This window comes from Triticum urartu, chromosome 5A, assembly GCF_056163025.1.
Source record: "Triticum urartu cultivar PI428250 chromosome 5A, HENAU_Tu73, whole genome shotgun sequence".
NCBI classification, from domain to species: Eukaryota; Viridiplantae; Streptophyta; class Magnoliopsida; order Poales; family Poaceae; genus Triticum; species Triticum urartu.
Genome location: NC_141877.1, coordinates 473,659,472 through 473,730,511, shown reverse-complemented (window position 1 = coordinate 473,730,511; position 71,040 = coordinate 473,659,472). Strand labels below are relative to the sequence as shown.

Here is a 71,040-nt window from a genome sequence, read left to right as displayed (position 1 = left end):
CGAACTTCAGCTTCTCCTTTTGACTAATGCATTGCGTCCTTGCATCGATAATGACCCGGATGAGATCATCATCATCGGGCACATCGTCTGGTTCCTCTTGATCTTCAGCAGCTTCACCCGTGGCAGCATCATTGGGCACATCGTCTGGTTCCTCTTGATCTTCACCAGCTCCCCCCGTTGCAGCATCACCGTATTCAGGGGGCACATAGTAGTCATCGTACTCTTCTTCTTCATCGTCTTCCATCATAACCCCTATTTCTCCGTGCCTCGTCCAAACATTATAGTGTGGCATGAAACCCTTGTAAAGCAGGTGGGAGTGAAGGATTTTCCGGTTAGAGTAAGACCTCGTATTCCCACATTCAGTGCATGGACAACACATAAAACCATTCTTCTTGTTTGCCTCAGCCGCATCGAGAAACTCATGCACGCCCTTAATGTACTCGCGGGTGTGTCTGTCACCGTACATCCATTGCCGGTTCATCTGCGTGCATTATATATAATTAAGTGTCCAAATTAATAGAAGTTCATCATCACATTAAAACCAAAGTGCATACATAGTTCTCATCTAATAACATATAGCTCTCCAGAGCATCTAATTAATTAAACCATATATTGAAACTATGTAAAACATTTCAATGCGAAAACAAATGCGATCATAATCGCAACCAAGGTAACAATTGATCCAACGGCATAATGATACCAAGCCTCGGTATGAATGGCATATTTTCTAATCTTTTTAATCTTCAAGCGCATTGCATCCATCTTGATCTTGTGATCATCGACGACATCCGCAACATGCAACTCCAATATCATCTTCTCCTCCTCAATTTTTTTTATTTTTTCCTTCAACAAATTGTTTTCTTCTTCAACTAAATTTAACCTCTCGACAATAGGGTCGGTTGGCATTTCCGATTCACATACATCCTAGATAAATAAAATCTATGTCACGTTGGTCGGCATAATTTTCATAAACAATAAATGAACCAATAGTTATAAAGATAATATACATACCAAATCCGAATCATAGACAGGACGAGGGCCGACGGGGGCGGATACCAAAACCATCGCACTATATAAGATGCAATAAAAAATGTAAGAAAATGATACAAGTATCTATCTAAACATACAAGTAAGAATATTTTTCCTTTCAGAAAGAAGATAAGAACAAGAGGCTCACCACGGTGGTGTCGGTGATGAGATCGGCGCGGGTGATCGATGGCGGTGAAGACGGGGACGGGGCGTGACGGACCGCTAAATCTAGACAAATCTCGAGGAAAATGGAGCTTGGAGGTCGAGCTTCGAGAGGAGAAAGCTTAAATAGTGTGGCTTGGGCATTCCATCGAACACCTCATGTGCATAGGAGGTGAGCTAGAGCACCACAAAGCCCTCTCCCCCTCGGCCAGAAAAAACAGAGCACTGTGCTCTGCTCTTGCGCGAGGGGGTATATATAGGCACCTCATTGGTCCCGGTTGACGACAAGAACCGGGACTAAAGGGAAGCCTTTGGTCCTGGTTCAAGCCACCAACCGGGACCAATGGTGGTGGGCCAGGAGCGAGGCCCATTGGTCCCAGTTCGTCCCACCAATCGGGACCAAAAGGTCCAGGCGAACCGGGACCAATGGCCCACGTGGCCCGGCCGGCCCCCTGGGCTCACGAACCGGGACCAATGCCCACATTGGTCCCGGTTCTAGACTGAACCGGGACTAATGGGCTGAGCCGGCCTGGACCATAGCCCTGTTTTCTACTAGTGTCATGAGCAACTACATTTGACTCTCGATTACAATGCTCAATACTTACCTTCCCGAACTCACGTAGCAAGACTCTACAATCTTCTAAAACTGGGGCTGCCACCATAGCATGACCTTCGTTCATCCGTAGGGCATCAACCACCACAATATTATCCATTCTCAACATCACATTGTTGCATCCTAGGCTTTTTGGAGAAGCTTTAGGCCTTCAAGCAGAGCTGCAGCTTCTGCCGAGACGACATCCGGAATTTGCATGAGATTATTTGTAGACGCCCCCAATGAATTTTCCGCGGCTGTCTCTCACTACTGCTCCACACCTGCTTGTATGATCTTCAACATGGAAAGATGCATCAACATTTAGTACTTGTTGGCTAGACAAAACAACAGGCCACTTGTTCACTCGAGGTCTCTCCTTCAGCTTGGCATGGACTCGAGTTAATGGTGGATGGCGACGTGACACGCAAAGCAGGTTTTTGATAGCATGGTGAACATTACAGTGGGGAAAGGTGGCGAGATCCTCTTCTGGAGAGATAGATGGATCCACGAATTCTTAGTAAGTGACATTGCTCCTATGTTGGCGATCGGAGTGGACACCAAGACAAGGAACTCTAGAACGGTGGCTGAGGCATTGACGAAAGATAGGTGGATGCTCGATATTCAGCCACAAACCTCCCTTGGGGCGCTGCTACAAATGGTGCATTTGAGACATGCGATTGCCACGGTGCAGAGGGATGAGCAGTCCGAGGACAGTTTTGCCTGGCCACATGACCCATCAGGGGGGTAAACCACGAAATCCACATACACACAGCTCAACCATGGAGGGAGCAGGTTTCCTACTGCCACCAGTATTTGGCGAAGTTGGGCGCCGCTGAAATGCAAGATCTCCGCTTGGCTCGCAGTCCAACATAGACTTTGGACGTCAGATAGACGGGTGCGACACGGCCTGCAGGAGGGCTCATCGTCGTGCTACATCTATTTGCAGGAAGAGGATATGGTCGAGCACATCCTTGTGCAATGCGTTTATGCAAGATAGGTTTGGCACACGTGCTTCAACATGCTACAAATCAATGTCCTTGCTCCTAATAGCATGGACACATTCGTGGAGTGGTGGCTCAATGCCTGAAGAGGTTTCCAAGGAAAAGACAACCGCAGTTTCGACTCTTTGGTCATCGATGCGGCTTAGGCTTTGTGGAAGCAAAGGAACGCGAAAGTGTTCAACCGACCGGAGCAATTCAAAGGACCTTGAGAGCTTGCCCGGACTATTCTAGATGACATCTATGCCTGACATAGTGCAGGTGTGTGTAGGTGGCTTAGATCGTTTTGTGAGAGGTCAAGTGTAATTTGTACTCGTAGGAGTGGGTGCTCCAACGATTGATGTACGCGTCGATCGAAGGACTCTTGTAAACATATTTCTCCCTTCTCTAAAGATATGGTATGCCATTGACGTATTCTCGAGAGAAAAAAACATTTGTCACTGCTCAATCATCCGAGTGTGTCAACCTTGTGTTGCTTCAGCAGGTTGTTGGGTCAACTCCACTTCTCATCATAGAACAAAACTGTGTGTTCGTTTTGATGGTCACATCGACACTGAAGGGGGTTGAGCAAGGCGGGGCGGCCCGGCTACGCGGCTGCGACCCATGCTATGCGTAGCAGGCGAAGGTGGTCCTAGGTGGGTTGACAACATGGAAGGAGTAGGGTCCTAGGGGGTGGGGGTAGACCACTCCGAGGGAGGGAGGAATCGACTGAATGCCCCAATTCCTTCATCATGCGATTAATCAATTAATAGTTGCTCCCCTTACATGCGCGGTTTCCTCCACAAAATTACCTCATCATGAGAATTTCTCCTATTTCACGCACATATGCATGGTGTGTGCACTTTTCGAGAAAGAAAACTAGTTTTCTTAGGGAAGAAAACTATTTGAATATCCATATATTGCCACAAAAGTGAAAAAATATGCATACATTATTGCTCAAATAAAGCAAAAAAATATCTATACGGGGTGTCAAGAAGGTGACGACTGGGATGAAAAAATACATTATTGCTCAAGGCAGATCATCTGTACTTTGTACTTCAATCCAAAGCAATAAACACAAGCATGATGTAGGATTTTATCTCCTCGGAGAGCCTGGACCTGGGCAAACCTCATGCCCTTGTTACTTTTGTATCTAGACACCTAGTTCGAGACCCACTACCCAAAATCTGCAGGATTTAGCTTCGCAAAAGGTGAGCAGAAAACGATGTAAATCACCAACTCCCCCTGAGGATTATCTGTGTCTATTTTTTATTGATACTAGATGATACCCCGCACGTTGTTGCGGGAATATTTTGCGACATGTTTCAATGTGACTTGTTGTATGAAACATGAATATTTGAAGTAATAATATAAAAGGCTAACAATAAAAATACATGTATTTATTATGCTTGATTACTATATAGTTGTAAAATGTTTATTAAATGTATATAGCATAATAGAATGAAAACCCTCATGTATGTTACATGTTGAGATAAGTCTTTTTTTCATGCATGTCATGATGAAGTGGCATCCTTGCATGTTGAGAGACATATAATAGTGGGGGTGGGCCTTTTCTCATGCATGTCGTGCGATGATGTGGCATGCTTGCATGTTGAGAGAAATAGTTAGTGGGGGCTAGCTATTTAGAGATAGAAGATTTGGGATTGATTATGGCCACCTATGTACCTCGATCCAATCCTCATTCATGATCAAATGAAAGGTTGTTCTTAGTCCTAATTTTTTTCTTTGCTAATTCTTCTTTTGCATAAAAACCTCATCACAACTATATTTCCATGTTATTGCATAAACACAACGAAAAAAATGCGTTTATCCCTTTCGTTCAACACGTTGCATGCAGTGTTGGCCGAAGGAGTTGTGGACAATATACATCACGGTGGCCAGAGGGGATGCATGGAGAGGTGTCATTGGGCCTCACCGATGCTCGAAGTTGAGTTATGGGAACTCATCGTGGCTCGGCTTGAGAGGCTGAGGCAACGACTTTGAAGGTGTGGGCATGGTATGCGGCGTGGGACTAGGGTGTGGTAGGAGTGGGAGGCAGCGGCCATGGGCTCCATATACTTGTGGCAACCATGGAAGGAGGCTTGGGGAACATAGATAAGTGGCAAAACTTGGCCGAGAAAGGACAAGGATGTGAGCGGCCGGGAGGGGGAGGTCGTTGACAGCGACGAAGATGATGGTTTGGGAAGAAGACACTATTTCATGAAAAATAAAACTAAGAAGACGTAAAGTTGCCCGCTTTTTTCTTGAAACGGTACATAGAGGTGGTTATGAGGATGCTCTAACTTGTTTTAGGAGTTGCAGGAGTTGTGGGGATATGTTGGACTTTTCTATCCCAATATTTCTAGTTATTTGAAAGTTAACCGTTTTTACAACAAAGGCAAAAGTGACGCCATATTGCATTGATTAAAGGGGGTGGGGGGATCAAAGTTATGTACATGCAAGGTTGTAACCCAAACACACGCATACACTCGCAGAATTATAACCCCAAGGTGAGATGCCTCGGTGACCCAAGGGGTGGTCTCTCTTCTGTTGGAGAAGAGGATTGTCGGCATGGTAGATGTGCTCTGATGCACATGCGAATTGTGCTCATTCCAATTTTCTCAAGAGATGAAACAAAACAAGATAAGTCGTGGCCTGATTTAGGTTATGACACAATTGTTAACCTCATACCAACACACATTAATTAAGGTGAAATGTTGCCAACAAGCGGGTTTCAAGTCTTGTCGTCTGAGCCAGTCTCGAACTAGGCTTTTCATTCCGCTTTATAAATAAAGAAAGCAACCAATCCATACAACGCCTAGCAAGGTACCGGCATAAAATGTCTATTGGGCAACAATCATGTCCAAATAAAACATAAAAGAAAAGCGAAAAAACCACTAAGTGGCCACAACATCATGGGGTAGCCGGAGAAGCGAGGCGACGAGCCATGTCGTCAGTCCAACATCTGCCCTAACCGTCCATGGTCTCGCTGCCTAACTAAAGGGTGTGACTGTTGTAAGAACGCAAAAAATTTGAAGGAGTCATAGGCCCGTCAATGAATGATCCGCTCGATTACCATTTTATTACGCATTGTCCAAGCCAGTCCTTGATCAATTCTCAAATTCTAGCGGTGTAGCAGCATTGGAAGAAAAGGTGAGATGCCATCACGGGCGTCATAGCATAGTTGTCAAATATTACAATCTCACCAATCGCTCTTAGCCAAGGGATCGTAGTCCGAACCTGGTTTTGATTTACGAGCATGTAAAACTAGAAGGCGCGTGTTGCTTTCAAATGGTGGATTTGAGAAGACGTGTCCATCATCCCAATGAACTGTGCAAGATTTTCTTGTGAGCTTCCAAAAAAAAGACGTGAAGCTCGAGAAGGAGCAGCTCTCATAGACAGGCCCGGTCCAGGCACCCGGAGCGAAGGGGGGGCCCATCCATGTAGGCCGGCTGCTGGGTTTGCATGGACTGGAAAGAACGTGCTTAGTTGGCCCAAGTTACTAGTACGTGGCTGGCTACGTACTAATTACGCATTTTGTCTAAAAAAACTAATTACGCACAACCGCTGATCATGGATCGAGTCAGCCATCTTGGAGAGGCGCACTGGTTACGACTTCACGCACGCACGGTATCGGCGGCTGCCGCCGGATGGATTTTCACCTCTTCGCCTCGCGATCGCCGGAACCAGTTAAACAACGGCGGGCAAGCGATGGCCACCGAGCATGCGCCATGCCGTCGCTACTACTTGAGCCGGCGACTCCCCATCAACGAGACGAGAAGCTGATTCTAGACAAGGTATTGTGCCCTGACGATTTTACTTTTGTCATCATAATTAATAAAAAGTTATAGTAAATGATAATCGATAGATAGTTGATTGATTGGCCGTGGTTGCCGTAGGTATTATCTAGTTAATAGAAAGCATTGCGCTAATTTTCAAACATTAAGAGGATGTTTGGATATGTTTTAGTCTCATGACTAAAAATAGTGAGACTAAAACTTGCTAACCTCACCCATGCTTGGATTCAAATACTAAAGAGACTAAAATCAAGTTAATGAGCATTTATTATCCTCTCAACACTCCAATCCAGAACTCGTGTGTATTAAAAGAGAGGAATTAAAAAGAAGAGAGATGACGAATCCACATTTTAGTAGGGGTGCCCCTGATTAAAAAAATTTAGTCTCAAAACTAGTTTTAGCCCCTCTTTAGTCAGGGGTGCTTGGAACTTTAGCCTCTTAAAGAGACTATTTTTAGTCAGACTAAAATAAGTCTTTTGGATCCAAGCACCCTTTAAAAGCATGTCCGATATAGAGACCTTGATGTGATGCTTTAGGGAAAACATATATAGAAATAATAATAATTACATGTCATCTGTCTAGGGGTCACCACGTTCCGTGCTAGTTGCAATGCATATATAGATGTTTTTCCATTAAATTGATTGGATTGTGTATGTTCTTTGCAATATTCTATGGAACACACAGATGCAAAGCAGTAATCCAGGAAAAGAAATTAGTCCATGATTATGGTTAATCTATTTTTCTCTAAATGCATCGGATTCGATAGTACTTTCATTTTCGCCTCCTAGCGAGTAAGACAATTTCATCGGGTGTCTGGTGCAAAATTGAATCTTGGGATTGAACAAGAAAGCAGGAAAGACGGCTAAGAAATCGACCCTGAGGGCAATCTCTAAGGGGCCCCGAGCTCTAATCTTGCACCGGGCCCCTAAAATCATAGGACCAGCCCTGCTCATAGAATATAGAATTCAGTAATGTGCTTGTCTGACATAGAGTATAGACGTCCTGAACCCATGGACATATGAACCCGTTTTTTTAAAATGCATTCCAAACGCATTTTAAAATGTCAAAAAAAATTGAAATAAAATTTCACGCGTACATCTTCGCAACATGTGTGTGTGGCACAGAGTTTTGCGAAAAAACTCTTTTTGTTTTGCCTCCACGAAAAAGATAATTTCTGTACTCCTAAATAGCGTTCCACGACACGTTTGTTTGTCTTTTTTACACATGTCAAAGAAAAAGTTATATTTCCGCCAAACTTCTTACACACACATAGAATGTGAAGTTTTATGCGTGAAATATTTTTCAGAATTTTTGGATATTCAAAAATAAGTTTTCCAAAGTGGGTTCATCGATACACTTTCCGTCCGACATACCCCTACTTAAGTCAATGTTGTCAAACCAAGCATTGCGGCGAAGTGCTAGTTTAACATTCCATTTTATCTTTTTTTGAGGCCGCTTTGAGTCTTGGGCATTGACCATTGAGCCACAGGGAGTACACCGTTTGATTTTCGTAAGAACATGGAACAATTGTGTGTCCTCGTCAACTCATGGGTGAATTTGTAGATGAGATCAGCATGCTCATGTATCCCCCGGTCCTAGCCTTAGCCTTAGAGCATGTCTAGCAGATCCCTTAAAACACATGAAACTATAAAATAATTATCGGTTTACATTTTTAGGCAAGGAAAGGCGACCCAAATAGAACGTGTAAATGACTCCGACCTGTAAATTTTTTTGAGGGACACGAAAAATATCCTTACCGAATCTGTCAAAATAAGGATTTCAGAGTCAACCTGAGGGTACCTTGTATATAAGAAAGATCATTGAGGGGAGTCCAACTGCCATCGAAACCTTCATGGCTCGCTCCTGGCTGCCGCCCCGTCCGTCCCCGTCTGTCGCCCTGGTCATCCGAGAAGCCGCCCCACCCGTTCAGACGGTCGCCCATCCATCATCGGTCGCCGCCCTGCTTATATGGGAAGCCGCCCCACCCGTCCGGCCCGCCGCCGCCGCCCTGCCCATCCTGGCCGCCGCCTCGCGCGTCCCTGCCTCGGCTCACCATGGCCACGACAGCATTAGCGCGTGCGCACCAGCAACACGGCAGGAAGCAGCAGCAGTACCAGCTGCTATGGCGCGTGGAGGGGCTGAGCCTAGGGTCTGCGCTCCGCAGCGACCCACACGCCCCCGCGCTAGCCGCGACAGCGCTCCTCATCCCACTTGGCACCGTGCTGTTGGGCCTCTCCGGCCTCTTCCTGTTGGCCACGCTCGCCGGCATTGCGCTCGCGGCGCCTCTCGTTCTTCCCTTCAGTCCGGTGCTCATGCCCGCCGCGCTAGCCGTCGCGGGGCTCGGCGCCCCGGCCTTCTTCGCACATAGAGTTGGGGACGACGTCAGGGATGCTCTAGGCACCACCAAAGCGCGGAACGTCGCCATCACCTAGTGCTGCACGGGTGAACGTACGTACGCGTCGTGCGCATGCGTTCAATTTATCGCAATCAGATATACGTATGCATGTTCAAAGCATCTAGGCGAGAGGAAGAAGAAGGCGTGGGGAAAAATATAAGTGAATATTCGGTTTTACAGTTTAAGTTTAAGGGGTATGTTTCGCCGCAGCTCAAATCGACCCTTAAAATGTGTTTTTCGTGAACTGAAAAACACGTTTTCAGTTCCGCAGTTTAAGGGGTCTGCTAGAGATGCTATTAGGGCATCTTCAACGGTAACCCGCAAAAAACCTCCCGCATTCGTCCACGGACAAGGGGACCTGTCCGCGGACACGGATGCAGGAAGACGCCATCCAACCGTAGCCTCATACATTTTCACAACAACTCAAACCAACCGGACGAAATTCGTTCAGACAAGTCCGGAATTCATATTAAACATGGCCGAATTTCATATAAACATATTGGATTTCATGTAAACATGACGGATTTCATTACAAATACATCGAAGCGGTCCTAGGAGGGCTCTAGAGTATAATTAATACCTAATCTAAATGATCACCGGCGTCCGGTCCCCGTCTCCGGCCATCAGCCCCGAGAATTGAAGCTTCACCGTCTCCAGTTCCGCCTCGGCGCTCTCCAGCTCCGCCTCTGGAGCCCGGGGAAGTGAAGTTGTTCGCCTCGACATTGCCGCCAAGCGACTAATCAATCGAAGATGCTCAGCCCACCAAGCTTGGCGTCGACAGGAGGGGAGGAGCGGTGGCCTTCCTGGGACACGAGCGGCGGCGACCTTCCGTGCACTAATCTTCCTCGCTGTCGGCGGCACCCGCGGACATGCCGGCTTCTTCGTGGTCGTGGCGCCAAGGCGCGGTCTCGTCGATGTCCTCCTTGTCGGTGTCGCCGAACAACGCCTCGCTCGCGTCATTGTCGCACTCCTTGTCGGCGGCGGACACCTCCGCCACCCGCTATTGGTACCTCCAGCGGGCAAGGAGGATCCCGCGGGAGGAGTGGTAGGACTCGAGCAGTGCCTCCTGCTTCGCCAGGTCTGCATCTGGTGCGACCGCCCTGGCGGGCGGTGACCTGCTCCTTCGCCTATGAATGCTCTTGGAGGAGGTTGTGGTTGTAGTTGGCGTCAGCCTGTGCCTCCCGGAACTGCTCCCCCCACACCATGTCCATATAATGGACACAAGCCTCGCCGATGGTCATGGTGCAATGCACCGACGAGGGTGGAGTGGAGGAGGAGGGTGCCGTGGAGGAAGAGGAGGGTGGCGCTGGCTTGTTGTCGAAGGCGTCTTCAATTTGCACGTCCTTCGATTGCCTGCCGGCCTGCCAGTCGGCAGCAATGGCGGCCATGGCCTTCTTCTGCTTTGACGTAAGCCCGTCCTAGAGATCTTTGGCTGCGGAGGGATCCATGGAGGGGAATGGTGTGGAGAGGGGTGATTGTGACTATGGCCAGGGCATCGGGGAAGCGGTTTATATAGCACCGGTGGGCGGCAGAGTGACGGACGGGTGGCACCGGAGGAAACGCCTCGGCAACCGTGTGCCATCGATGCGGGTGGCAAACGGACGGACGAGCGGCCGTCATATCGCTTGAACGCGCTGCAGTCGCCTGCACTACGAAGCGGCACGGGCGGCGCTCTCTCAGCCAACGCGTCGCTTTAATGTCGGCGCCAGTGAGCGGTCGCGTCCGCTTTGGCCGGGCATGAATGCGGGCGCTGACGCTCTGAAGCGGCGCTGACAGAAAACACGTGAGAGGGGGAGGGGTTTTTGGTGGGCCAGAACGGTCAGAAATGGGCTTGGGATCGGTCCGGACTCCCGTAAAGCTCCCCCACTTTTGTCTCCGGTTTGCGAGAGAAATCGTGTACTGACCGTGTCGCGGACCCATACAGATCCATATTGAATGGCTTTCACACTCCAGACAGCATAGTTCGGACCATTGCGGGAGGTTTATGGGTCGGCGATACCTTAGCCATTGGGATTTGTTGTTACTACCTCACAACCTCAGTACCACCTCACGACCCTTCCCTTCAATTGTTTTTTAAATATAATCATGGACCACTGTTATATTCTTGCTCCATGCGTTCGTGCCATGCTGCTAAACATGTTGTATTCTTTTACACGGTCGTGTGAACATTTGAATGTTTAGATATAACTATCTTATTGTTAATTATATGAAGGGAACTATCTTATTGAGTACTTTTTTCTCTCTAATGTTTTTACAATTCCTATGCAGAATTTCACTCTAATGTTTGTGCATGCATGCCATATGGTAGCATATACATTCTACTCCCTCTATGAGATGTTGCACGTATTGTCTGTGTGTCTTATTCATTTCGACGGTTTTGGATACATTTTCCCTATATCAGCTTAATTAGGTAGGGCAACATTGTGTTTGAAAGGCCTAATGGATGGGGTCTCATTTAAATTAGCGATGGAACTCACAGGAGAATCAACCACATTTAAAAAATATATTCAAGTATCGATGTGAAGGCACTCAAGCTTGAAATATGTGAAATTTCCCTTTTTGGCACATCTTGTGATGATTTCAGTCGTTGGCTTCGTATTGCTCATGGATTGAAGAACTCGGCCTGCAACTTTATTCATCTCATGCGAAAATGTACAACTTTTCATGCTCATTTTTACTTGAAGGGAGTGGCGAGCCTATTAGATAACTTCATCTCGACGAAATATGCCTTCAGTCACACGACTGGACTTAGTTGCTTAAGAAGGCTGACTAGTCTCGAATGGTATAATGTGCATATTGTGGGGATCAATTAATGTGTTTTATTTAATATTTAGTTGCTCTGGAGAAATTGAGACTTATGGGTTGCAATGAGTTGTTTTTCGTGGATTCAGATTGGATCAAGCCCATACTATCTGTTTAGCATCAATTGCTAGTGACTAGCATCTCACAGATAAGTCACATGCTTGCTGACATGCATCAGCGATATTGTTCATTGACTTATTGATAGATTTATAAACATATAGGAAATATTATGATACATAATTGCCTCTAGGGCACATTTTCAACATGTGGTTGGGGGTGCTATAACCGGGAGAATTTATGTTGGACTGAATTGATGTGTGCTCGGTGTACCAGGATATTGTAGGTAACCTGAAGCTAGCCGATGGGAAGAAATCACGGTCACGACGGTTGGCACATAGAACACTCATCCTTTAGACCTCACAACCGTGCCAACAACCGCTGTTGCGGTGCAACCACATTTTTTCATGACTTTTTCTGAAACAAATGGCAAAATATGTGGCATATTTCATTGAATAAGGAGAAGAGGTTTAAGTATAAACGAACACTAACCATAAAGGAATCACTCTCTCGGGATTATGACTCTAAGGCATTTCTCCGTGACTTGCTCGATATTTTGTGTTTGTTTCTCGCAAGGTTAATTTTTCTTCTTCTTCTTCTTTTTGGGCTTGTACTTTGTGTTTTTCCAGGCACAAAATGATACATATTTAGATGAGTTCTTGAGTAAAAACAATTCACATGCTTCTGGTCCACCAATGGTGGCGCAGCCAGCAATTTAGCTAAGTTTTCTTTTGGTAAGTATGACTCCCTTTTGTGAGTGGCACCCCTTATCAGGATCCAATATCTTATTCCTGTTGGGGAACGTAGTAATTTCAAAAAAATTCCTACGCACACGCAAGATCATGGTGATGCATAGCAACGAGAGGGGAGAGTGTGATCTACGTACCCTTGTAGATCGACAACGGAAGTGTTTGGTTGATGTAGTCGTACGTCTCCACGGCCCGACCGATCAAGCACCGAAACTACGGCACCTCCGAGTTCTAGCACACGTTCAGCTCGATGACGATCCCCGGACTCCGATCCAGCAAAGTGTCGGGGAAGAGTTCCGTCAGCATGACGGCGTGGTGACGATCTTGATGTACTACTGTCGCAGGGCTTCGCCTAAGCATCGCTACAATATTATCGAGGACTATGGTGGCAGGGGGCGCCGCACACGGCTAAGAATATGATCACGTGGATCAACTTGTGTTCCTCTGGGGTGCCCCTGCCTCCGTATATAAAGGCTCAAGGGGGGGTGCAGCCGGCCTAGGAGAGGCGTGCCAGGAGGAGTCCTACTCCCTCCGGGAGTAGGATTCCCCCCCCCCCCCCAATCCTAGTTGGAATAGGATTCACGGAGGGGGGAAAGGAGAAAGGGGGGCCGGCCCCCTCTCCTTGTCCTATTCGGACCAAGGGAGGGGAGGGGCGCGCGGCCCATCTCAGGCCACCTCTTCTCTTTTCCACTAAGGCTCACTAAGGCCCATATAGCTCCCGGGGGGTTCCTGTAACCTCCCGGTACTCCGGTAAAATCCCGATTTCACCCGGAACACTTCCGATATCCAAACATAGGCTTCCAATATATCAATCTTTATGTCTCGACCATTTCGAGACTCCTAGTCATGTCCGTGATCACATCCGGGACTCCTAACTCCTTTGGTACATCAAAACTCATAAACTCATAATATAACTGTCATCGAAACCTTAAGCGTGCGGACCCTACGGGTTCGAGAACAATGTAGGCATGACCGAGACACGTCTCCGGTCAATAACCAATAGCGGGACCTGGATGCCCATATTGGCTCCTACATATTCTACGAAGATCTTTATCGGTCAGACCGCATAACAACATACGTTGTTCCCTTTGTCATCGGTATGTTACTTGCCCGAGATTCGATCGTCGGTATCCAATACCTAGTTCAATCTCGTTACCGGCAAGTCTCTTTACTCGTTCCGTAATACATCATCCCGCAACTAACTCATTAGTTGCAATGCTTGCAAGGCTTAAGTGATGTGCATTACCGAGAGGGCCCAGAGATACCTCTCCGACGATCAGAGTGACAAATCCTATTCTCGAAATACGTCAACCCAACATGTACCTTTGGAGACACCTGTAGAGCACCTTTATAATCACCCAGTTACGTTGTGACGTTTGGTAGCACACAAAGTGTTCCTCCGGCAAACGGGAGTTGCATAATCTCATAGTCATAGGAACATGTATAAGTCATGAAGAAAGCAATAGCAACATATTAAACGATCGGGTGCTAAGCTAATGGAATGGGTCATGTCAATCAGATCATTCAACTAATGATGTGATCCCGTTAATCAAATGACAACTCTTTGTCCATGGTTAGGAAACATAACCATCTTTGATTAACGAGCTAGTCAAGTAGAGGCATACTAGTGACACTCTGTTTGTCTATGTATTCACACATGTATTATGTTTCCGGTTAATACAATTCTAGCATGAATAATAAACTTTTATCATGATATAAGGAAATAAATAATAACTTTATTATTGCCTCTAGGGCATATTTCCTTCAGTCTCCCACTTGCACTAGAGTCAATAATCTAGTTCACATCGCTATGTGATTAACACCAATAGTTCACATCTTTATGTGATTGGTTCACATCTTCATGTGACTAACACCCAAAGGGTTTACTAGATTCAATAATCTAGTTCACATCGCTATGTGATTAACACCCAAAGAGTGATCATGTTTTGCTTGTGAGAGAAATTTAGTCAACAGGCCTGCCATATTCAGATCCGTATGTATTTTGCAAAATTCTATGTCTACAATGCTCTGCACGGAGCTACTCTAGCTAATTGCTCCCACTTTCAATATGTATCCAGATTGAGACTTAGAATCATCTGGATCAGTGTCAAAAACTTGCATCGACGTAACCCTTTACGACGAACCTTTTTGTCACGTCCATAATCGAGAAACATATCCTTATTTCACTAAGGATAATTCTGACCGCTGTCCAGTGATCTACTCCTAGATCACTATTGTACTCCTTTGCCACATCAGTGCAGGGTATACAACAGATCTGGTACACAGCATGACATACTTTATAGAACCTATGGCCAAGGCATAGGGAATGACTTTCATTCTCTTTCTATCTCCTGCCGTGGTGGGGCTTTGAGTCTTACTCAACTTCACACCTTGTAATACAGGCAAGAACTCTTTCTTTGACTGCTCCATTTTGAACTACTTCAAAATCTTGTCAAGGTATGTACTCATTGAAAAAACTTATCAAGCGTCTTGATCTATCTCTATAGATCTTGAAGCTCAATATGTAAGCAGCTTCACCGAAGTCTTTCTTTGAAAAACTCTTTTCAAACACTCCTTTATGCTTTACAGAATAATTCTACATTATTTCCGATCAACAATATGTCATTCACATATACTTATCAGAAATACTGTAGTGCTCCTACTCACTTTCTTGTAAATACAGGCTTCACCGCAAGTCTATATAAAACTATATGCTTTGATCAACTCATCAAAGCGTATATTCCAACTCCGAGATGCTTGCACCAGTCCACAGATGGATCGCTGGAGCTTGCACATTTTGTTAGCACCTTTCAGATTGACAAAACCTTCTGGTTGCATCATATACAACTCTTCTTTAATAAATCCATTAAGGAATGCAGTTTTGTTTATCCATTTGCCAGATTTCATAAAATGCGGCAATTACTAACATGATTCGGACAGACTCTAGCATAGATACAAGTGAGAAACTCTCATCGTAGTCAACACCTTGAACTTGTCGAAAACCTTTTGCGACAATTCTAGCTTTGTAGATAGTAACACTACTATCAGCGTCCGTCTTCCTCTTGAAGATCCATTTATTCTCAATTGCTTGCTGATCATCGGGCAAGTCAACCAAAGTCCAAACTTTGTTCTCATATATGGATCATATCTCAGATTTCATGGCCTCAAACCATTTCGCGGAATCTGGGCTCATCATCGCTTCCTCATAGTTCGCAAGTTCGTCATGGTCTAGTAACATAACTTCCAGAACAGGATTACCGTACCACTCTGGTGCGGATCTCACTCTGGTTTACCTACGAGATTCGGTAGTAACTTGATCTGAAGTTACATGATCATCATCATTAGCTTCCTCACTAATTGGTGTAGTAGTCACAAGAACATATTTTTGTGATGAACTACTTTCCAATAAGGGAGAAGGTACAATTACCTTATCAAGTTTTCTACTTTCCTCCCACTCACTTCTTTTGAGAGAAACTCCTTCTCTGGAAAGGATCCATTCTTAGCAACGAATGTCTTGCCTTCGGATCCGTGATAGAAGGTGTACCCAACAGTTTCCTTTGGGTATCCTATGAAGACGCACTTCTCCGATTTGGGTTTGAGCTTATCAGGTTGAAACTTTTTCACATAAGTATTGCAACCTCAAAATTTTAAGAAACGACGGCTTAGGTTTCTTGCCAAACCATAGTTCACACGGTGTCGTCTCAACGGATTTAGATGGTGCCCTATTTAACGTGAATGCAGCTGTCTCTAATGCATAACCCCAAAACGATAGTGGTAGATCGGTAAGAGACATCATAGATCGCACTATATCTAATAAAGTACGGTTATGACGTTCGGACACACCATTACACTATGGTGTTCCAGGTGGCGTGAGTAGTGAAACTATTTCACATTGTTTTAATTGAAGGCCAAACTCGTAACTCAAATATTTTACCTCTGCGATCATATCGTAGAAACTTTTATTTTCTTGTCACGATGATTTTCCACTTCACTCTGAAATTCTTTGAACTGTTCAAATGTTTCAGACTTATGTTTCATTAAGTAGATATACCCATATCTGCTTAAGTCATCTGTGAAGGTGAGAAATAACGATATCCGCCACGAGCCTCAATATTCATCGGACCACATACATCTGTATGTATGATTTCCAACAAATCTGTTGCTCTCTCCATAGTACCGGAGAACGGTGTTTTAGTCATCTTGCCCATGAGGCATGGTTCGCAAGTACCAAGTGATTCATAATCAAGTGGCTCCAAAAGCCCATCAGCATGGAGTTTCTTCATGCGCTTTACACCAATATGACTTAAACGGCAGTGCCACAAATAAGTTGCACTATCATTATTAACTTTGCATCTTTTGGTTTCAATATTATGAATATGTGTATCACTACGATCGAGATCCAACGAACTTGTTTCATTGGGTGTATGACCATCGAAGGTTTTATTCATGTAAACAGAACAACAATTATTCTCTGACTTTAATGAATAACTGTATTGCAATAAACATGATCAAATCATATTCATGCTCAACACAAAAACCAAATAACACTTATTTAGGTTCAACACTAATCCCGAAAGTATAGGGGAGTGTGCGATGATGATCATATCAATCTTGGAACTACTTCCAACACACATCGTCACTTCACCCTTAACTAGTCTCTGTTTATTCTGCAACTCCTGTTTCGAGTTACTACTCTTAGCAACTGATCCAGTATCAAATACTGAGGGGTTGTTATAAACACTAGTAAAGTACACATCAATAACATGTATATCAAATATACTTTTGTTCACTTTGCCATCCTTCTTATCCACCAATCACTTGGGGTAGTTCCGCTTCCAGTGACCAGTCCTTTTGCAGTAGAAACACTTTAGTCTCAGGCTTAGGACCAGACTTGGGCTTCTTCACATGAGCAGCAACTTGCTTGCTGTTTTTCTTGAAGTTCCCCTTTTTTCCTTTGCCCTTTTCTTGAAACTAGTGATCTTGTCAACCATCAACACTTGATACTCTTTCTTGATTTCTACCTTCATCGATTTCATCATCATGAAAAGCTCGGGATTCGTTTTCGTCATCCCTTGCATACTATAGTTCATCACGAAGTTCTACTAACTTGGTGATGGTGACTAGAGAATTCTGTCAATCACTATCTTATCTGGAAGATTAACTCCCACTTGATTCAAGCGATTGTAGTACCCAGACAATCTGAGCACATGCTCACTAGTTGAGCGATTCTCCTCCATCTTTTAGCTATAGAATTTGTTGGAGACTTCATATCTCTCAACTTGGGTATTTGCTTGAAATATTAACTTCAACTCCTGGAACATCTCATATGGTCCATGACGTTCAAAAACGTCTTTGAAGTCCCGATTCTAAGCCGTTAAGCATGGTGCACTAAACTATCAAGTAGTCATCATATTGAGCTAGCCAAACGTTCATAACGTCTGCATCTGCTCCTGCAATAGGTCCGTCACCTAGCGGTGCATCAAGGACATAATTCTTCTGTGCAGCAATGAGGATAAACCTCAGATCACGGATCCAATCCGCATCTTTGCTACTAACATTTTCAACACAATTTTCTCTAGGAACATATCAAAATAAACATATGAAAGCAACAACGCGAGCTATTGATCTACAACATAGATGTGCTAATACTACCAGGACTAAGTTCATGATAAATTAAGTTCAATTAATCAAATTACTTAAAGAACTCCCACTTAGATAGACATCCCTCTAATCCTCTAAGTGATCACGTGATCCAAATCAACTAAACCATGTCCAATCATCACCTACGCATCAAAACCACAACAATAGTTTGTCAAGTTGGTGCTGTTTTAACCTTCGCAAGGACCGGGCATAGCCACACTCGGTTCAACTAAAGTTGGAGAAACTGTCACCCGCAAGCCACCTATGTGCAAAGCACGTCGGGAGAACCGGTCTCGCATAAGCGTACGCGTAATGTCGGTCCGGGCCGCTTCGTCCAACAATACCGCCGAACCAAAGTATGACATGCTGGTAAGCAGTATGACTTATATCGCCCACAACTCACTTGTGTTCTACTCGTGCATATAATATCAACACATAAAACCTAGGCTCGGATGCCACTGTTGGGGAACGTAGTAATTTCAAAAAAATTCCTACGCACACGCAAGATCATGGTGATGCATAGCAACGAGAGGGGAGAGTGTGATCTACGTACCCTTTTAGATCGACAACGGAAGCATTTGGTTGATGTAGTCGTACGTCTCCATGGCCCGACCGATCAAGCACCGAAACTACGGCACCTCCGAGTTCTAGCACACGTTCAGCTCGATGACGATCCCTGGACTCCGATCCAGCAAAGTGTCGGGGAAGAGTTCCGTCAGCACGACGGCGTGGTGACGATCTTGATGTACTACTGTCGCAGGGCTTCGCCTAAGCACCGCTACAATATTATCGAGGACTATGGTGGCAGGGGGCGCCGCACACAGCTAAGAATATGATCACGTGGATCAACTTGTGTTCCTCTGGAGTGCCCCTGCCTCCGTATATAAAGGCTCAAGGGGAGGGGTGCAGCCGGCCTAGGAGAGGCGCGCCAGGAGGAGTCCTACTCCCTCTGGGAGTAGGATTCCCTCCCCCCCCCAATCCTAGTTGGAATAGGATTCGCGGAGGGGGGAAAGGAGAAAGGGGGGCCGGCCCCCTCTCCTTGTCCTATTCGGACCAAGGGAGGGGAGGGGCGCGCGGCCCATCTCAGGCCACCTCTTCTCTTTTCCACTAAGGCTCACTAAGGCCCGTATAGCTCCCGGGGGGTTCCGGTAACCTCCCGGTACTCCGGTAAAATCCCGATTTCACCCGGAACACTTCCGATATCCAAACATAGGCTTCCAATATATCAATCTTTATGTCTCGACCATTTCGATACTCCTCGTCATGTCCGTGATCACATCCGGGACTCCGAACTCCTTCGGTACATCAAAACTCATAAACTCATAATATAACTGTCATCAAAACCTTAAGCGTGCGGACCCTACGGGTTCGAGAACAATGTAGACATGACCGAGACACGTCTCCGGTCAATAACCAATAGCGGGACCTGGATGCCCATATTGGCTCCTACATATTCTACGAAGATCTTTATCGGTCAGACCGCATAACAACATACGTTGTTCCCTTTGTCATCGGTATGTTACTTGCCCGAGATTCGATCGTCGGTATCCAATACCTAGTTCAATCTCGTCACCGGCAAGTCTCTTTACTCGTTCCATAATACATCATCCCGCAACTAACTCATTAGTTGCAATGCTTGCAAGGCTTAAGTGATGTGCATTACCGAGAGGGCCCAGAGATACCTCTCCGACGATCGGAGTGACAAATCCTATTCTCAAAATACGTCAACCCAACATGTACCTTTGGAGACACCTGTAGAGCACCTTTATAATCACCCAGTTACGTTGTGACGTTTGGTAGCACACAAAGTGTTCCTCCGGCAAACGGGAGTTGCATAATCTCATAGTCATAGGAACATGTATAAGTCATGAAGAAAGCAATAGCAACATATTAAACGATCGGGTGCTAAGCTAATGGAATGGGTCATGTCAATCAGATCATTCAACTAATGATGTGATCCCGTTAATCAAATGACAACTCTTTGTCCATGGTTAGGAAACATAACCATCTTTGATTAACGAGCTAGTCAAGTAGAGGCATACTAGTGACACTCTGTTTGTCTATGTATTCACACATGTATTATGTTTCTGGTTAATACAATTCTAGCATGAATAATAAACTTTTATCATGATATAAGGAAATAAATAATAACTTTATTATTGCCTCTAGGGCATATTTTCTTCAATTCCATGAATGAAGTATCCAGAAAATCCTTGATTTAGTTTTGAGTAATAAACTAATAAATATGTAACCAACCCGCTATTGAAGACAGAAATAATAGAAAAAGAGCTCCAATATAAAGATCCTCATTGGTAATCTTTCATTAGTCCATATGTCTAGAAAAAAATATCTCGTGTTTTCCATTTCCATTCCCATACCAATATGGTCATCTATATGATTAGACCGCGCCGCTTCACTAGACTTTCCTGAACCATTCATTTGATCCCCATGGTCGTGACACCACATTCTAAAAAAAGTTTTCAAAACTCAATGCAGCTTCACCATGCTGTTTTCTTAAAAAAAAGTCATCATGGTTAGCTTTATTAACTCATGCAACACTTACATCATTCAAAAGGTAGCCTGATACGCAACTATGGGGATCATTGTCCCAAGAATAAGAAAAGATTATTATGAAAACTAAAGCTAGCTAGCTCATGAGCCACTTCATTAATTAACTTCTCGGGGGCAACGTTTGAATTCCACAATCCCAATTAGCAATGGCGTGTGCACACAATCTGCATAAAATAGCCATTACAGAGTTCCACCATTAGATTGCCCATTAAAGAAATTAATAACCTCTATAGAAGAAATCCCTCGGCTTGGTCTCCCTGGATCGCACTATCGCTCGACAGCGATACAAGATCAGATTCTTCCACATATATGCTAACAAAGCGCCGCAAAATCAACTACATTGCGCGATTGAAACACGGCAACAGGGGCGCATCTACCCAGCGCGATATGGAGACTATGGCCACCGATTACTTCTCGGACATGCTGGGCAAAGCCTCCATGTGGCCACATGCTATCAACCTCCATGCCCTTCCCCTACCCAGGTGGATCTAGCAGAGCTTGATCTGTCCTTCTCAGAGCGAGAAGTTTGGGAGGCCATCCGCGCCCTCCCCGCGGACAGCGCCTCGGGGCCCGACGGGTTTACGGCCCCATTCTACCAGTCTTGCTGGGCCACGATTAAAGGAGACATCCTGGACACGATCGATTAATGTTTTAGGCTGGACGACAGCTCCATGCACCTCCTCAACTAGACCTTCTTGGTGCTCCTCCCAAAGAAGGATTCGACGATCGACCTAGCAGATTTCCATCCGATTAGCTTGGTCCACAGCTTTCCAAATCTGCTTGCAAAGCTGCTCGCCAAGACTCACCCCCCCGGCCTACCGGAGTTGATCTCAGCCAACCAAAGCACATTCATCAAGGGGCGCGTGATCCAAGACAACTTCTTCCTGGTCCAACAGACAGTCAAATTGCTACATCAAAAGAAATTGCCCTCTTTGCTCCTCAAGCTCGACATGTCCAAGGCCTTCGACTCCGTGGCCAAGCCCTTTCTCTTGGAAATTCTTCGACATAGGGGTTTTGGCTACAAGTTGACCAATCTGATCGCTTTGCTGCTGCGCACATCCTCCTAAGAGTCCTCATTAATGGCAGCCCCACTGAGCCTCTCGAGCACGCATGCGGCCTACGACAAGGCGATCACATCTCCCCCATGATCTTCCTGCTAGTGATGGACGTTCTCAATGCTTTATTTAGTATATTTGATCAAGAAGAGACCCGCATTCCTATATCTAAGTGGGGCATCAAGCACCAGTCGTCCTTCTTCGCGGACGATGTGGCTCTTTTCATGTGCCCACACCCGGTGGATCTCAGAGGCACACGCGAACTACTCCACATCTTTGTTGGCGCATCTGGGCTTCAGGTTGACATGTCGAAGAGCGTGATAGTCCCTATACGCTGCCACGACGTGAACTTGCAAGCAATTACGATGAATTTCCCATGCGCCACCACGGAATTCCTGATCAAATGTCTGGGCCTACCTCTATCTCCTAAGAAACTTCTCAAGGCCGACCTCATGCCCCTTGTGGACTCTCTGGCAAACTAGCTCCCGGTGTGGAAAACCAACCTCATCCCAACCTACGGTCGGCTCGCGCTACTCAACTCTGTGCTCACAACCCTGGGAAAATCTACCATATGCTAGCACTCGATCTACCGCCATGGCTATTAAAAGTGGCAGACAAGATACATCGTGGATTCCTCTGGGCGGGCTATGATTGTGCGCGCAATGGGAAATGCCATGTGGCGTGGGCCAATGTTTGCACTCCAAAGGAGCTAGGCGGCCTTGGAATCCATATCCTCAAAGCACTGAACGACGCTCTATGATCGAAATAGCTTTGGACGACAAAGACAACCGACGCTCTGCCGTGGAACCCACCGCTGCTAGAAATCTCTAATGATGCCAAGGCCATATTCCAGGCTTCCTCCTTATTCCATATTGGTAGCGACGCCAACACTCTTTTTGGCGGGACCATTGAGTCGACGGTTACAACATCCCCCAAACCATGCCTGACCTGCCATCATTGGTCAAGCCAAGAGCCTTGGCCACACAAACGGTGCAGGAGGGCCTACCAACGCGTGTTAGGTACATGAACTATGAGGAAGACTATTCGTGAACGCCATTTGCCAGTTCCTGGACTTATGGGCCAAACTATTGGTGCAACACCTCGCCACTCACGCTGATTGATGGATTTGGAAGTGGACTCTGTCGGGCACCCATTCCACAAAAATAGCCTGTGACACTACTTTCGTGGCGCGCACTCGTTGCGGATGGGACGCTCTCATCTGGCAACCATGGGCACCAATGAAGTTCAAATACTTTGCCTGGTTGGTCCTTTGTAACCGGACTTGGACTTCCGATCGATTGGCCAGAAGAGCCTCCCCCCCACCAGGTCGCTTGTCCTCTCTGCTGCCAGGAACAAGATACAATCAAGCATCTTTTGTTGCATTGTGTCTATGCGTGCGAGGTTTGGTCAATCACCCACCACTGGATCGGTCTGCTCAACCATGCGCCAACCAGCAATAGCGAGCTATAGTCCGGGTGGCTTGGGATTCAGCCCTCCATTCTATCGAACCTATGGAAGGGCATCAACCCAGTCTTCCTATGTACATCGCGATGCATTTGGCGTGAACGCAATCACGAAGTCTTCAAAAACAAATCTCGACCGCCACACATTATGGGCGACACTATTAGAGACACTTGCTATGAGTGGTGGAAGGTGGGGAACGGTAGTCTTAAGAGAGTTATCACGACATAGCCTGTGCCCAGGTGGCATCGAGGGTATGGCGATCGACCTGTGGCGCTGACCCAAAACCCTTGTAAATTGTGTTTGATCTCTATCTTAATATATTGGTACACAGATCTCCTGCGTGTTCTAAAAAAAAACTTCTACAGAGTTAGACTCCGCTTCTAATGTGTTAATGCCGAGGGAATTTGCATGGTAAAGTCCATCCTTCATGGCGAGCGCCTTCATAATTGTTGCATCCACTGCATACGAATAGAAAACGCACTTGCCAACAACAAAAAGAGCCGTTTGCGTCTCTCAGAATATCCATCGCTCACACGCATGAATCCACATAAATTGATGCGACATTCAACTTCATACATCCAGGGTTTGGCTTGATGCTAGTGTGATTTAGCATATTTAATCAGTTTTGCTAAGTCTCAATCGACTGAGACTTTGTTATGTCTCAGTCAATGCTATATTCTTTTGATCTTGCATGGAGATTCGTATATTTTTTCTTTTTTCTTTTTATATACAGTACTAGTATGTTACTTGATTAAGACTTGATTAAATCTACGTAGACACACCTATATTTAATTTCAATACACATCGTATGATTCATCACTAAGGGCATCTTCAACAGGTTGTATGTTAGTCTTGTTGGTAAAATGTCCATGTCATCAACCAACAAGCTATCATACAACTACTCCAATGGGTTGTATGTAAGCTATCTAATAGATGGTGAGACAATAAATATAATTGCTCTCTATTTCACCTTGAAGCTTGTGCAAAGGTTGTTGGTTAATCTACATACAACTTTGCTCTCTCTCCATATTTAATACATGCCACATCATCACTATGTTCTAGGTGACAAATTTACCAATACCTATCTCATAACTGTTGAAGATGCCCTAATAAAAAAACTACTCCTAGAGGAGTTTCTTGGCCGAGTGTGTCAGGTGATGTGAGTGCCGGATCCGATCCTTCGAAGTTCAATCGCACGGTGGATACCGTGCAGTCAACGGCGCAGCCCAACTGACGCGGTCAGCGGGTTTTCTTTGTGAGGATCAGTAGGGTTTTAGCTCAACCGTCCGACCCTATGGAAATCCCCCCCAGCTCCGCCCCGGCCGGCGCCGGCGGCGCGGCCGCCCCCGCAACCCCCGGCTCCTCCTCGAACCCATCCCCGCCGGCCAAGCGCCCCAGCATCACGCTCCGCCTCCTCTGCCCGGCCACCCGCGCCGCCGCCCTCCGCCCCGCGAGCGACCTCCACGTGGAGCACCCCCCCGTGGGGGACGAGGCCGTGCTCGTCGTATCCGGGCCTGATGCGCCGGCCGCGGCCGTGAGGGTGTGGGAGCGGGTGGTGGGCCACAGGGTCGGAGGCGACGAGGCGGGGGAGGAGGGGGAGGAGAAGGAGGTGGCCGGCGTCGTGGGCTGCCGGATGCTGGCGGCCGGGGGGCAGGTGGGCTGCGTGCTGGGGAAGGGCGGGAAGACGGTGGAGCGGATGCGGCTGGAGAGCGGCGCCCAGATCAGGGTCTTCCGGAGCAGGGAGCAGGTGCCCCCCTGCGCCTTGCAGGGGGACGAGCTCATCCATGTACGCATCTCAACTCCCTAGCCTTTTTTGTATGCAAAGATGAATGAATCTGGGTGTTGCTTGGTGGGGTATAGTCCATGAAACCAGTGCCGTGCCTGTGCCGGCAATCTTTAAATTGTACACTTAAATTCAGTAAGAAATTAGTATGGTTTAGGATTGCCATTTAAATGCTTGCTTGAACTGTGCAATTAAATTTTGTAAGGAAAATGAGATTAGGATTGTCATTTGCCACTTTGGAGTGCATTTTGTAGGTAATTATCAATATTAGTTATGTGTTACAAAGAATGCGTTGAGCGATTTGAGTCACTCAATTAGGTATGTATAAAGATGTTAAGCAATTTACTAAGAAATTCACTACAGTGCGTCCACACACCGTGCGATGTTCGCGCAGCCGCTGCCACTTCCCTGTGACGTTGGCATTCAGGGCAATCACATGGCGCTGCCACAAGCACTCAGCTGATTATGTGGAGGGGAGCCAGTCGCTCTATGAGACTACTCTATGCACGTTCACGTGTGATGATTCCTGATTTTCTAAATACTGAAAGGAAATGTCCTTATCTGCAGCATTAACCATCAAATGTAAAAATAATGCCTGGAGACTCTGTGTCAAAACATCAGCCAGTTACCTGGCATATCGGACAGTTAATTCTTAATTGTATCTCGGCCACCTGCCGATACGAAAAGCACCTATTTGTGCAATTAACTGGGTGGGCCGATTTATTGGTCTGTGAAGCTGATTAATCGTCTGTCAGACCGAATTATCAGCTGGGCCGATCGACTGCCTGGGCATTTTGGCCCAAATTTAGCCCGTTCCCTCCCTTCTTCCGCAGCCGCCCGCACATTAGGTTAGCCCGTTCTTCCCTTCTCCCACAGCCGCCTACGCATTAGGTTAGCCCATTCCCTCCCTTCTCCCTTCTCCCACTCATTCTCCTTTTCCTCCCACTCATGGAGGAGCAGCCGCCGCCCCTAACCCTAGCAGCCGCCAGCGCCGTCCCCTCCCTGAGCACCCAGCGGCACTGTCCCTTCCCCGAGCAGCAAGATCCCCTCCCTAGCAGCTGCCAGCACGGCCCCCAGCAGACAGATCTCCACTCCTCCAGCTGCTTCATCGCCTGCTCCTCCTGTCCTGTGTCCATGGCGTCGCCAGGCAGCGAGGTAAACTCCTCTCCTCCTGCTGTTCTGCTGCTGTGCTGTTATCCTATAGTATCTGGTATGTACTGATGTGGTGGATTTGGCATCTGTAGCAATCTACAGCTGCTTCTACTGCAGCAAGTACCCCAACATTGATTTTTTTCTTCAGATGCAGCCTATGATATATAGATATGGCCCTAGTTAAGCTACCAATAATGGGTTACAAATAAATACAGTTAATAGACCGATAAGCTGATTAATCCCTACCCAGCACCTGACCGATATGCTAAGAATTACTGATATCCTGAACATTCAATGAACATTTCGATGGCCTCCTCTACATCAGGACACAACCACCTGCCTGAAATGGCTGCCTTCCCATACCCAAGCAGACCGTTGAGCATGAAGCCATGAACTGATGCCGTTCGTTTGAACACCATCTTATCGATGGAAGGCCCACTGCTGATTACCTGCATTTCTCAGGCTCAAGTTTACATGCTCTTTTGTGGATTTGTTGCTAACCCCGACAGCCTTTAGGAGATCCAGATCAAAAACGTCATCCCCTTCTCTATGAACTTTCATGCATATCATGGTCTTGCCCTGTCTGGCTGTGTGAACCCATTGAATCCATACCGTCGTTGTGATCTTGTTGTTCAAGGCCTTGGCGCCAGGTTTCACCATTAGCTTCAGCCTGCTCCACGGATGCCGCTTCCTCACTGCACTTTGCCCTTGTCAGCAATGACTCCCTCCTGACCCTCAACCTCTTTGTCCCGGGGCTCGAAAGCCTGTTGTCTCCTTCTCCTCCAACGTGCTCTTCAACTGTGCCCAGTCACAATCCCATGCCTCCCTCCACCATCACTCCAAGGATGATTAGTCCATCATGCCACTGTGTTGTTTGGCCCCAGGGCGTGGGTTGCGCACTTCATGAGGGACATGTAGGACGGTGCAACTTGCAGATGTGGTGTAGGTTAGTTCCCTGGGGTGCATCACAATATCACATGTCTTTTGACGAGGACACGGTTATGCATCTGGCATGAAAGGATGACTCTTTTGAGGAATTTCAGCAGGAGGGCGTGCTCAACTGTATGTGTTCCACTGTTCACACCCCATCATGCAAGGCGCTCATTTTCCAAATATGTTGACCGTTTGATTTATGTTGATGTAATGGTTGTAATTCTGGATATGATGTGGAACAATGATGATTCTGCACTAGGAGTCAATTTTAGAATGAGAGGTTTTCTCTGGGTGGTGAGCTGAAAGCATAGAATGAGACATAGTATTAGAATGTGGTTGTGTGCCTGAGTTGGCATGGTTTTGCTCAAAATACTAATATGCTTGCTTGTGAATGAACTTGACCATATGCTGCGAATTGGAATATCATAGAATGCTGGAAAGAAGACACCGTTCTAGCATGATGATTTTGGTAGGCATCTAAATAATCTATGGTTGGTTTATGTTAAAGGTCATGGTCTTCTTGTACCTCAAATACATGTGCCCGTATTAGAAAATGGGCTCTGAATGAACTAATCTTGCTTGCTTTGTACTTGGCTCTAATTTAATTCATAGTTGGGCACCTAAAGTGAGCTCATTCTTGTGATTTCTGAACAAAACTGTCTTATCGATGATACGTTTGCAGAGATGTCGAGTTCATTATGATCGAGTCCCACCCCTCTACTTGTGAACCTTTTACACAAGCAGTCTTTTTTTTTTCTCTCACCAAACCATCAGGCAAGAAGAGTTGCAATTTCTAAAATACTTGTGTGGATTGCTTGGAGATTAACCAGTTCTACCTGTTGTTATATTTAACTGGTAATGGCTTTTCTTAGTTTTGCGGTGCTCGTGAAATCAAGATTTGCTGTTATATTGGCATGTTAAGCTTTAACCTGGATATTTAATCTTTTGATTTCACCTTATTCTAACATGATGATGTTTTCCTGTTAGATAAGTGGGAGCTTTTCTGCAGCAAAGAAAGCACTTTTATTGGTTTCAACCTGCCTCCAAGATAATCCTAGGCCAGACACAAGCAATTTTCCATCTGGAAGACCATTCGGGCCTCCAGGCAGTGGAGTTGGTTGTCCACCTGGTGTGGATCCTCATTCTCAAAGAAGCTATTTACCACCACCACATGTTCCTGACTATCATGCAAGGAATTTTTCAAGCAACGGTGCTGCCCCTGGTCCTAGATTCTTTGTTGAACAAGAGATAATGTTCAGAATGATATGTTTAAATGACATGGTGGGCGGCGTAATTGGAAAAGGCGGTTCCACTATCCGTGCATTACAGAGTGAAACTGGTGCTTCAGTCAAGGTTATAGACCCTGTTGCTGATTCGGATGAACGTATAATTGTGATCTCTGCGCGTGAGGTGTGGCTCTTACTTTCTCCTCATAACTTAGAAAGAATCACTCATTTTCCTCTTATAAAGTTTCAAGTAATGAAATTCTTATATTTCCTGTGGGAAACATTTTTTGTATGGATCTGCGTCTTGGTGAATACTTGCATATCATGACAATGCACAGCAAGTTGGATGCTGGCTCTATCCTGCCAGTATTGACAAGGATATGGGGATTTACTTTGTCCATTCATTATCTGTTGTCCGAAATTTTATTGATGGATGCAATTTTTGTTTGTGCAGAATTCTGAGATGATGCATTCTCCATCTCAGGACGCATTGATTCGGGTATATTCTAAAATCTCGGAGGCGTCTATGGATAAAAGTTCTTCTGTACCTGCCAGGCTTCTTGTTCCAGCGCAGCATATTGGTTGCCTACTTGGCAAAGGTGGATCCATAATTGCAGAGATGAGGAAGGTAACAGGAGCCAGCATCCGAATTTTTGGGAACGAACAAATTCCAAGATGTGCACAACGAAATGAAGAGCTGGTTCAGGTATGTTCCAGCTCCACTAATCAACCACTCCAGCTTTTGACTTTTCGTGCCTTTGTATGTTTCGATCTCGTGGACATCACAGTTATCTCTAGGTTACATGCCCTTTTTATAGTTTGCTAATATGCCGGGAACCCGCGTGGGTGGGCTTGGGGTTGCATGCATATAGGGTCGTAGAGAAAAAAAGTGCTGGGTACTAAAGATGGTTGATCTGAAGTGTCAGACTCTTAACTGAATGAAACTGTGTTAGATGGATTGTCTATTGGTGTATTTTCCTTAAAAGCACTGAAGCTTCATCATTGAGTGTAAACTTAGTTTACTCCACAGCAAATAATGCAATGTATTAAGAATGTTCATTTAGTATGAAATGGAAATAACAGCATGCATCAGCTTCAAGTTGTATTAGCAAAAGGTCTCGCGTTGAATATTTAGAAGTTATTTCTACCTTTTTTAACGTACATCAGGATTCAAAGAGAACTACATAGTACATTTTCTCTCTCAAAAAAAAGGTAACTGCAGGATGCCTTTGTCCTGTGAAGTAGTATAAGAGAACTAATATTTTCTTCGTTCATGTACTGTAGTTATGCTGCAACTCTTTCATGGTAATTTCTTAACTACCATGAAAATAATAGTACGCGTCAACTTGAAGTTGTATTAGCAAAAGGTCTTGTGTTGAATATTTAATATTTTTTTCTACCTTTTTTAACGTACACCAGGATACAAAGTGAACTACAGTATACCTTTGTACTGTGAAGTAGTTTAAGAGAACTAATATTTCCCGTTCATGTACTGTAGCTATGCTGCAACTCTTTCATGGTAATTTCTTAACTACTACGTATTTTGTGCTCCAAGTCCTCCATTTGGAACATGATCTGAGTTAGTTGGTTCCTTCACATTGTTTCCCTTGAACCTTCCTTCTAAGAAAATACACTTATGATGCATATGTGCGTCAGTCATCTATTTTGATATCATGCTTAACAAATATAGGATCACCCAGAAGAGAGGAAAATAGAAGATCACTTAAGGAGGATTGTTGAGTAGATGCAGTTCAGACTATAACTTTCTCGAGCCCTTGTTGCAGGTCACCGGTAGCTTTCAGTCCATCCAAGATGCATTGCGTCATATCGCTGGGAGGATTAGAGATCTCATCATTCCCCCGAAGCCACATCCTAGTGGAGGCATGCCTCCGTATCCACCTGTTGGGAACCCTTCTCATCATCAATCAAGACAAGAAGCTCCACCACATCACAGTGGAGGCATGCCTCCCTATCCTATGCATCCTTTCAGACCTAATCCTCCTATGGGTCCTTTTGATGTGGCAGATCATCGACCACCTGGCCCACCTCCTTCACATCCAATGGAACACATGAGTGCTGATAGGATGCCCTACCCGTATGGTTGTGAACAAGGAGGTCCTCGTCCTTTTGTTGAGCAGCCATCACCAAGAACCTGGGCTCCTGAGGTTAGTACATGGAGAATGCTGTTTGACATAAGCATAACTAATTTAGCATGTTGTTGGTAGCATATTGTGCACAAAGGTCTCTATTAAGAACTTCCACTGTCAAGTAACTCCCAGTAAAGGTTGCAGTTTAGGATGATCTGCCATTGGATTTTGTTCAAAACATCATTTGTATGCACATCAGATTGCTGATTTAGGCACTGTGGTTGAATGTATAAGAATCAGGTCCCTTATCATGTGCAGGCACCAGCAACTGACGCTCCAAGAAGCATGCCTGATATAGTACCAGCTGTAGATTTCAGAAAGGGACCAGGGGCAAGGTAAGTTCAATACTAACTGTTTGATTCAGCTTTCTGCATTCTTTTTTAATCATTACACTCTGGCTGTGTAACTAGAATTTACCATCAGATGATATCTTTTTGTTCAAAATACAATGTATACAATCTATGTGGAAGTTCTAGTCCATTGATAAATGAATCTGTAGGAGTGATCCTTTTCTTGAAGAAATTAACACCATTTTTCTGACATCATCAGCAGTGAAAACCAAGTGGCTACACCAGCAACTACAACAACTGAAGTTGTCATTCCTTGCAAGTACATAGGTTTTGTTTGTGGAGCCAATGACAGTGACCTCGCTGAGATAAAGAAGGTACTTGCACTCTTCTTTATTGTTTACCTAAATCAGATTAAACGATACTTGTCCCATGTTACCTTGTGCTCATCGTATAAATGTTGGCTTGTCGTTTTGTCTTAACTCTTAATGCCACAACACAGTCCGTGCATATCACTTGCATATATTTCAGCCTTTTATCACTCTTGTAAACTCACTTGAAACAGTCTTAAGTCCTGGCTGCCTCTGGCTCTCTAGCCGTAAACTCTATGTAACCCGTTTAAGGAGCATCCGGCCACAGGGCTGACAGTGTTGCCTACCTTTCAGATATCCGGCGCTGAAATTACAGTACATGATCCAAAGCCCGGAGATACAAATTCAACAGTTATTATATGTGGAGACCCCGAACAAACGAAGAGGGCGCAGAGCCTGATTCATGCTTTCATTTTTTGTGGTCTCTACCAAAAATGACCCGCAACAGTGGTGATATTCGCCATCATAGACCCGTGGATCCTCCTCGGAGGTTTTCCACCTGGAGAGTTTTTTGTTTTCCTTTCCCTGAGAGGTTGTGTGTACATGTACAATAGTGATTGGGTTGTATGTAGATAGGATTGAATTGGTGGCTGGCTGGACACACAGACAGCGCCGTTGTAAGTTGTTGAGTCGATGATAGCTGGACGCATGGCGCCATTGTATTGCTCAAAGTTGAGTCGATGTAACTTGTTGTGTTTGGTTGAGGGAATTACCATGGAAGGCGTGCCCAGCTCTCTTGTCATGTCCTTTTCCTGCCTTGCCGTTCTCTTTGAGCTCGCCTCTGGGCTGGGAAGTTGGTCCTGCCTGTTCTCTGTATGATCGATCATTCATGGTAGGGAGTTTCCAGGAAACGCTATGGTCAGGCAAGGACAGCTGATGCTGGCATGACTTGACCTGCAGGATCAGAGACGACCCGAGTCAACCGCACCTCGAGATTTGCATTATTGCAATAGCTGTCACCCTCGAGTCCAAATAATTCAGGAACCATGTGCAAGGCCTTCGTTTGGAACTCAGGAATTTCATGACAACTGCTGTAAGCGCTAATTACTTCCTTAGTTAGTACAAAGTTGAGTCACTTATTTTAGGACGGAGGGAATAGTTGGGAAGAATTTCAGCGGGGCATGAATTCCTTTCTGGACAAATAAATACTATTAGCCGGAGGCAGTTTTCTTACGGAAACACCGGACAGCCACGGCATCTTGGAATATGCATGGTGGTACGGACCATTCCAAGTTACCAACTGGACACGAAGAAGGCCATTTTTGTCCAGCAAGAACCCAGAAGTAGAAATGCACAGCCAAGACGTAAGCCTAGACTTTGGTTGCTACTAGAAGAAACGCACATCCAAGTCCCGGTGGGTCTTCCCAGAGGAACTTCTAGGCAACCGCGAGCTTGACATTTCTAGGATCTTGTTGGTATGCTTTCGGATGTGCTCCACTAATTAATTATCTATCCCCGTGCCTTGGGCAAGACTACAAAACGATGCTCCAGCTTTGGGTGAGACCTATGCTTACCATCTTGTGCCGTCAAGCATGCATGCATACGACTCTTTTTTATACAGCCAAGCATGCGTAGGATAGGATTTGGGTACCTGTCATTATGGCTTTGTAGCCAGGCAAGGACGAGCGAGTGAAGAGTAGCCCCTTCGTCTCTGGAAACAAGTCTCGTAAATTTTGTCTTAAGGCATTGTTTGATCAAGTTTTTAGGAAAATTCATCAACAATTGTACATTACTAAATCGATACAATAAGAAAATATAGGTATTGTAACTCTTGATAGCTTTTCCTACAACTTGCTCAAACTGTACAACGCTTGATTTTAGATAAATTTATAAACATTCTTTTCAGTTGAACCAAGAAGTTTGTAGAAAAAATTTCAATATTATCAATACCAAAAAAATATCACATTGGATTCATGTGGAATATAGTTTCATACCGTATTTATTTGATATCTTTAATATAAATTTGGTCAAATTTTTATAAATTTTGACTTGAGACAAATTTAATATGCAGAGTAAAAAAACGGAGGGAATAAAACGTTGCTACATATTATTATTTAAAAAACTTTGTGTTGTGTTTTCTTTTCTCCCTTCGGAAGGAGCTACCACAAAATGATTTATGTTGGCACACGAGTGATTTTAGTTCATGAAAATGACAATTCTCCACTTGGCAGTCATGAATTATGCATGATTACATCTTGAATTGTATGTACTTTAGTCCTTGGGTGTAAGTGCAACATGAATTTACTTACGTAGTCATGCTGCTCTTGAGCATGTGGGACGTCGTGGGACGAATAAGTTAATGTGCAACTCACCATCTTGACATTTTGAACCTAGGTACCATACTGGCAATAATATACAAAAGGACTAAAATAACAAACAACTTACCGTCCCATGAAGAAAAAGAGGAAGTAAAACAAAAAGATGTTAGGCCAAGAAGTTATGCACACATATGACCATCTTAGCACATATGTACTTAGCATGTCTACACTCAGCATGCATGCATCAGAGGAGAACAACCATGGTAGGATGCAACCAAACACAGTTAAAGTGAACGGAGAGAGAACAAAACACAACCATGAGTTGTTTCGCAAATACAGGTCGCAATGCATCTCCACGTGGGCCCATCCCGTCCTGCCCCTGACCTGTCAGTCACCGCGACAGCCGCAAAATTTGCTATCCACCCCCACCCGAAGTACCCGAGGACAAGTGCCATCCACTCGCCAGTCAAGCGCGGTGCCTTCCGCGAAGCTTCGCTCCCCCGATAAATACGCAGGCGGAAACGCGCGCACTCTGGACAGGACAGGAGACTCTGCTGCTGTCACTGAACAACAACAACAACAACAACAACACACAGTTGGGGCGCACGCGAAAACCGAGGTGAGGCGATCGCGCCGCCCCCGCTGAGCTACACAATCTTCCGCTGGGCCGGCGGCTCGGTGTCGTCTCTCCTGCGACCGACCGCGGCACGGAATGGCGTCGCCGCCGCCGGAGGTCGCCGTGCCGGTTGACGAGGAGGACCGGGAGACGGAGGGAGAGGATATCTGCGCGTTCGACATACCCGGCAAGAACGCCCCGCGCGATCGCCTGCGCCGGTGGAGGGTACGTATGTCATCTTCGCCATTTCCTCGCTGCCGCTCCTCCTTTCGATTCAAATTTTAGTACGTAGTAGGGGGTTTTCTTTTCGGGCTGGAGGTTGGGGATGAAATTGCGGAAAATCCATGTGCACACCACGATATACTCCGTATCTGTTTTGCGGTTTGGCCTCCACAACGTCGCTTCTTACATTGGGGTTTTTGGGTTCCCTTGAACGGGCATCTGCTTGATCGATCTGTCACTAATGCCGTTCAATCATCACTGCATCAAGCAGCTCTGAGCTTCTGATGGATGAATCACGAATGCCTGATAATGGCGGAGGGCTGGATTAATCGATTTTTTTTTAAACAAGGAGTGGTTGAATTTACGAGCAATGACTTAATGTGCTGAGAAACTCTGTGGGTGAATGTTCGTTGATTCATGTGCACCAGGATGTTGCATCAGCTACTTCATATATCTGTTGTGTCTGTATGTTCTGCCCATATATTTCTAAATTGGAGTGCCTTGTGTAACTGTTGCAGTTTTTTGAGATGATAACTGTTGCAGTTCGGTTTCGGTATCTTATAATGACTGCCTCAGGGTTATAATGATGTTAAACCACACCATTGATCATTGTGAAGCTTACGGGTAGACTTGTATAAAGTAGGAGGATGCTACCCCCAGTCTAGATACATCAGAATCTGGAAAGTTTGTTAGGCTATATTTTTCTTTAGGTAGTACTGGAATAAATTTTAAACTGTAGGGGCTTTGATGTTCCATATCACCAATGAGAATTCTCAAGAAAAACATAAAGTGTGATGTATAGGAATGTGGTATTTTTTTACTTCATGTTTCATCTTATATTATTACTTACAGCATTGCCTTTTCTCCCTCGTTTCAGCAAATTGCTCTCGTGCTCAACGCTTCACGTCGTTTTAGATATACTCTAGATCTCGCGAGGGATGAAGAGAGAGAAAACTTGAGAAGAATTATACGAACTCATACACAAGTTATACGGGTAAGTAACGTGGCGTCTGCCAGTAGACAAATGATGCTTCTCATTGACGTATAACGTTTGCTCATTCTATATTTGGATTCTTCAGGCAGTATTCCTTTTCAAAAACGCTGGTCAAAAGGCGCTACAAGGTACAATCTCCAGTTTCCTGCTAGTCGCTATATGGTTGGATGATTGCACACATTTCCTAACAAAATGGTGATGCATCACCCTGAAGGACCATATTTACATGTAAACACTGTGGCAATATTGGACACATCCACACGATTCATTGATCCATTTAATATCCATTGTTATGTGATGATAACTTTTCACATTTGAACTGAAAATATGCCATGGACACCCATCTTAGCAACCTTTAGCTTACTTCTTCTTCCGCATATTTCTGGTTATTTGGCCACCTATGTAGTATTTGTTTTTGTGAAGTGTGTGTGTGCTTAGTCAAGACACATGATACCTTATATATCTCATTTCATTAAATCTTAATCCAGTTATTCCTGTTAGATGCATCTTTATCTTGTTTTTAGTTTGATAGTCTAAATTATAGTTGATATAATTCTGTTTGATCAAACAGAATCTTACGATGGTACAAAATTTGAGTCACTCTCTCAGAGATTTCCAATTGATCTGGAAAAGCTTGTAATGTTGAACAGAGACCATGAGGCAATTATGCTTCAGGAGGTTGGAGGGGTAGGTTCAAATGAATTTCACCTGGATTGACACCCTTTTTATTTTTTACTCATATATCTCTAATGGCATGTCCTCGCAGGTCAGTGGGCTTTCGGATTTACTAAAGAGTAATTTAGACAGAGGAGTTAGCTCAAATGAGGACGAGCTGTTGCAGAGAAGAGACATTTTCGGGGCAAACACCTATCCGCGCAAGAAAAGAAAAAGCATATGGGTACGCAGTTTTCCTTATGCTATGGCAGTAACTTTTTCCGGCGTGCCTTGTCTTATTGTTCATTGTTCTTGTTCTCTTGTGGGCTGTAGGGGTAAATGAAAAGTATTTCATGATGTGAAACTATTTTTCTATGACAAGTATAAATTTATTAAAGCTGAATGTATATGTAGTGATTGCGGGAACAAATATACTTTTGCAGCGTCAGAACTTAGAGCATACATGCGCACCATGTGAAGTTTACTCTTCCTTATGGAACTTCTGAGCCTTAAATCCATATATCATCAAGTTTAATATCTAGCAAATTATTATTTGCAGCGCTTTGTATTTGAAGCTTGTCAGGATTTAACTCTTGTGATTCTAATGGTAGCTGCTGCTATATCATTATCATTGGGCATGGCAACAGAGGTACTTCATGACATTATGATTTACCTTGGCTCCTTTCTTCATGTATTCATTTTGTCTTGTCTTTACACTGTAAGAATGGTTCAATTTCATAATACTTATTCCTATTTTGGTTTCACCATTGACGCTTTATTTAGGGTGTAAAAGATGGATGGTATGATGGTGGAAGCATATTCTTTGCTGTTTTTCTTGTGATATTTGTTACAGGTAATAACAGTATGTTCTATTTTTATTCTTTTCTCTCCTATTGTTATTGAGTTTTGTGCACTAATCAGCTCATACAAAACCTTAAGTTGTCAAGGGAAGTGGCAGTTATACTGATATTTCAACACCCTCCCTCACATCGGGGATTATAGGCCTACATTGTAGGCTGGATGTGTTGTAGTGCTATTGGGATTCACATGTAGGCAGGATGCACCTGTGCAAATTTTCTTGAACAATGCATCTGCTCAAATGGTGTCAGTGTTGTGAGTCACCCCCGGTATTTTCACAGTGGCACCTTTCTTTTAAGAATGAAGTAAAATGAGCTGCTGGCTGTCAGACTCAGAACCTTTTGCTCTGACATGGTAACGATTGTAATGCACTAACCAGTTCATAGAAAACCTTAAGATATTAGGCAAAAACATGTTGCTGTACTGGAAATAATCGTGCTCTGATATTATATATGGCGTCAGTGATTTGCATACATGTTGCTGTACTGGAAATAATCGTGCTCTGATATTTATTTCTTCACAACCATTTTAGCAACCAGTGATTATAGACAATCTCTTCAGTTTCAACATCTGAACGAGGAGAAACAAAACATACAAGTTGAGGTGAGTATGTTCATCCTGATAATTTTAGAGTGTACTTTTTTTGTTTGGGACTGCGACTCATTGGCAGTGCATGATTTATCGTGACTAATAATTAGGTTATCAGAGGTGGTAAGAGAGTAGGAGCTTCAATATTTGACCTTGTGGTTGGCGATGTTGTTCCCCTCAAAATTGGTGATCAAGTAATGCATTCATCACATATTCCACCTTTTGTCTACATTTGAGCTATTTTTGTCAGATTGACGTGATTACATGCATTATTTGACCTTCAGGTCCCTGCAGATGGTGTCCTGATATCTGGTCATTCTCTTGCAATAGACGAATCAAGTATGACGGGAGAGTCCAAAATTGTAAGTGTTGATAAAAAGGAAAAGGCCAATAATTATTGTTTTCTGAAATCTGCCTTCTTAAATGTTCAAGTATGTTATACTAATGTCAGGTTCATAAGGACCAGAAGGCACCTATGTTGATGTCCGGTTGCAAGGTCGCAGATGGCTATGGCTCTATGTTGGTGAGTATCACTTGGTTGAGCCTTCCAAGTACATGAAGTGTTCAGCTTGTGCTTTCGTATTACACAATTGTGTGGCTACTGGTGTATTTTCTATAATTTGTTAGCATCTCATTCATTCCATAAACATATAGGTAACAGGCGTGGGTACTAATACTGAATGGGGTACGTTGATGGCCAATCTTTCAGAAGATATTGGTGAAGAAACCCCGTTGCAGGTTAATTTCTTATGTTCGTTTTTTACGACAAGTTAATTAATTTTTCATGGTATGTACCACGCAGAGAATAGTGTCAACTTATATTGACCTTTTTGTTTATATTTTATGACGGTGTTCCCACTTGTTCAAACTGTGGAGCAGGTGCGCTTGAATGGTGTCGCTACTTTAATTGGTATCGTGGGTTTATCAGTTGCTGGTGTTGTCCTTGTCGTACTTTGGATAAGGTGGTTTTCTGGTACATTCGTTCATTGTTATGGTGCACTTTAAGTAAATATTCTACATTTCGTGGATATGCTTCTCATGGTCACCTTCCATCTAAAATGCAGATATTTTACCGGGCATAGCAATAATCCAGATGGAACTACTGCATTTGTGGCTGGGACTACTGGTGCAAAACAGGGATTTATGGGGGCAATCAGTATTTTTACAGTTGCTGTATGTAATCCTAACCAAGTTTTCTTGCTTAATTACTATGATGATGAGGAGCATCAATTCTTTCCAAGTGAGCTGATTCTACAGCATTTGTCACCGTAGGTAACTATTGTGGTTGTTGCTGTGCCTGAAGGACTCCCTTTAGCAGTAACATTGACGTACGCATCTTTTACCTTTTTTATACAAATTCCTTAGAGATGAATAGGTGCATTAAACTGGTGCTAGTTTTCTTTCAGCCTTGCATATTCAATGCGAAAGATGATGCGAGACAAGGCTCTGGTAATGCATACAAAGAGATTTACAAAGAAAAACCTTTACTCCAGTATAAATCTGTGTTTTTGGTTTCGCATACAGGTGAGACGACTTTCATCTTGTGAAACAATGGGGTCGGCGACCACGATTTGCAGTGACAAGACTGGAACTCTTACCTTGAATAAGGTTTGTAAAGTCAATAGGCACTCCTCACAGAAAAAGAAAAGAAAAATGCTCTATGTACTCCACTGCTGCACTGCATATAATCAGTAATGTCTTCAGTTTGTGAAGTGCTTCTGTATCTTATTATTTTTTCTAATTGATCGTCTAGATGACAGTTGTGGAAGCATATTTGAGTGGGACGAAGTTGAATCCTTGTGATAATACTGGGATGATGTTTAGCAGTGTGGCATCTCTACTTGTTGAAGGAATTGCACAAAACACAGCAGGTGCTGTGTTTTCACCAGAGGTACAGTATAATACATTTCTCTTTCGGTAGGTTTTTCCTTGTACTTTTTGCATAATATGGCAAGCACATCCATCGAAGTTCACATGTCATACCGAAGGATGCCATCCATTTTAATATGTTTCCTGTCTATAGGATGGAGGAGCTGCTGAAGTTGCTGGCTCACCAACTGAAAAAGCAATTCTTTCTTGGGGTCTTGAGGTATTTCATATATTCTGTTCTGTTCATCATTACTTCTTCCAAGTTTGTCCCATTAAATTGACAATATCTTTCATTCATCATTATTTCTTTCAAGTTTATTCCATAGAATTGACAATTCAACTGAATAGATTGGGATGAATTTCACCGATGTGAGGTCAAAATCTTCAGTTCTTCGCGTTCTCCCATTCAACTCAGTGAAGAAACGTGGTGGCGTTGCAGTGCAGGTGGTAAGCACATTTTCATGTACTTGATATTCTGAAGGAAATCATGTAATGTTAAATAAGAAATAGTCCTTTTTAATCTTCATTATTGACTTTCCTTCTATGTTTTAGTGCTAAGTATCTGACTTTTTCATTGGTTTTGCATCTTGTAGTTTCTTTGTGCGATTTACTATCTTTCAGAAAAATAGTTCTCACACACTTGCTGCATAAGTTGTATATGTTTTGTCTGATCCTGTCAACATAACATTTGTGTTTCTTTACATTTTCTCTTTGCCTTGTTTGGTTCATTTATGTTGTACATGAATACATGTTGCAAATGAGTGCTTTGTCTTGAATCTTGATCATACTATTTATGCTGTAATAAAATATTTCCTAGTTCATTTTAGTATGTGTTACCTCAGTGCTATTTGGTTTTGTAAGTGCAGTCAGATGCTTATGTACACATCCACTGGAAAGGTGCTGCTGAGCTAGTATTAGCATCTTGCAAAAGCTGGTTTTCTGTTGATGGTTCAGTTCATCCAATGAGTTCTGACAAGGTAAATACCAACCCAAATTAATTCGGGCCTCACTTCTGAAGTTTTACTAAGTTGTTAGTGCTTCTACAGTATAACGAATTGAAGAGATTCATTGACGATATGTCAATGAGTTCACTGCGCTGTATTGCTTTTGCATATTGCACCTGCGAGCTCTCAATGGTTCCTAGGGAGGATCTCGATAAGTGGCAGTTGCCTGAGGAAAATCTGACTCTTCTTGGAATGGTCGGGATAAAGGTGTGTGTTGTGAGATGGTGTTTACTTTATGCTTCTACCAGCATTTGAAAAGTTGTGCATGGCCTCTTCTGCTCTTTCTGTTCTCATTTATGGCTAATTTTAGCAGTCCATGCCATGATGCCATATCAGCGAAAAAGAATACAAGGACAGAATGGCCCATCTTCATCTTGCTAGTTGGATGCTTCAAAACCACAATGTCAAGTTTGATGTAAATGAGACACTACAGATTATTAAGAGATGGAGAAACTGAACCAAATGTGTCTTGTTTGGAGGTTTCTGTAAAATAGTTAGTCATGATGATACTGGGAGAGTGGCACCGGGATAATGGAGAATCACGGGACATTATGAAAGAATGGATTAGATGAGTTGAGCCCACTACGGTTGGCAAGCACGTCAAGCGGTCCTTCGCCAACTATAGTTTTCGGATGATACTTGGCCATGCTAGTTCATCAGTTTTATTTGCATCACTTGTTCCTCATGTTTCCCATCATTGTTAAAATGCCTGCTTCTTTCAGAACTCTTTATGTTCGAATCTGTTTAGGCGCAATTTTTTTCCAGTTTTGCCATATATAATTTCTACCTACTGATGACTGCATGCAGCTATTCAGCCCTATAAATTCTTTTTTGATGTAGGATCCCTGTCGCCCAGGAGTAAGGGACGCTGTACAATTATGCAGTGCTGCTGGTGTGAAGGTTATTATCATCTATGGTTTATTATTGTTTGCTCTTATTTTCTTTCCTTCTATTTCTCTTTCAAATTCTTCCCCTGGGATTTTTAACTTATTGAGTTTATAATAGGTGGTTAGGATCAAGGCGGTTCGCTTTTAAAATGTTTATGATACTTCAGTTCCTTTTTTTTTTGCCTGTACCTTTTCCATTTGATTTAAATATCCTTGGTACTGCTTCCATACCATGTTAGGACAGTAATTCGTCATGCCTGATGTCTGTTAGTTGGTCGAATAATGTGATGGAAGTGTGTATATTAGTGCTGAGCAAATCCAACTTAATGCCGATTTTGTTGTTCAATTCAACTAAAACAATAAGATGGTAAAAAAGCAGATATCCTCTGATCATTGTTGTTGACTTGTTTCAGCTATGTATTGCAGTGATCAGATGGGTAGAAGTTATAATATTAAGCTTGATTTTATTTGTGTTTTAAGATAACATATTGGTTTCTCGCGTTTGATTAAAGCATTATTTTGTTGTTCTCAGAAAGCATATTTGTTTTAGGTACGGATGGTCACTGGAGATAATGTTGAAACAGCTAAGGCCATTGCTTTCGAATGTGGAATACTAAATGCAAAGGATGCTGCTTCAGAGACAATAATAATAGAAGGGAAGGTGTTCCGTGAAATGTCTGAAACTGCACGAGAAGAAGTTGCTGACAAGATTACAGTAACCCACCTCTCTCTATCCCTTCATCATCTATCTCATATTTGGAGCTTTCAAAACCACAAGCAGCATCTATGATACAGTATAAAGTACTATAAAATATCTTCTATAAATAAGAACAAATTTTCTATGATACAGTATAAAGTACTTTGTAATTTCTTGATGTAAAATATCTTCCAAGTTTATGAATTTGTTTGCTAAGTGGTCTCAGTTAATCTATCTACTTTTATTTCAGGTAATGGCGCGGTCTTCTCCAAACGACAAACTTTTGCTTGTGCAAGCTTTGAAAAGAAAAGGCCATGTAGTAGCTGTAACCGGTGATGGCACTAACGATGCCCCAGCATTACATGAGGTCTGTCTGCAAGACTACAACTATGTCGTTATGTATTGAAGTGTCAATCTAAAATCATCGTGTAATCCTTTTTTTCTTTGGTCTTGTAGGCTGATATCGGTCTTTCAATGGGCATCTCGGGAACAGAAGTTGCTAAAGAAAGCTCAGACATTATAATCTTAGATGATGACTTCACATCCGTTGTCAAGGTTGTCTTCTCCAACATCAATGCATAATGTCTATTTTTATACAGAAGAAAAACGTCAGCATGTTAGCCTGTCATTGTACTTTCAGTTATCACACATACCGGCATGGTTTGTCTATATGCAAATATATCTATTTCATGTGATATATTGTGACAGATGCATACACAACAGTTGTACTACGTCACATGCCATAGTTGTGGTCTAGTGATAACTTATTTTAAACTTCTATGTAGAGGAAAAATCTTGACTTTCCTTCCTTGTGTTAGGTTGTTCGTTGGGGACGTTCTGTCTACGCAAATATTCAGAAATTTATCCAGTTCCAGCTGACTGTTAATGTCGCTGCCCTGGTAATAAATGTGGTTGCTGCCGTGTCCTCTGGTGCGGTTCCTCTGAATGCAGTTGAGGTTGGACTCTTTTCTTGATTTGTGTTATCTTCTTCTAATAGCTATATATCCCACAGTTATTATCTCATTTATTATTGCCTGTTTATGTGCATTCTTATTTGCTTCAGTTATTAAGCTGACATGCACATAAAAAATATTGTAAGAAACAATCAAAAATATGTAATATCTTTGTGGCAGACTGCTAAATCTTATGAATAAATATGGCGAACTACTGAAATATTATAGGTGATGCTGCAGAAATCTTATCTAAGATACTCTGAAGAAATGCCCTGTTTATTTGTTTACAACCATATCATTTTTCACCTGGCAGCTTCTTTGGGTGAACCTTATCATGGACACACTGGGAGCCCTTGCATTAGCAACTGAACCACCAACAGATAACCTAATGAAGAGACATCCTGTTGGCAGAAGGTACGATACACCATTCTACAAATTATTGACAAATTTTCTTTATATACTGTTATGTACTTTGTCGGAAAAACCATCATCATACACTTCTTATTTCACTTCTGCAGGGAACCCCTTGTTACAAACATTATGTGGAGAAACCTGTTTATCCAGGTCTCTAATTGTCTAATTCACCTGTACATATGCACACATGCAATTTTAAACCTGTTGAACAGCTTTTCTTCATATCTATATGGATCTGTTGCAGGCTCTTTATCAGATAACAGTTCTTCTAGTCTTCAATTTTGATGGCAAAAGGATTTTCCATTTGCATAATGAAAGTCGAGAGCGCGCTGACAAAATGAAGAACACCTTTGTCTTCAATGCATTTGTCTTCTGCCAAGTAAGATCACTGGCAACATTCATCGATTCAATATTATAGCGAGACTATAGTTTGCTGTCACTTCCTTGTGTAGCCCTAGCACATCCCCTCTGAATACCGATTTCGTTGTTGGATATGCATTAAAGATGCAAATGTACATATTCCTGATACATGTAGGAAATCATAGAATTCTTTCCTTACGCCTCATGTGCCATTCATGTCAGATCTTCAATGAGTTCAATGCTCGGAAGCCTGAGGAGAAGAATGTCTTGAGAGGAGTCACGAGCAACCGCCTTTTCATGGGTATAGTGGGTATAACAACCGTACTTCAGGTAACAACGTAGTAACTTGCTATCTGAACGCATACATGTTTTTGACAAGGCACAAGTAGTATCATCATCTCATCCAGCAGATCTTAAAAGTTGAGTTTCTGGACATCATCTCATCCAGCAGATCTTAAAAGTTGAGTTTCTGGACATCATCTCATCTTGCAGATCTTGATAATTGAATTTCTCGGGAAGTTCTTTGGAACTGTTAGGCTCGGTTGGAAGCTATGGCTGCTATCAGTTGCAATTGGTGCAGTCAGGTATATATAGGAGAACTCCATCGCACAGACAGGACACTTCTTTTCTACTCTGAATGCATATTTGTGTACAGTTATTTCATATATCCAAATATCCCTTTGTTTATGTGCCAGTGGTAAAGAATTTTTTGTCAGTTTAATTAATCTGGGCATTAATTTTCCAACACGTTGATGGCAACCCATAAATTACACTCTGAGAACTGTTAAAGAGTGATTTATTTCTTCCTTCCAATGGCCACATTACCATCTCTCTGTCTGTCTTTCCAATCCAGCTGGCCCCTCGCGTATGTTGGCAAGTCCATTCCTGTTCCGGCCAGACCTTTCCAGGATTACTTGAAGCACTGTTGTGCCTGGAGAAGGCCACGCCGCCGCGGTAATTTCCCTGCATACACAGTTGCTGATCCTTGTGCTTCCTTTTGTTTTCACCCAACGAGCTTATAGTAACTATCCCCTACATGCATTCCATTGTGTGCTGCAGATGAAGAGCAGGGCGGCAAGAGCTGAGACTTAGCCCGAGGACTAGGAGCAATTTTTGGAGAAGCTGCAAACGGGGCCAAAATTCAGGCTTCATCTCGACTGGAGCTTCAGAGAGGGGCAAAGAGCAGCCCCTGTAGAATTGGGCGCAGATGCGCCCATAGGGAATGAGAGAGAGGGGAGCTTTTTTCGGGGAAGGAATGGCAGGAAGCTTGTGCACTGGTAGATATCACTCAGTTGTAGTAGTAGTCTACAAAATAAGTACGGTAGTACTGTACGGGGTTAGGGTTAAACTCCCATCCAAATGGCTGTGAATTTGGAACAAGTTGTTGTGCTGCTAGAGAACAGCTTTCTTTTGCTGCAAGTTGCAGCTGTTTCCACTGATTGCTGGTGCCATGTGTAGGCATAAAGCCAGGCCCCTTTTGCTTATTCTGTTGGATTTAACAGCTCCAAGTACCAGCAACTATTGTCATTAAGCTACTGCAAGGTCTAATGTAGCCCAGTGCGCATGCACGGCGCGAACCTGCACCGCTGATGAGTGGCGTCAGGGGCCGCCGGAGCTGTTCCGGCAGGCGAGGAGAAGATGAGACGGAGACGGAGATGAAGGCAGCAAGCCATTGAATTGGGTTAGTTTTTCTTGCGAGCTGTTGCTTTTTTATTTAAGTAGAGAAACTGCAACAGAGTGATGATGACCACAAAGTATCATCAATAGATAAACTTGCACAGTTGTTAGACAGAAATCACATCTTCCATTGAGAATAAAAACTTCAGAGCCAATTTCTGCCAGAACTGGTGAGCTGATATATGATTATAAGCAATACAACTTGGTACATGAGGCACACTCTTTTCGCATGCCATGCCTAGAGACAGACCTCACGGTCCACTCTGTAGCACACTGTAATCATGCATGTGCCTGTGGTGTTTGTTCCCAGACAACATTCTGATACTGTGCATGAGGCACACTTCAGTTCATTCTTATTACTGACAACAAACGATCTAGGCGGCAGCACTAGCAGTAGCATGAGTAGGCGAAGTGGCTCTTCTTGGTGATGTATGTGGAGACGAAGTCTGAGGCCTGCGCCGAACCGCCCACCACCGGAGCCGGGACAAGGATCTGGGTCAGGCCTGCCGCGATCCTCTTACCGGCCACGTTTCCGTAGAACATACCGGGGATGGCGGGGACGAAAACGTCGGTCTGCGAGCAGACCTCGAGGTCCAGGGCTCTTGCTAGGTCTGAATCGCCAGAATTCAGGAATTCTCCTTTCTTCTCAGCCGGCATTATATCATCCTGCACAAAGACAGATTGTAAGTTAAAAATCTGGTCAAGAGAAAACAGAATATGACGCGGACTAATTAAATGGTACTGGATGAGTTACTTGCCTTGGTATAAGTGTGTGGAAATGCCCTCTTCAGATTATTCAGGCCTTTGTGCCACCATGTCTCTGTCAAGTAGATGGTTGTATTAGCAGAGAAGCCGACCTTCTTCAGGAAATTCAGAACCTCCTGAGGATTGTAACAGCCTTTCCTTCTTGCACCCGCGCTTGTTTTACAGGTCTTCTTCTCTAGCAAGTCGGTCCGCATATCGACCGCCAGCACCCTGCCATCCGATTTCTTGCTTAGCTCTTTAAGCCTGCCCAGCATCTGTTCAGCCACTTCTGAATATTCAGCGTTCAGTTTGAGCCCAGTGAACATTGCATGGCAAGCAGTTGAATCCAAGTCCTTGTTATTCGTCCCTTTCGGTTTCAAACCTACTGAAGAGAAAATAATTGCAAGTCGTAGGTAACTGTTCTTTTGGAAGGCGGGCTGGATGGTGTCCAGGATGAAGTCTTCTGTCACCCGGTTTGGTACTCTAATAACGGCTGGCTTCTTAGTGGTCAATTCAGCAGGAAGTTTATCTACTACTTTGACAACACCATCCAAGTTCATCTTAAATTTTTCCACATCGTACATGTCTTGGAATTTTCTGTTCATGAAATTTATATCATTAGTTCAGAATTGAGATGCCACCCCAAAGTATCAATCATCAATAATTGTTCTTCAAAGTAACAATCATCGGAGTCTATGAAATGAAAGCACAGTGATTTTGTGGAATTCAGAATATTCATTATTGTCTATTTTAGAGAACTTACTATTCATTATTTTGAGTTGCAGAACCGAATGTATTTATTTGGGCAGAACAGTAGAGATATGACAAGAAACTTCTTTGCATTGTTTATCCATACTAAGTACACAGTTCAATATTTAAATAGAACTAACCACTCATTGACAAAAAGAGTCACCAGAGTTGTCTTAAGACAGTGTTGATGTTCATTTGTGGGAAATAAATCAAGGTGCTCATATAGTGAACAAGAAAATTTTCTAGATGCTCATGTGGTGAAACACATGTTTTCACCAATAGATGTCTGCAGGAAGCCATATCTTATGGAACAGATTAAAATTGCATCATTTTCCAGAAACATACCGACTCTTTCCTAATTCATTTCCTCTGATTTCTGGAAGTACAAGTGTAGCTCCCAGATACCTTGCAATCACTACAGCATCAGCAATCTGCAACCAAAGGGCAAACACACAAACATAAGCTGATTTTCTGTTTACTCAACTACATTCATGAGGGCAAGTTCCAAGTTACGGGCGTACCTGTGATGCATGGTATTCAGGGCCAATAGTCAATGACAAGGTAACAAAACCGTTAGACTGATCATCCTCTGCAGAAACCACAAGCATGAGTAACCAGATTAATCGGTAATAGTTATGGATGTGACGGAAAACTTCTTGAACACATAATATTGTTACTTGGGCTTGGTTTGGTCCAGCACGGCTTAATCTCCTCAGTAGCCTCGAGCTCCACTCCAGCCTTGGTTATTTCAGTATTGTCTGCGATCTTCATCGCATTGAGCTCCACGCCTGTTGCGTCCACGGCCAGCTGTTGGATGTTCAGTTTGAGAGCAGGTATAGCATGGCCACATCAGTTAAAAGCAGCATTTCTTTTTCCATCAGTTAAAAATAGCAGTTGATTTGTTTGTCGGCAGAGCATCTGAACAAGCCAAGGACTGGGAGACAGGGAGAGCATAAGCTGGAGGAGTGATAGTGATTCATGACATGGACAACCCTCACTGTAGCTCATACTCTAACATGAGATTATTTCTGTATAAAGAAATTAAAGTATTTGCTTTGCTTCCCCTTCTGCATTTTTATCTTTGCAATTGATGGTTTCTTTTGACCGATATATGTCCCCACAAACTCTGCTTTTTCTATGGAAAGCTCGTAGTCGCAGGAGGGATAATTTATTAATTACCACAGAAACCAAGCTTCTGATTCTTTTTTTGACCCCAAAGCTTGGTGCAACGTGCTGAAAAACTAGGATTGGATTATTAAACCCTAGCTAAGCCCTCAAAGTCAAGGTCACGTGACGGTCTGACACACAACTCTCGAGAGTTGAGATGCCTTTCCTAGCTTAGATCCACAAATCACTTCAGATTTGGAGCCATCCATTGCACAGTGAACTGAAAGAAAGCATTAACTGAACTTTTATTTGAGCTTCTCATGTGACCGCGACGGCAAATCCGTTGAGATTTTTTGGCAAGAACTGGTACGAGAAATTGAAAAATTCCCAATCCTAAGCACAACACTGCACAGATGGGTCAAACCCACAGAGGTAGAATTATCCGTAGCATCTAAGCGCTCCATAGTCCAACCAAACGATGCAGAATCGAGTGAATGGCAACCAAAATCAGGAACCAGCAGAACAGCAGCGCCCCCAAACACCCGCTGCAAATTTCCTTCCAGAAAAGAACACCCATGTAAAGCAAACCGGAAGCGGGCGGGGAAAGGAGAGCTAGGGAGGGGGGAGGGGGAGGCGGGAGATCTCGGCTAGTACCTCGGAGACGGAGGTGAAGTGGTCGTGCTTGATCATGTTGCCGAGCATGACGAACATGGAGAGGGTGAGGAACCCCGCCAGCACCTGCCGCGGGTCCACCATTGCGCCGGCCGGCCGGCGGCGAGCGGAGCGGAGAGGAAGAGGAGGAGCACCGACAGGCGAGGCGACAGCAGCACGCGGGGAGCGCCGGGCTGCGCGTGTGCAGTGCGTACAGCCGCGCGATAGGGGCGTCTGGACTGGACTGGAGATGGAGTGGCACTGGCTGGGGCTTTAACTGCGGAGATTGCGATCCTGACACGGGCCGGGTCGCCCGGCACTTGTATAATTTATCCGTCCTGTTAAGCCTCGATCCGGAGAAAGTGGGTTTAGTACGCTTGACAAGGGAGATTAGTGGCCTAGTGGGCTCGGCTGTTTTAGTAAACTCCATAGAACCTGCCAATTGTGCTTCTCATCGTGCTCCATTTTCCATTTTCTTTGAGGGGTCCATTTTCTAATTTTGTTAGTAGGATCACTTGTGAAAATAAATTGTGATGTATAGTTTGCGTGCGAGCTCAATTTTGTTCCGGTGGGTTTATTTGCTATTTTCTGCTACGGCTTTTTCGGCGAGTCAAGAAACAATGAGGTGTGAGGATAAATTACGCCGCGTAGACTCTTATTTATGGGATACTTCTATAGTTTCATTGCGAAATTGCTAAAGTCGCACTTGTTTATGTTTGTTTTGTCGAGATGCGCGAGCATTCGTCACTAACTCTATCGCTACAGCTATAAGTGGTAGAGATGAGAAGCATGTCTATAACAATAATTGGACGCGTGCTCTGGCCAACTCTAAGCGAAGCACTAGCCAAAATTGGCTTCTCACGATCCTTTCATTCAATACACGTTTCGTTCCTTGGGCATTTTTTTACCTATTGATAGTGTTATACACTTGATAACTGTGTCAGAGCATTTTATTTGGCTTGTATAGCTCATGGATTTAGAAAAAAAATCCCAAGGAATATAGTACTAATGCATTAAGCAATGAGAAAAACTCACATCTTTGACCTTTTTCCGAACCTTGTAGATTTAAACGCACTAAGGAAGGAGAAAATCCTGCGGCTTCAAAAAAATTCCCCAAACCTTGTAGGACTACCTTGGAGAAAGGAAAAAAGGCAGTGGCTTTCATTTTGTGAAACTACCATTAAGAGGGTTGGCAAAGAAAGTGTGAAGGGTGTGCCAGTGCCATCATTCATGAGCAAAGCCAACATGTTGTATTGTAGCTCCTTTGCTCTACATTGGCCAAACTTAATTTTTTTTGGAAGTGATTAACTTATTTTTATCATGGATTAAACCTTAAAATCAAGAATGCGAACGTATGAACATGTATAGAACATAAGGGCTTTAGATGGAGACAATTCAGGGGTTAGGTGATGTGAATAGTGAAACTATTAGGACATTGTCATGCAAAAGAAATGAACTTCTACTCCTAGGACTAGTGACATTATGGTTAGCACCTGTCAAATCGTCCCATGTGTGTCAGTGGGGTTGCAATATCCCTCACATACGGTTTCTATTACAAATCAACCAATGGAGTAAAGATCAGCCAGAGGAATGTTCATGTGAATATGGGCAATGTGATGGGTAGGGCTACTAATCTTACAAGGAAAAAGAACTTGGAAGATATGGAGAATAACCTATCCTTTAATTCTTGTGCTTCTCTATCTGATAATGTTATGTTACAACATGCTGCTATTGATGTTACAGGTGGCCATATTCCTGAGTGTGATTTTACAGTTATTGATGTTATTAAAGAATTGGAAATTTCTAGAAACCATTTAAATGATAAGTGTGCCGAAATTGAACAACAATATAAAAGTTGGTTGTGTAATAATAATGAAGCCGGTGAATCTACTTCTTTACATGCTAATTGAATTGATGGATGTAATGTGGATGCAGAATTATTTACCATGGTTTAATATAAAAATAAAAGGAAAAATTAGGCGAATGTAGTTGTGTCTAAACCCCTCACTAGAAGTCAGATTAAGAAAATGGGTGGACTGGTAGGTACTGCTCTGCCTCCTAACAGACCCACTAGAAAAACACATACGCCACATAGATTAAAATGTTAAGTCTCATTTGGAATTGTAGAGGTGCGGGAAGAGAGGTATGGCCACCTGTATTTGTGAATTGATTAGAGAGCATTTCTTGTATTTTATTTGTCTTCAAACAATGAAGAGGGATTTTCCTAGTAGTTTTTTTATGAAACTTGATCCTGGTGAAGTACTTGATGGAAATGGACGCCTAGTGTGGATAAATCTGGTGATGTTTTATCTGGTGTGAGATCTGCTCACTTGCAAATTAAAACCTGCAAAACAAGATCTTATGTGCTTCAGTTGAATTTATGGGACAAAAAGAAGAAAGTGGAGTTGGGCCTCCTGGTTGTTTATGGGGCAACCTATGAAGAATAAATTTGAATTTCTTTGTTGCATTTTGTAGTGTGATGCAAATTCCTTACATTTGCGGAGGAGAGTAACGTTTTAAGGTAGGGGGTGAAAAAAATTAAAAGAACTAGACTGTCACATAACTCTGATTTTTTTAATGATGTCACTAATCATGCATCTGAGGGAGATTCATATTTGTGGAGGGTGTTTTATTGTATTATGACTGAGAAGAGCTATTTCCTTTGGTTTCTGTGAGAAAGCTTGTGAAGGTGCAACTAATCCCCAGGTGGTTTTGGTAATTCATAAAAACATATATCTCATTGAACTAATATCCATTCAAGTTAAAGATTTCAAGAAGTTCAATGATTGGCATGGCAAGGACTAGTGATTGTGGGCCCCCCAAAATGCTAAGGATATGGATTGGCAAAAACTCAAGACTCTACATTTTTGGTTAAGTGATCCAAGATCACATTGAGTCCATAGGAAATCCAATACTATTAAAAGGGGATGAGGTTTTGATCATGATCTATTTGCTCAAGTGCTTAGTGATATTGCTGTTGGGGAACCTAGTAATTTCAAAAAAATTCCTACGCACACGCAAGATCATGGTGATGCATAGCAACGAGAGGGGAGAGTATTGTGATGCCCTCGATTCAATCGTACACTAATCATACACGCAAATGTGTACGATCAAGATCAAGGACTCACGGGAAGATATCACAACACAACTCTAGACACAAATTAAAATAATACAAACATTATATTGCAAGCCAGGGGCCTTGAGGGCTCGAATACATAAGCTCGAATACACAAGAGTCAGCGGAAGCATCAATATCTGAGCACAGACATAAGTTAGACAAGATTGCCTTAAGAAGGCAAGCACAAAAGCAACAATGATCGAAAAAACAAGGCCTCCTGCCTAGGAGCCTCCTAACTACACCTAGTCGTCTGCGGTCTTCATGTAGTAGTAGGCATCCTCCGGGTAGTAGTAGTCATCAGTGACGTCGTCTGGCTCCTGGGATCCGTCATCTGGTCGCAACAATCGGGTATGGGGGAAAAAGAAGTAGCAAAGAAACCGTGAGTACTCATCCAAAGTACTCGCAAGACTTACATCACATCTAAACTAAGTATGATCTGTATCAAAGGAATGAGTTGTATCTATGGACTAAACTACAGAATGCCAGAAGAGAAGGGGAAAGCCTAGCCTATCGAAGACTAGCATCTTGCAGCATATAGAAGAGTATAGATCAACATAATGTAAAGTAGTAGTGTTATCAACCTCGCCCAGAGATCCTTTCTCGACTCCCTGCGAGAAAGCAATCCCAGAGCCATACTATCCATTTCTCATGTCCATTTCTCATATCCATTCATTTCTCATCACAAGTATCCAGTTCTAGTTGTATCGGTCAGGATACAACTCCAAGTGTCTGTTACCGTAGGACAGGCTATCGATAGATGTTTTCTTCCCTGCAAGGGTGCACCGACTTACCCACCACGCTCGATTAACTCCGGCCGGACACACTTTCCTGGGTCATGCCCGGCCTCGGCCAAACAATATGCCGCAACCCGACCTAGGCTTAATAGAGAGGTCAACACGCCAGACTAAACCTATGCCCCCAGGGGTCATGGGCCATCTCTCCGGGAACTCCTTCACGTTGCGTACACGGCCGGTGAGCAAACCTAGCTACCTCCTTCAACAAGGCAGGAGCTTACGCAGTCCAACCGGCGCGCACTGCTCAGTCGCTGACGTCTATTAAGCTTCGACTGATGTATATGATGCAGAACGCCCATACTATGCCCATGTGATGGTTAGTGCTATCAGGCCAAAGGCCCCTCGGATCAAATATCCAAATCGTAGTGGATTAGGAGCACGCGGTAACGAGCAGAGACTCACGATTCGATGTGACCCCGTCGCCCCGTCTCGAGTACTTGCGGCAAGGTCTAAGAATGCCCGGCCACGCCTCGTAAGTATCTTGGGCACCTTCCAGGTCAACGCGACTCCACATCACTCACTATTAAGCTCGCGCGGGTACCCCTCAGGGCCGACCCGTCTTTAGTAACAGGGCTCAGTGCAAGTCATAGTAACCATAGTAACTGTGTGTCTAACACCAAGGGGAAAACCCAAGGAATCACCCCCGGTGAATTCCACTCGATGTTATCATCAAGGTGAACGTAAGAGGATCCACCCTCGAGGTTCACATTTGATGGGTTGCACGACAGAGCCGTAACGGAAGTGGTTAAGGAGGAAATCACCCTCGATGACCTCGATCGTATAGCTATACTACAGAGATCTCATCAGGAGTGATGTAAGAGGATCCACCCTCGGCACTCGATGGTAACTCTGCAGAGTCATACAACTAGGGGGGTGATGTGCGGTGTCGGGGCCTAGACGTCGATCATGTTGATCGAGTCATTGAACATAAAGCGAGGCAACTGGGACAAGGTGGGGGTCACTGATGGATCACTAACCAACCTATTCTAAGCAGTTTAGGATAAGCACGTAAGGTATGAAAGCAGGTAACAACAACAGGCTATGCATCAGAGTAGGATCATACAGAAAGTAGTAGCAGTTCTAATGCAAGCATGAGAGGGAAAGAAATGGGCGATATCGGAATGCTCAAGGGGGGTTTGCTTGCCTGGTTGCTCTGGCAAGGAGGGGTCGTCGGGGATGTAGTCGTACTCAGTCGCATCAACGTCGGTCTCGGGGTCTACCGAAGAAGAAGAGGGGGGAGAAACAGTTAATACGGGGCAAACAAGCATCACAAAATGTAACAAGGCAAAACACGGTGCCAGGGGTGACCTAACGCAGTACTAGGCGATACTGGCGAAGGGGGAAAACATCCGGGAAAGTTTTCCCGAAGTTAGGCATTTTCGGACAGATGAAACGGAGGGGGACGGTTGCAGGTTTGCTATGCTAGGGACGTGTGGCGGATGAACGGGTTGTGTGTTCGGGTTCGTCTCGTCGTTCTGAGCAACTTTCATGTACAAAGTTTTTCCATCTGAGCTACGGTTTATTTTATATTGATTTTAAAAGATTTAAATCATTTTTAGAATTTATTTAATTATTTAAATCAACATTATCCAGAATAGTGTTTGCTGACATCATCATGACGTCAGCAGTTGACCTGGTCAACCTGACAGGTGGGTCCCACATGTCATAGGCTGAAGACTAACTATTTGTTAACATTTAATTAGCAGGTTAATTAGAGTTAATTAGTTAACTAAACATTGTTAATTAAGCTAATTAATTCTTTAATTAATTAATTAATTAACATTTTAATTATTATTTTACATTATTAATTTTTACTTCTTTTTTTAACGTTCTGGGCGTGGGGGGCCCACTGGGCAGTGGCCCATAGGGCCAAACCGTGTGCGGGCATGGTGGCCGGCGCCCGACTGGGCGCCCGGGGGAGCCGGTGAGGCGCGAAGCGGGGCGGGGCCACGGTGTTGCGCGAGCGGCCGCCGGAGGCCGAAGCGATGCAGAAGCAGAAGTGGAAGCGGCGACGGGGCTTGTGAGGAGGGGAGCGGGCGCGCGGCTGCAGAGGCCGGTCGAGCGCGAGCTCGCGGCCACGACGCGGCAGGGGGAGGGAAGGCCAGAGGCGGGGCGGTCGGCGGCCAGTAGCAGGGAGCGGCCGCGACAGCAGCAGTTGCAGGCAAGCACGGCCAAGGGCAGCTGCGGGTTCAACGCACGACGACGGGAGCGGCGGGGTGCGACCAGGGGACGGCCGGCACACAGCCGGTCGTGGCTGGATGCGGCCAGGGGGCGCGCATGGGGCGCTGTGGCGTGAAACGCGGGGGCGAGCACGGCCTTACGAGCAGGTGCGACAGCGGAGGAGAGGAGGGGATCGGGGCTCACAGTGGGGGGTAGGGATTATGGCAGCGTGCTTGAGGAGGACGGGGACGACAGCATCCGACGAGGGAGAGGACGAGGTAGACGACAGCGACGGCGACGAGGAAGTCCGGCGACGGGGGCTCCGCGCGGCGACGTCAGCCTCGGGGCGCCGCGGGTGTCGGGGGCGAGGCGGGGTCAGGGGCGATGTGGATCGCCCGGACCCAGCAGAGAGAGGGGGAGGAGTGGAGGAAGGCGAGAAGGACGGCGGTGGGGCGGTGCCGGGGTGGGCGTCAACGACGGGGCACGAGGTGGCGCCCCTTGATCTGGATCGAGGGGGAGGGGGTGAGGGAGCGAGAGGTGGGGAGAGCGAGTGGGGAGTGGGCAGCGGTTAGGGCTTCGGTCGTGTGTGTGTGGGGGGGGGGGGGTATGGGGAGTGGGGGAGGCCGCGGTTGGGCCGGCCTGGTGGGTTTGGCCGGTTGGTCCGGATGGGACAAGGCCCGGGGGCTTGGTGGGGTTCTCTCTCCCTCACTTCTTCTTTTTTTTCTTTTATTTGCTTTGTTTTGCATTTTCTTTTAATACCAAATGAGTTTTGTTTTGAACAAAACTTGGCACATAAAACTAACACAATACCTTGAGATGGAACAAAAAGTTTGGGGTCAAAAGGAGTTGCCTAATTAATTTTAGAAATTGAAAAGGCCAATTTAAATGCTACTGGAGCACTGAATTAATTCCCATGGGCATTTTGGGAATTTAGAAGAGGTTGGTTCCAACATGACAATTACTCGGTGATTATTTGCCACACTTTGAACATTTTAGTTTTCATGTTTGGAAAATTGAATTTTTGACTTTGAATTTGAGTTTGAACATGAATAGTGATTTGGATCAAGTGAGTATTAGGAACAGTAGTGTGATGACATGGCACCATCAACAGGGGATTACTATAGCATGACACTGGGGGTGTTACAAATCTCCTCCACTACAAGAAATCTCGTCCAAGATTCAAGTGGGGAATTAAAGAGTAACTTCGGGAGAACTGACTCTTATAGGGTTAATTATCTGATGAACAATTCAGGGAATAAGGCAGAAGTATCTCTCGAGTTGAAACTTAGTAATACATCAAGAGCAAAGTATGAAGGTACAATAGGAGGTTTCAAGCGGATGGACAAACGATTGATACCTGAACCGAGTGTGAGAAAGGGGTTCAGAGCATCAAGAATATATCATCTCTCGGAAGGTGGCTCGTGACATGATACGAAGCCAAGCGGGAGGAATAACCTTAGAAACAGGGGGCACAGGAGAGTCAGGTTTCGATCCTGTGGGACTGTGGGTTATGGGCCCACCATGTGGGTTAAAAGTAGGAAGGGTGCTGGCATATTGCACGGTTATAATAGCAAGGCATGTCAGAGGGTAGCCTGTCAGTTATGTCGGCAACAATGTTGGTACCAAGGACGAGGGACGAAGAGAACCATTATCCTGCTCATTGAACGAGGCGGGCCATTAGGCAAAGTTCTCGTCCATCGGTGGCTACCGGAATGTCAGCAACAATAGCAACAGGGTCTTACTGACAGAGTGATACAACGAGGTGTTTACATAAGCAGGGAAATATTACTCCTCATATAATATAGATCACAATAAGGTTTAAACAAACCAATGGAAAGGAAAAATGTAATTGTCAGATTAAACAGAACAATGGAAAGGAAAATGTGTTTAAACACATATTTCAGGGGTATATCCTTCCCAAGGACAAGCAGAGCATAATATCCATGACAAGATAGAAGTATAAAACCATTTATGTAAGGGGAAAGAAATTTCATGATATTACCCATACAACGGTGTTTGGATAATTGATAAAGAAAAATTAATATCGTGCTTCAAACGTTCTTATTGGAGATCGGATTACCATAGACATGCTTCGAGATAGCATTTACATGGTTTCAAGCAAAGGTCAGACTTTGGATACACCAAGGATCCATCGGAAACAACTTAGAAAATATGTCTTACAATTTTAGCAGTGAAAAGATGAGGGTGTGGCCGACGGGCTCAGCCACAATCCATCGACATGCCAAAAAGGATGTATTTCCAAAATAAAAAAACAAGTTTATGTTGGGGAAGGCAAGAATGTTTTCGATGATAACATAAATCATTGAGGGGAAGGATTGTATTTCTAGCCATGAATTCAACTGACCTCTCTAAAGAAGCCAAAGTGTGACGGTGATCAAGACAAAGTTTGTCGAGAGACTCTATGAAGATGCCCTCGAGCAGAAAAGGGAGGATGAAGTGAAAGGCTATGAGAAACACGGATTCGACACAAGCTCAAAGCCAAGCTTGTTGTTCGAGGTGAAATGATAAGATGAGGAAGATCGACGTAGGCTTAGCTCGTTGTCGGAATTTTCTCTGGGCATAAGGACCAGGTAGCACAGTTAAAAGTTGACATGATAAAATATAGCCGATCAGGCTAGGAATGATGTGATGGGGTATAAAGCTTCCCAGTATCAAGTACTAGGTGTAATGCCAGAAGGTAAATCGGAGTAGAGGTTGGACAGGGGAAATGATTTGTAGAGGTAAGTAATTTTAACTTACCCAGTGAATGAGATCAAGGAGGAAATATGGTCGAGACCATAACTGCAAGGGATCCAATTTATGATACCGGAAGAATTATTCAAATGATTAAATATCCTTGAAAGAAGCTTTCATGATAAGTTCCACACCGTGTCTGTGGGCATGAACACAAAGGTTTAGGGTCGACTCCCACTTCTACAATGCATAATCTTTCATTTTACTTCTCGCTCTAGATGAAGTTGTAGTATTGAAATTTTATCTGACGAAAAGCCAGTAGAGTATAACTCGTATAACTTTCGAGTTCACACAGCTTAGGGAAGGCATAGGTTCAACCCATCGGGGCATCTTAGGAACATATATCATAAATTTCGAGAGTAAGTAACACAAGCTCGGTAGTAGAGCATGCTTGAGAAAGCGGAGGATACAACTTACCAAAGGCATTATGTATCCGAGGAAAGGGCTACAAGGTTACTGAATATGAAGGACGTTGTCGGATAAAATCCGAAAAAGGGGTATGGTGGTCCAGAAGGGATCCGATGTGAGTATCGGTACTCTATCAAAGGAAGAAGGAATGCAAGTGCATCGGATTATAGAAACAACTGACTAACTCAAAGCTTAAATGCAAAGGAATTATGAATTCCAAGACAAGGGATCAGAAGCAATGCTCTGATCAGGGATGGATAAGTTGAATAGCCTTAGGGGTACAATCGATGGCAATATGATTGGTCGAGATCCCGCTCATGTTCAAAATGACGTCTAAGCCGGGAATATAATTTATAAGGATCAACTGATGATTGCGTGCATTCACACACATATCGAATCAACGGACTCAAAATGATAGTGGCAAAGGATGCCAATAAGATTACTAGACTTATGGGATTGACCATAATGAAAGCAAGCAAGAATTTCAAGAGCCATAGGTTGCTGAGGATTTTCGAAAGATTGAATAGCATTTCGAAGACTTTTGTGAACACATGAACAACTGGGGAGAAACAAATCCTTGGTGAGTGTGAGGATTAAGTTGTAGGTGTATTCAGGCGACAAGGAACTACAAGGCAGTAAGCACAAAGATTTCTCGGAGCAATAGAGAGAAGTTCGAGGTATCTTGTAATAACAAGATCAACTTGGAATAAAAGTAAGAACGACGGGTGTATGTATTTATCCATAGGGATATTTTAGTGGTAGGGAATTACAAAAGCAACGGGCACAAAGTCTTGAGAGAACATTGGAGAGTATCTTCGGAATCTTCTGGTGTAGCAGGCGATCATCTGGAATGAGGGGCTCTCCGGGAGAAAGTATTATCGAGAACCTAAAGTTAGATTTAGTAAAACCATTTTAACCTGAATAGGAGAGAGATCAGAGTCCTAGAGTATAGACGGGGAATAAAAGATCCTAATACCACCCAAATGGCGACGTGGGCCCGTAAGGAACACAGCCATGTTAGTAAAAAGTTTTGTAATGTCTAGACTCGACTTCGACGAAGGAGTGTGGAAGGGGGATTCCTACAGGCAGTCGGCTCTGATACCAACTTGTGACGCCCTCGGTTCAATCGTACACTAATCATACATGCAAATGTGTACGATCAAGATCAAGGACTCACGGGAAGATATCACAACACAACTCTAGACACAAATTAAAATAATACAAGCTTTATATTGCAAGCCAGGGGCCTCGAGGGCTCGAATACACAAGAGTCAGCGGAAGCATCAATATCTGAGCACAGACATAAGTTAGACAAGATTGCCTTAAGAAGGCTAGCACAAAAGCAACAATGATCGAAAAGGCAGGGCCTCCTGCCTGGGAGCCTCCTAGCTACTCCTAGTCGTCTGCGGTCTTCATGTAGTAGTAGGCATCCTCCGGGTATTAGTAGTCATCAGTGGAGTCTGGCTCACGGGATCCGTCATCTGGTCGCAACAATCGGGTATGGGGGAAAAGAAGTAGCAAAGCAACCGTGAGTACTCATCCAAAGTACTCGCAAGACTTACATCAGATCTAAACTAAGTATGCATCTGTATTAAAGGAATGGGTTGTATCTGTGGACTAAACTGCACAATGCCAGAAGAGAAGGGGAAAGCCTAGCCTATCGAAGACTAGCATCTTCAAGCATCTTGCAGCATGTAGAAGAGTACAGATCAACATAATGTAAAGTAGTAGTGTTATCAACCTCGGCCAGAGATCCTTTCTCGACTCCCTACGAGGAAGCAATCCCAGAGCCATACTATCCATTTCTCATGTCCATTTCTCATATCCATTCATTTCTCATCACAAGTATCCAGTTCTAGTTGTATCGATCGGGATACAACTCCAAGTGTCCGTTACCGTAGGACAGGCTATCGATAGATGTTTTCTTCCCTGCAGGGGTGCACCGACTTACCCACCACGCTCGATTAACTCCGGCCGGACACACTTTCCTAGGTCATGCCCGGCCTCGGCCAAACAATACGCCACAACCCGACCTAGGTTTAATAGAGAGGTCAACACGCCGGACTAAACCTATGCCCCCAGGGGTCATGGGCCATCTCCCCGGGAACTCCTGCACGTTGCGTACGCGGCCGGTGAGCAGACCTAGCAACCTCCTTCAACAAGGCAGGAGCTTACACAGTCCAACCTGGCGTGCGCCGCTCAGTCACTGACGTCTATTAAGCTTCGGCTGATGTATACGATACAGAACGCCCATACTATGCCCACGTGATGGTTAGTGCTATCAGGCCAAAGGACCCTCGGATCAAATATCCAAATCATAGTGGATTAGGAGCACGCGGTAACGAGCAGAGACTCATGATTTGATGTGACCCTTCGCCCCGTCTCGAGTACTTGCGGCAAGGGCTAAGAATGCCCGGCCATGCCTCGTAAGTATCTCGTGGGCACCTTCCAGGTCAACCCGAGTCCACATCACTCGCTATTAAGCTCGCGCGGGTACCCCTCAGGGCCGACCCGTCTTTAGTAACAGGGCTCAGTGCAAGTCATAGTAACCATAGTAACTGTGTGTCTAACACCAAGGGGAAAACCCGAGGAATCACCCCCGGTGAATTCCACTCGATGTTATCATCAAGGTGAACGTAAGAGGATCCACCCTCGAGGTTCACATTTGATGGGTTGCATGACAGAGCCATAATGGAAGTGGTTAAGGAGGAAATCACCCTCGATGACCTCGACCGTATAGCTATGTTACAGGGATCTCATCAGGAGTGATGTAAGAGGTTACACCCTCGGCACTCGATGGTAACTCTGCAGAGTCATACAACTAGGGGGGGGGGTGATGTGCGGTGTCGGGGCCTGCTACCTCTTGAGCTTGCGTTGGATTTCCCCGAAGAGGAAGGGATGATGCAGCAGAGTAGCGTAAGTATTTCCCTCAATTTTTGAGAACCAAGGTATCAATCCAGTAGGAGGCCATCTCAAGTCCCTCGTACCTGCACAAAACGATAGCTACTCGCAACCAACGTGATTAGGGGTTGTCAATCCCTTCACGGTCACTTACGAGAGTGAAATCTGATAGATATAATATTTTTGGTATTTTGGGTATAAAGATGCAAAGTAAAAAGTAAAGGCAAAGTAAAAAGCAAAGCAAGATTAAAGTGATGGAGATTGATATGATGAGAATAGACCCGGGGGCCATAGGTGTCACTAGTGGCTTCTCTCAAGAGCATAAGTATTCTATGGTGGGTGAACAAATTACTGTTGAGCAATTGACAGAACTGAGCGTAGTTATGAGAATATCTAGGCATGATCATGTATATAGGCATCACGTTCGGTGAGAAAATCACGTTCCGGAAGGTTTTATTCCGTTTGGACTCCGTTTGATATTCCGTTTCTTCGAAACACTGAAATAGGCAAAAAACATCAATTCTGGGCTGGGCCTCCGGTTAATAGGTTAGTCCCAAAAATAATATAAAAGTGGAAAATAAAGCCCAATATAGTCCAAAACAGTAGATAATATAGCATGGAGCAATCAAAAATTATAGATACGTTGGAGATGTATCAGGCATCCCCGAGCTTAATTCCTGCTCGTCCTCGAGTAGGTAAATGATAAAAAGAGAATTTTTGATGCGGAGTGCTACTTGGCATAATTTCAATGCAAATCTTCTTAATTGCGGTATGAATATTCAGATTAGGAAGATTCAAGACAAAAGTTCATATTGACATAAAGAATAATAATACTTCAAGCAAACCAACAAAGCAATTATGTTTTCTTAAAGTAACATGGCCAAAGAAAGTTCATCCCTACAAAATCATATAGTTTAGTCATACTCCATTTTCGTCACACAAGAATGCTCTCATCATGCACAACCCCGATGACAAGCCAAGCAATTGTTTCATATCTTAATAATTTCAAACTCATAAACTTTCACGCAATACATGAGCGTGAGCCATGAATATAGCACTATGGGTGGAATAGAATATAATGGTGGGGGTTATGTGGAGAAGACAAAAAAGGAGAAAGTCTAACATCAACGAGGCTAATCAATGGGCTATGGAGATGCCCATCAATTTATGTTAATGCAAGGAGTAGGGATTGCCATGCAACGGATGCACTAGAGCTATAAATGTATGAAAGCTCAACAAAAGAAACTAAGTGGGTGTGCATCCAACTTGCTTGCTCACGAAGACCTAGGGCACTTGAGGAGGCCCATTGTTGGAATATACAAGCCAAGTTCTATAATGAAAATTCCCACTAGTATATGAAAGTGATAACTCAAGAGACTCTCTATATGAAGAACATGGTGCTACTTTGAAGCACAAGTGTGGAAAAAGGAATAGTAGCATTGCCCCTTTTTTTGGGCCTTCTTTTTTTCTTTGGCCTTCTTTTGGGACAATGCTCTATTAAATGATGATCATCACACTTTTATTTATTTACAAATCAATGATTACAACTCGATACTAGAACAAAGTATGACTCTATATGGATGCTTCCGGCGGTGTACCGGGATATGCAATGAATCAAGAGTGACAAGTATGAAAAAATTATGAACGGTGGCTTTGCCACAAATACTATGTCAACTACATGATCATGCTAAGCAGTATGACAATGATGGATGTGTCATGATAAACTGGATGGTGGAAAGTTGCATGGCAATATATCTCGGAATGGCTATGGAAATGCCATAATAGGTAGGTATGGTGGCTGTTTTGAGGAAGATATAAGGAGTTTTATGTGTGAAAGAGCATATCATATTGTCGGTGTACAAAAAGAGGGGTATACTTTTTGTACCCCTATAACTGTGCACGGGCAGTCTGAGCCACGGGCACCACCACACCAAGCAAGGCAAGGGAGGTGAGCCAGGGTAAGACCGAAGCTCAAGAGAACTAGAACGATGCCAAGGCCAAGACCACGAAGAGCAAAGGGGACGAAGCGGACTCCCCCTGCAAGATCCTTGCCGCGAGACAGTTCTAGCAGCCCCGGCAAGACCCTTGCCGCGGCGACTCGTCCCGCGCCTACGGAGCAAATCTCCCTTGAGTCCACTGCCCCCAAAGGGCAAGGATTCGGGAGACATCCCCGTGGCGGCATGCAGATCTTTGTGAAGACATTCAAGATCAGATACACATTATAGAAGATGACGACCCTTGGCGGGATCCCAACCGAGGAAAACCACAAGGCCCCTGGCAAGCACCTTGCCAGGGATGACAGCAGGCGCCTCGGCAAAACCCTTGCCAGGGCCCCGGCAAGGCCCTTGCCAAGGACATCCGCAGGACCACCACCAGGCCCACGCCGACTAAACCTCCACCGCCGTTCGCATGCAGCTGCCGACCCAACCAGCTGGGCAGGCACCTGCGTGGCGGCATGCAGATCTTCATGAAGACCCACCACTGCGCCACCTCAGCTGCCTGCCTACCTACGTGGCATCGCATGCGTCGCTGGCCAGGGCGCGTGTCCACACAAGAAGGAGCGGAGACGGATGAGACATGTTTCTCCCCCGTCCCCGATAAAGTAAGGACACCTAAGCAAGACACATTAAATGCGCCTTGTCATGTAATGCGAGGGATAACCTCGCATCACTGTACCCTTTCCACCTCCTATGTGCCACTGTGGCAACCCCTTTTTCTATAAAAGGAGGACCGAGGTGACCAGAGGGAGGATTCGGCTTTTTGGAACTCCTCACGCCCCATAGCTAGCTCAAGAACACAAATATACAATCCACCAAAGCAGGAGTAGGGTTTTACGCATCCTCGCGGCCCGAACCTGGATAAATGAACCGTGTGCTATCTGTTTGATCCGCTCTTCTCACGACCCCGTGCCCCGCTAACCACAATAGGGATTCTTGTGATCCCATAGGTGTCATTCCCATCGACATCTCTGGCGCGCCAGGTAGGGGGCGCAGTTGTGAGAATCGGCTTTAGCAGTTAGCCCGACACTCCTTCATCTTCATGACCCTTGGAGAAGAAAGGAGGCCAGAAGATCGGCACTCGAGCGATTGCAAACAGAAGCTAAGTTGCACCGAACCCTTATTTGTTATATCCTTCTTATATGAGGTTATTCCCCCCCGGAGATGTCACGCCTTTGTATGAGAAACCTGCACGCCAGGGGGCTCTCCCACGATCGGCAACGCCCTTGCCCTGTTTTGAGTCCGCTCAATAGCTCAAGCGGCTGCGTCGAGAATGGTAGAGTAGCCTTCCGCGATTAACAACGCTCTCGATTCTGACTCGAGTCAAGCTCGACAGTTCGAGCGGCCTCGTTCAGAATGGAAAGGTGGCTCGTCCGGTAGCACGCATACCCAGCAGGCCCATGGGGATCCGTCCCCAAAACGCCGCTAGGGGCTTCCGCGCCGGCGAGCCTACCCAATCGACGTAGGGCGCACATACAAAGAGGAATTGAACGGGGAAATAACGTGCATGAAATTAAGAGTACTACAAAGTTATATTACATCACATCATTGCTGCGGTTCTAACTAAAGATGAAATTTGTCTTGGTCGTGAACCTGCAGCGGCGGTGAAGAATGGGATGCCTAATCCCGGCGCTGGCCTTCCACCCTCTTGATTTTTCGATGCTGCTGATGACGGGCTTGATGCGCTCCTTGAGCACCGTGAGGTCAGTACCATCTGGCAAGCTATCCATCGCGGCATCGAAGTCGAGGTCGGGATTCCAGTACGCCATCTTGGTGAGGACCTTGGTCATGACCCCCCGGCAAAGTCGCCGGGCTTCCCTGGCCAACGTGGCCGCTCTGCTGGAGTGAAGATAAGCCAAGGCTCCAAGGACGCCCTCGAAGAACTGGGTCAGCTTGGCATTGACGGTCCCGCTGCGCTCAGGGGCATATCTCACGTTTGGCATCCTCATGGTGGCCAACTACGAGGTGACCCTGCCGGCGACGTCCTCCAGACGGCTGATCCATCTGTTCTCGCCTGCCACATATTCCTGGTGGGAGGCGGCCTCGTTCGCCCGCAACTGCTTCTCCTCCTCCAGGCTCCTGGTCAAGGTCTCCTCCCGAGCCGTGCTCTCCGACAACATCTTCTCGAGATTCTCTAGCTTCAGCTTGAGATCTCTGATGGAGTTTTGCGCTTCGGAGAGCTCCCCAGCCCTGCTGATGATCGCTCCTTGCGCCTCTACCAAGGCGCCGTTGAGCGTGCTCTTCTCGTTGGACAGCTTGAGGGCCTGCTCCTTCAGCTCGTCCCGCTCCACCTCCAACTCCCTTACTTTGCCGGCATGGGCCAGAGCCTAGGCATCGAGTGCCTCCTTGTGCCTCTGCTCTAGCTCGTGAGTCCACCACGTGACAAGGGCCTCGAGCTCCTCATCCTTGCCACGGAGCGCTGCGGCAAGCTTTGCCTCACGCACGGTGAGGTCCTCTTCCTGGGAATCCAGTGCGGCTTGATGCTGATTCTGGACGGCCTCGGCCGCGGCAGCCAAGTTCACCACCTTTTCCTGGGCCTTCTCGATGTCAGCCATCTTCATGGTGAGCTCGACATTGCGCTTGGCCAATTCCTCCTGAAAGGCCCTCTGCTCCTCATGAGTCTGGTGGAACCAGGTCTGCGTCTCAGCAACGCGTGCCTTGAAATCCACCTCCGCCTGGTCCACCGTTGCCGTCCTGGACTTAACCTTGTCCAGACGGACACGGTAGAGCACCTGGAGTTTTCGGAAGTTGGCCCCCATAGCGCGGAAAAGCTGCTCTTCTGGAGAACCATCACCGCCAACGCCCGGCTCATCGACAACCTCGAGCCCGGTGGCGGCAAGCACCTCGCTGTCAAAGACTTCCCCTTCGGTGGGCGCTCAGGAACTTGACGCCCCTGGGAGATGGACGAAAAGATCGCCGCCCACCTTCAGATATCTGACGGGGCCCGAGGTTTAGGAGGAGGGAGGCTGATCATCAACCACCTCTTCCTCGGCAGTGGCCTTGCCGGCTTCCCCGGCAGGCCCACCGTTGGCGCCCTCGGCAGAAGCCTCGCCGGTCGCCTTGGCGGCCCCCGCAGCGGTGTCCTCGGTAGCATCCTTGGTGGCCTCATCAGTGGCGACCTCGTCAGCATCCCTGGCGGCCTCCTCGGCGGCAATCCTGTCGGCCTCTGCCGCGGCCTCCTCAGCAATATTCCCAACAACAGTATCCACGTCCTCCATACCTATTGAAGGAGGGCCTGGGTAGTAATGGGAGCATTGAAGCCAAGAAAAAGAATAAGGGAAAAACAGAGATGGAGGACAGGCGACTCACCAGTGCTAGGCTGTGAAGCAGAAGTCCCCTCCCCGCTAGCATTCGGCGCTGTGGCAGAGTCGCCAGCGCCCAAGTTCCCCTCTTCCTCCATGGGTGTGGGCTTCGTGCTTGATGCCCTTGCCGGGGACGCCCCTCGCGGCGGCGTAGTCGATGGGGGTGGTGTGTTGGGGGTAGCCCTTTACGGCTCCTCCTGCTGCTGCTCCCCTCCTGCAAACCCGACAAGGTCAACACCATAGCATCGAACACCTACCACGTGTCGATAAGAGGAGGGTGACGAACTTACACTGGGGGCTGTGCTGGGGGCTGCTGTCCGGGCTGCTCAGCACCACCAGTGGAGACTTTGAAGCACTGGCCGGGGGCTGGCCGCCCGCCAAGGCCTTGGCCCTCTTCACCCTCTGGGCCAACGTCTCTGCATCCCTGCAAAAGCAAAAACGGATCAAGATAAGTGACTTAATTCAAGGGAATGGAAATGGCAGTAAGGGACGGAGTACTTACTCGTTACCCGTCTCCTCTCCCTCCACCACTTTCCTTTTCCTCTTCGGGCTGAGAGGCCCGAGATCAAAAGCGACCTCCGCGTCAACATCCGAGTCGACATCTGCCAGAGGAGGCGAAGACGGCGGGGTTTGTGCGCGCCCAGATGAGGAAGGGGCTGTTGTCTTCTTCTTCTCAGTGGCCTTCGTCAGCCTCTTGGCTGCCGTGGCCCTCGTGTGACGCCCAGACCCCTCCAGGGTCAATTGAGGCTGCGTAGCTCTGCCGGGCCGGACCGGCTCGCCGGAGCCAGCCCGCCGCAGGACTCGCCCTCTTCCCCTGGTTGGCGTCGAGCCCGCCGCCACGTCCCCTCCTCCGACGACTCGTCGGCCGCGTCTTCCACAAGCGGAGCTCCAGTGTCGGCGCTGCTGACCTCCTTGGTGGTCGCCGCCCACCGGGTGAGCTGCTCTTCCTCCGCAGCCGTTGCGGCCTTGTCCTCCACGCCCCCGGCACTGCCGGCCTCCTTGGTGAGCTGCGCCTCCCTCGCCCTAGTGGCGATGTAGTCCAGCTCTGCCTGGGTGGTGTCCATGACAAGCCATCGCTTGGTGTCAACATTGACATGTACCTCAATTAGGGTGTCAAAGAATTGCTGCACATCCGCGTCCTTCGGCTCCTTCCAGCTCGGGACAGGGCCGTGCGCATTACAGTCCGGCATCATGGCGATGATCTCGGACCGACGTGAATTTTTGCACAACGGGACCACCCCCGCTGGCAGCTTGAAAAACGGCCCCTTGAGGGCCTTGCCAACCTTTGCGGCAGCCCTCGCGGCCTTGCCGGTCCGTTCGACCTCACCATCGCGACCCACATCAAGCTGGAAAAGCCGCTGGCAGAAGTGGGCATGCGCCAGCACTGTGAAGTTGTGATCGAGGCCGGGGCGGAGTCGCATAATGTCAGCCGGATTCGTAAAGAGCCAAGCTGGCCTCCCCTTGTTGTGCAACGGGGCGATCCGGCGGCGAATGAAGTCCGCCCTGATCACCTCAAGGGTGAGTCCGGCTCGGGTGAGCCGGAGAATCCTAGTAGTGGCAACAGTGAGCCTCCCATCGGCGGCGTCGACATCGCTCCAATCGCTGCCACTGACCGGCGGCACTTGGCGGACCTTGCAGAATTCCGGCGGGTTTTCATCCTCAATCCAGCACCACCGGCCACGCCATTCCTCCCACCTCTCCTTCATGGCACCGTCCAGGTACGTCCCCTTGGATCTTGTGATCCAGGTGACGCAACCAGAGACGGCACCTCCCAGCTGGATCCGAGGGAAGAAATAATGGCGGAAGAGCGCCGTGCTGGGCTGCACCCCGACAAAGCCTTCGCAAAGATGCGCGAAGAAAGCCTTGCACACCACTGCATTCGGAGTAAAATCCAAGAGGCGAAAGCCGAAGGTGTGCATAATGTCGCAGAAGAAATCGGAGAAAGGGGGGCATAACCCGCAAGAAAGATAATCGACGAAAAAGGGATACCGATTTGGAGCAGGATCGGCGCAAGCAGCAGGAATGACGCGCGTCGCCGGGTGTCCCGAATTCTCTCCCCCCGTCTTCGCTCCCCATAGGGGCCTGAAGGAGGCCCGGAGCTCATGAACATCAATCGTCGAGGGGAAGAAAAAGGCGGACTTCGTCCGGTCCCCCGACAGCGTGCTCTCCGGCGGCTCCATAGTCCCAGAGCCCTTAGCCACCCCCTTGCCCTTGACGGATTTGGGCGCCATGACGGCCAAGAAGTTTAGAGGGATCAGGAAGGGGGATGGCGAAGCAACGACGGCGGGCGACGGCGGAAGCTTAGGAAGGAAGGAAGAGAGGAAACAGCGGCTCTGAGATTGGAGAAGGCACGAGGAAAGAGGAGAAAGTGAGAAGCGCGCCTGCGGTTATTCCTTTTTTATGGGGGAAAACACGGGCCGCCTCCTTTCACGTTAACTGTGGTGTGACGCATGCCTGCGGGAACCAACCCCACGCATGCTACCCACGTCACACGCACCTCCCCACGCCGCGCCATGCGCGGGAGTCGTGGGAAGCGCAACGCGCGAAGAATCTTACCGCGGTAAAAACCACCCCGCCTGCCCGCGCACCGTTTTTGGGCCTAGCCCAACAACGCGTTGCGCTTATGTGTGGCCCAGGCCCGGGGGCTCCTGTCGGTGTACAAAAAGAGGGGTACACTTTTTGTACCCCTATAACTGTGCACAGGTAATCTGAGCCACGGGCACCACCACACCAAGCAAGGCAAGGGAGGTGAGCCAGGGTAAGATCGAAGCTCAAGAGAACTAGAACGATGCCAAGGCCAAGACCACGAAGAGCAAAGGGGACGAAGCAGACTCCCCCGGCAAGATCCTTGCCGGGAGACAGTTCTAGCAGCCCCGGCAAGACCCTTGCCGCGGCGACTCGTCCCGCGCCTACGGAGCAAATCACCCTTGAGTCCACTGCCCCCAAAGGGCAAGGATTCGGGAGACATCCCCGTGGCGGCATGCAGATCTTTGTGAAGACATTCAAGATCAGATACACACTATAGAAGATGACGACCCTTGGCAGGATCCAACCGAGGAAAACCACAAGGCCCCCGGCAAGCACCTTGCCGGGGATGACAGCAGGCGCCTCGGCAAAACCCTTGCTGGGGCCCCGGCAAGGCCCTTGCCAAGGACATCCGCAAGACCACCACCAGGCCCACGCCGACTAAACCTCCACCGCCGTTCGCATGCAGCTGCCGACCCAACCAGCTGGGCAGGCACCTGCGTGGCGGCATGCAGATCTTCGTGAAGACCCACCACTGCGCCACCTTAGCTGCCTGCCTACCTACGTGGCATCGCAGGCGTCGCTGGCCAGGGTGCGTGTCGACACAAGAAGGAGCGGCGACGGACGAGACAGGTTTCTCCCCCGTCCCGATAAAGCAAGGACACCTAAGCAAGACACATTAAATGCGCGTTGTCATGTAATGCGAGGGATAACCTTGCATCACTGTACCCTTTCCACCTCCTGTGTGCCACCGTGGCAACCCCTTTTTCTATAAAAGGAGGCCCGAGGCGACCAGAGGGAGGATTCGGCTTTTTGGAACTCCTCACGCCCCATAGCTAGCTCAAGAACACAAAAATACAATCCACCAAAGCAGGAGTAGGGTTTTACGCATCCTCGTGGCCCGAACCTGGATAAACGAACCGTGTGCTATCTGTTTGACCCGCTCTTCTCACGACCCCGCGCCCCGCTAACCACAATAGGGATTCTTGTGATCCCATAGGTGTCATTCCCACCGACACACATCACGGGGTTTGGATGCACCAGCGAAGTTTGCACCAACTCTCGATGTGAGAAAGGGCAATGCACGGTACCGTAGAGGCTAGCAATGATGGAAGGGTGAGAGTGCGTATAATCCATGGACTCAACATTAGTCATAAAGAACTCATATACTTATTGCAAAAACCTACAAGCCATCAAAAACCAAAGTATTACGCGCATGCTCCTAGGGGGATAGATTGGTAGGAAAAGACCATCGCTCATCCCCGACCGCCACTCATAAGGAGGACAATCAAATAACACCTCATGTTTCAAATTTGTTGCATAACGTTTACCATACGTGCATGCTACGGGACTTGCAAACTTTAACTCAAGCACTTCTCAAATTCACAATTACTCTACTAGCATGACTTTGATATTACTACCTCCATATCTCAAAACAATTATCAAGCATCCAACTTTTCTTAGTATTCAACACACTCAAAAGAAAGTTTCACAAATCTTGAATACCAAGCGTGTTATTACTAAGCAAATTACCATGCTATTAAGACTCTCAAAATAATTTAAGTGAAGCATGAGAGATCAATAGTTTCTTTAAAACAAATCCACCACCGTGCTCTAAAATATCTAAGTGAAGCACATAGAGCAAAATTACTTAGCTCAAGAAGATATAAGTGAAGCACATAGAGCAAAACTACATAGTTCAAAAGATATAAGTGAAGCACATAGAGTATTCTATCAAATTTTAATTCATGTATAGATCTCTCAAAAGGTGTGTACAGCAAGGATGATTGTGGCATACTAAAACACAAAGGAAAAAAAATAATACAAGATGCTCCAAGCAAAACACATATCATGTTGGTGAATAAAAATATAGCTCCAAGTAAATTACCGATGGAAGTGGACGAAAGAGGGGATGCCTTCCGGGGCATCCCCAAGCTTTGACTTTTTGGTGTCCTTGTATTATCTTGGGGGTGCCATGGGAATTCCCAAGCTTAGGCTCTTGCCACTCCTTGTTCCATAATCCATCAAAAGAATTCACCCAAAACTTGAAAACTTCACAACACAAAACTTAAAGTAGAAAACTCATGAGCTCCGTTAGCAAAAGAAAACAAAAGACCACTTCATGAACTCATTATTTATTTATATTGGTGTTAAACCTACTGTATTCCAACTTCTCTATGGATTATAAACTATTTTACTAACCATAGATTCATCAAAATAAGCAAACAACACACGAAAACACAGAATCTGTCAAAAACAGAACAGTCTGTAGTAATCTGTAGCTAGCGAAATATATGGAACCCCAAAAATTCTAAAATAAATTTCTGGACGTGAGGAATTTATCTATTAATCATCTTCAAAAAGAATTA

The 71,040-nt window shown here is 45.5% G+C and overlaps 4 protein-coding genes across 13 annotated transcripts; 3 read left to right on the top strand and 1 right to left on the bottom strand.

The window, feature by feature from the left end:
• The first annotated feature begins 8,461 nt into the window (after window positions 1-8,461).
• Window positions 8,462-8,989, top strand: LOC125507774 (oleosin Zm-II-like). Its single transcript, XM_048672273.2, has one exon. It carries the CDS (start codon window positions 8,612-8,614, stop codon window positions 8,987-8,989), a length of 378 nt encoding a protein of 125 aa, XP_048528230.2. The 5' UTR covers window positions 8,462-8,611.
• Window positions 8,990-24,547: 15,558 nt separating this feature from the next.
• On the top strand, window positions 24,548-31,919 carry LOC125509862 (KH domain-containing protein HEN4). Of its 4 annotated transcripts, none has more exons than XM_048674891.2 (7): window positions 24,548-25,076; window positions 28,146-28,568; window positions 28,839-29,090; window positions 30,169-30,549; window positions 30,790-30,866; window positions 31,084-31,195; window positions 31,484-31,919. In XM_048674891.2, the coding sequence occupies exons 1-7, from the start codon at window positions 24,585-24,587 to the stop codon at window positions 31,625-31,627; spliced, it is 1,881 nt and encodes a 626-aa protein (XP_048530848.2). In that variant the 5' UTR covers window positions 24,548-24,584; the 3' UTR covers window positions 31,628-31,919. The 4 variants fall into 4 exon arrangements, with proteins under 4 accessions (XP_048530848.2, XP_048530847.2, XP_087377401.1 ...); XM_048674890.2 differs by having other exon boundaries at window positions 24,549-25,076; window positions 31,081-31,195; XM_087521275.1 differs by lacking the exon at window positions 24,548-25,076 and adding an exon at window positions 25,937-26,228.
• Window positions 31,920-33,972: 2,053 nt separating this feature from the next.
• Window positions 33,973-45,064, top strand: LOC125509859 (calcium-transporting ATPase 5, plasma membrane-type-like). 7 transcript variants are annotated; one of them, XM_087521270.1, is made up of 34 exons: window positions 33,973-34,288; window positions 35,163-35,279; window positions 35,365-35,407; window positions 35,851-35,966; window positions 36,046-36,177; window positions 36,493-36,582; window positions 36,717-36,786; window positions 37,324-37,394; window positions 37,490-37,573; window positions 37,664-37,741; window positions 37,831-37,902; window positions 38,034-38,117; window positions 38,259-38,341; window positions 38,444-38,552; window positions 38,652-38,707; window positions 38,786-38,828; window positions 38,904-38,987; window positions 39,133-39,270; window positions 39,403-39,468; window positions 39,597-39,692; window positions 40,115-40,225; window positions 40,295-40,459; window positions 41,093-41,152; window positions 41,690-41,854; window positions 42,087-42,203; window positions 42,293-42,391; window positions 42,655-42,792; window positions 43,103-43,203; window positions 43,308-43,353; window positions 43,448-43,582; window positions 43,786-43,893; window positions 44,056-44,147; window positions 44,417-44,517; window positions 44,623-45,064. In XM_087521270.1, the coding sequence occupies exons 1-34, from the start codon at window positions 34,160-34,162 to the stop codon at window positions 44,646-44,648; spliced, it is 3,225 nt and encodes a 1,074-aa protein (XP_087377396.1). In that variant the 5' UTR covers window positions 33,973-34,159; the 3' UTR covers window positions 44,649-45,064. The 7 variants fall into 7 exon arrangements, with proteins under 7 accessions (XP_087377396.1, XP_087377395.1, XP_087377394.1 ...); XM_087521269.1 differs by having other exon boundaries at window positions 39,597-39,695; XM_087521268.1 differs by having other exon boundaries at window positions 38,786-38,987.
• A 331-nt stretch (window positions 45,065-45,395) lies between these two features.
• On the bottom strand, window positions 45,396-48,749 carry LOC125509861 (protein MANNAN SYNTHESIS-RELATED 1). The gene is made up of 6 exons (XM_048674889.2): window positions 48,496-48,749; window positions 47,412-47,541; window positions 47,256-47,323; window positions 47,080-47,165; window positions 45,999-46,581; window positions 45,396-45,906 (listed from the first exon to the last, which is right to left on the bottom strand). Exons 1-6 carry the CDS (start codon window positions 48,595-48,597, stop codon window positions 45,628-45,630), a joined length of 1,248 nt encoding a protein of 415 aa, XP_048530846.2. The 5' UTR covers window positions 48,598-48,749; the 3' UTR covers window positions 45,396-45,627.
• Window positions 48,750-71,040: the final 22,291 nt, after the last annotated feature.

Bases quoted from the DNA above. Each gene is read 5' to 3' on its own strand.
- LOC125507774 (XM_048672273.2), top strand. From the start codon at position 8,612: ATGGCCACGACAGCATTAGCGCGTGCGCACCAGCAACACGGCAGGAAG.
- LOC125509862 (XM_048674890.2), top strand. From the start codon at position 24,585: ATGGAAATCCCCCCCAGCTCCGCCCCGGCCGGCGCCGGCGGCGCGGCC. The intron at 29,091-30,168 runs GTATGTTCCAGC...CCCTTGTTGCAG, and splicing joins GAAATGAAGAGCTGGTTCAG to GTCACCGGTAGCTTTCAGTC. The intron at 30,867-31,080 runs GTAAGTTCAATA...TGACATCATCAG, and splicing joins AGAAAGGGACCAGGGGCAAG to CAGTGAAAACCAAGTGGCTA.
- LOC125509859 (XM_087521267.1), top strand. From the start codon at position 34,160: ATGGCGTCGCCGCCGCCGGAGGTCGCCGTGCCGGTTGACGAGGAGGAC. The intron at 38,988-39,132 runs GTTTGTAAAGTC...TTGATCGTCTAG, and splicing joins GAACTCTTACCTTGAATAAG to ATGACAGTTGTGGAAGCATA. The intron at 42,392-42,654 runs GTTGTCTTCTCC...TCCTTGTGTTAG, and splicing joins ACTTCACATCCGTTGTCAAG to GTTGTTCGTTGGGGACGTTC.
- LOC125509861 (XM_048674889.2), bottom strand. From the start codon at position 48,597: ATGGTGGACCCGCGGCAGGTGCTGGCGGGGTTCCTCACCCTCTCCATG. The intron at 47,324-47,411 runs GTAACAATATTA...TGGTTTCTGCAG, and splicing joins CTGGACCAAACCAAGCCCAA to AGGATGATCAGTCTAACGGT. The intron at 45,907-45,998 runs GCAAGTAACTCA...GTCTTTGTGCAG, and splicing joins TTCCACACACTTATACCAAG to GATGATATAATGCCGGCTGA.